The sequence below is a fragment of the Vigna umbellata genome, chromosome 9 (genome assembly GCF_029865625.1).
Source record: "Vigna umbellata cultivar VRB3 chromosome 9, Vumbellata_1.0, whole genome shotgun sequence".
In the NCBI taxonomy this organism is placed as follows: Eukaryota; Viridiplantae; Streptophyta; class Magnoliopsida; order Fabales; family Fabaceae; genus Vigna; species Vigna umbellata.
In genome coordinates, this window is record NC_142173.1 from 9,210,429 (window position 1) to 9,282,517 (window position 72,089).

Consider the following 72,089-nt stretch of genomic DNA (forward strand, 5'->3'; position numbering starts at 1 on the left):
TAATTAATAAACAATTAAACCTTTTAATCTTCAAAACTTCTATACGGAAATGTATTTGAATTGATTATTGAAAACAACGTAAATAAAACTTGTATTTGATATTTCAACTATATAGCATCTTAGATTCTTTTTTGACATTCTTTTCTGATAATGATGATAAAAAAGAAATGAAAAAAAAATAAAAGAAAGAAATGAAAAAGAATTGTATGTACACAGAAGGAAACCATAACTCATTTATATAATTTCTATGAATTATTTTTGTGATTTCAATATTTTTAATTTGATTCCTCGTCTAATTTAAATATTACTTATATCATATACACAGTTAATTTTTTTATGATGTATATTAATTAGATCAATTTAATATTTTAACTAATAATATAATAAACCTATTATATTTAATATATATATATATATATATATATATATATATATATATATATATATATATATGTATGTATGTATGTATAATTCCTTGGCATCTTCCTATAGAATTGTAGGCTCTGCAATTTGCTTAAAACATGGGGCTATGCAAACCTCAATGTAGAATATAGCCAATCTCACAAAATTTTGATTTGCTACAGTGATACGTGCATGCAATATTCAAGTTCTAACCTTTCTAAGGCATCGATTCACGCAACGTATTCAAAATTTCGATTCACATAACACCAAAAAAAGATAACTTTTTTTTTTTAATTGGCGGCTTGATCCAATTAATTCATAAGGTGAAGTTTCACTTGAACCATATGAAGCGGAAAACATAATTGATTCATAAGGTTCAGTAAAATTGAAAACCCTAAATTTCATATTAGGGTTCCTCATAATTAAAATTGGAAAGAAACGCATATTAGAGTTGATGCTAATTTGGGGACAAAATTTAATGGAAGAAAGATCTTAATCATAAAACTAACATGTTTAGATACTAATTATTAGATTATGCATCAACATATATTAATAATAAATGAGTAATTAAAACCTTTATGGGAAAGAACAATATTCAAAAATCTTATAAAGTAAAAACATATCTAAATTAGTTATTGGAAATAACAGATAAAACTGGTATATGATCTTCCAATTACAAATCACATTACCTTTTTCTCTTCTCATGGAAATAAAAAAAAAAATTGAAAAATTGAACATGCTATACACATAACCTTTATATAACCTATATAATTTTAATATTTCTAATTTAATATCCTTTGTTAAATTGAAATATTGAAGAAGCAAAACTATTTTTGGGATGTTATGTTGATGAGTAGCACAGTTTGAAATGATTATTCAAATTAAACGGGAACAGATTGAGATATTTAATTAAGGTAGATGAAATTGTGATGGTAAGATGAAAAAGCGAAAATGGAAGAATAAGATGTGTGATAACTGGAGACGGGTAAAGGAAGGAGAGAAAGGGAAGTAAATGAATGATTGTGGGAGAAAAGTTAAAATTGAAGTCAAGAAGTGAAGATGGAAAGACATATTTGAAACTAGAAAAGCATATGAATTGGATTGATGAGCATGAAGAGTTTTGGTGGGTCCGTATGTTGTCTAGCATGCTGCTGGCCATTTCTCCCGTTGAGCATGCTTTGTCTTACAGTGCACAAACCTCGCAACCCCATGCAACTTCTTTTTTCTTTTTACCTTTCTAACTTCAAAACTTTTTTTCCTTTATTCTTAATTTTCTCCTACACTATCTTCTACATATATATACAACTTCAAACTTTGATTATTCAGGCCCTGTCTATGAAATAATACATGTCTGTGAGACTGTGATTTCTATTGCTAAGCTAAAAGCATCGTTAAAAATAACTTACGTGAGCGTTGCAGTAACATATGCAGTAACAAAATAATTCTCTCGGATTCCGAACAGAATAATGTTTATCCATTAGATTTTCAGAGTTGGTGGCATCCTATACATTAGGTGGACCAAATGGTCCTATTCACTTCTTAATCAACTTAATTATTCCAACATTTGTGAGCCTTCTGTATTTGTCTTCATCTGCTATCACACACAAAATAAAAAGTAATTGCATGTGCGTACCTTCATATATACCCTACACTACGTTGAGGTAGTTTACTTACAGACACATATAGAAGATTTAGGTTTTTTTTTATACCCTTTCTCTTAGAACAAATTCATGAGTTTTAGGATCAGCTAGTGGAAGGACCAGATGGTCCTTCCCTTCCCTGTCAGTTCATTCTAATTCGTCGCTATTTGCTTGTTTTTACATATGTTGTCCAAAAAGAAGGCAACCTTATCCATAAACTTTCCCCTTACATCATTATGATGTTTTGTTATGACATTGAATTAATGAAAGGGAAGGCAACCCTAACTATATGAACTCTACACAGAGTTTGAACATTCTTACGGTAACTGTGTGGGGGTATTGAAGGGACAAAGAAAGATTGGGCCTCAGATTCCTACCTTTTGACAATTGCTTCCTGCATCCCATCAGATTTCTTCTTGCACCAAAATAAAAGAAAAATACCCAAATACCCTTTACTATTGGGCCACACTACCATTGTCAATGCTACTGTTTATGTCACCGCCGTCGCTACTAGACCTAGAGCTGTCAAAACGGGTAATCTGACTCGATCTAGTCCGGCTTATCACGGGTTGGTCACTTAGTGAGTCAATCTAACTCGAGTCACTTATTAGCAAGCTGAAAAAAATTTGAACCTGACCCGACACACCATATCATTTTTTTTAATTCAAATCTAAATAAATTTCACTCTAAAATGATCTTAAACTCTAAAGACAATTTTAAAATAAAATATATATATATATATATATATATATCAATCCAAGCGTAATCCAAAAATAAACACAAAATGTGAATAAATAAGTTTTTAATATTGATAATTTTTGTATCAAATCTATAATATTTTTCTCAAAACATCTTTTTTTATCCTCATCTACAATATAATAACAAAAATGCTAACTAATAATATTGAAACACAAAATAATAAATAATTAAATTAAATTAGATGGGTTGGTGAACCAACCCGACTTACCCCGGGTTCTAAGTGAGTCGACGGGCCGAATTAATTCGTGAATTACAATTCATTTTGACATCACTAACTAGACCGCTTATGCAAAGGAAGAAGAGAGAAAATGCTTAACGAACTTATTTCAGCAAGTTTTTTCCGAAAAGTATTTCATGTGTTCGGAAAGTTTTTCTAGTTCTGGAATACATTTTATGTAGGAATGTTCTGAAAATTTTATTCCAAAATATGTTAGATGTCATATGCATTCAAGATAGTTTGTTGCGGAAAACATATATATTCTGGAATATACTTCACGCGTTTTGGAAATTTTATTTCAAAAATCTCGTTTCGAAGAACACATTACTTAAATGTTGTTTCGCAAATTCCGAAAATCTTGTTCAGGAAACCCCGTTCTAGAAATAATAATCCGGAAGTCAGTTTTATGAAAGTAAAATAGGTATTTAGGAAAATTGATGTGGGTACAGGAAGAAATTGATGGAGTAGAGAACGCAATTGCCCTACCTTGAGGCTTAATGGACTGGGTTTTCAGAAATGGTTAAGAAGAACTTTTACAAAGTGAGAAACCTGAAAAAAAAAAATAAATAAGTACTAAATTTTATAATAAATTGTCAAGATATATACAAATTATGTGAGTATCTAAGAGTCGGATAGCTCTGTAATTTTAATTTTAAGTAATTTGTGACTCTTTTCAATTCATTAAACCAGTTCAAGGAGTTAAATTAACAACAAAATATCTTACTAATGGTAGAAGTTAGAGTAGCTTGGTAAGTATTAAAAAAAATTATAACAATTGTGTTTTTGTGTAAATATCTAAAGGTTAGAAAAAAATTGCATAGAAGAAGGATTTTGCTTCTAATGGCAATTCAATCACTACATAATGAGATGTACAAAGAAGGGTGCCAAGTAGTAACAATTAACCAAGACAAATTCACTTCACATTATATTGGATAATTATTTTATTTATCCCTTTATTATTTATTCAATAAGTGCGTTTATATTAGATTTATAGAGATAATTACAACATTTTCTCAATACTATCAAGAAAACCCAAAAAAATATACGAAGTTCGAATTTATGTACTTAATTAAAATAAAAGCATTACAAAAATTAAATTTTATTTTTGTTTCTGTAAGAGCCTGAAAATGTAAGGCTATTGGGCTCTGCAGCCTGGTCCAAGAAGCTAAGGGCACTAGGACCTCAAAAGAGGCCTCATTTTTCCAGCTCTGAGTTCATTTTCCAATTCCCCTTTTCTCTCTCTAAACTCATCTCCATTTTTCTCCTTCTTGCTCTGCCTTCTCTCTACCCTTGCACTCATTTGAACCGTTGAAATTTCAAATAAGTGGTGTTCTTTCGCTCACGGAGTTGAGAGCTTCCCTTCTATCCGATTAGATTTCTATTTGGAGGGGTAAGTCAGTTTCTCCACTTTTTCTTGAACTTAGGGCATGCAACTTTACTGGTTGCATGGTGCTCCTTTTGATTCTTTGTCTATTCTAGCTCTAAGAGTTGTTTCCATCACCATTTAGGTGGTTGTAGGGCACTGTTTGGGTTTTCTCTGTGAAGGCACGGTTAGGGCACTCTAGTTGACTATACTGCTCAACTTCAAGGTAAGGGGAGCTAATTATTTTTGTATGAATTTATTTTATAAAAATATATGCATATGAATGTTGAACTGGTGTGCTCTTGTGAAACTGTTTTATGACTTTTATTGTATTGGGTGTTATAATTGAAACTGTGAAATTGTGCATGTTGTGATGTGATGAATTTAATTTGTTTTGAATGAGTTTGTTGGCTGAAATTGATCTTGTTGGAAGGTCGGGAGTAAGGGTTCTGTAATAGCATGTATATGGGGATTAAATAGGTGTACAGGTATTGTTTGAGGTTACTGTGAGAGGAAGTGAAAATATTAAAATTAGACATTTCAGATTTAGAGCATAAGAGAACAGAGTAGATAATTTAAATAAATTAATTGTCAATTATTGAGAGCCTTTCTTTGTTGGTAGGATAGAGGAACCTTAAAAACCCGAGTTGGCACATCCCTGATCATAGAGCAGCCCTGGCCTGGTCCAGTCAGTTGTGACTAGTCATATGTGCTGGCGTCGAAGGTGAGTTTGATGCGTTCAGACATTTGGGTCCTCTCCGGTGACCAATTGGGGTAAAGAAAGATCTCTACTAGGATGAAAATAAAATAAAACAAGTTGATTGTAGATGCATAAAGTTATCATGTGTTAATGTCTAGCCAATTATAATTTTAGAAAATCAGTCACCGTGTGTTTGAAATTCAAAGTAAAGATCCATATATAAATATATAAATATATACATATATAAATATATACATATATATATATATATATTTAATATAATATATATTAGTTTAATATAATATATATATTTATAAGATAATGTACGTGTCATATATATATATATATATATATATATATATATATATATATATATATATAATAAAGTAAGGATAGTTGTTTCTTATATTGAAACGTGAGTGTTAATCAATAATTATATTACTTGTAGGTATGTATAAATTGATGCATTTTATGAGCTGTTATGGGTTAGTTGGAGTTGTTTGGTTCTTGGTATTGATTAACTTAGATTCAATTGTGGAGATGTTATTTTTATAATTTGTGAGTGGTGAGTAATGTATATGGTTGAGATTGTGTATATGTTGATTGTGGCAGAAAGTATATGATTACAAAGAGATGAAAGTATGATCCAAGTTGTAAATCAAATTTCATCTGTGTAGGATCTTTTGGTGAGATCCTTAGTGTAGAATGATTGCATGGTAGCTCAGTCTTGGGGGTTTTCTTGACGCTCCAATGGTCTTTCATTCTCAAGTAGAGAGGATTGATCCATGAGGTGAGGAGTAGCAGGAGGTCCTAGTCTTGGAGGCTTCCAGTATGCTCCAGGGCGTGGAACGGATTAACCTCGTGAGTGTGGTAGGGTGGAACCCATTGGCAACGGCTTTGCAAAGCAATAGAGGCCACCACGAGTGCATAACTGATAATGCTAATTCTTACCATTATCTAAGCATCATTTTAGTAGCAAAATCAACTCTTCTTTAGCTTATTACTTGCTTAAATCCTCTCTTTTATTTAGTTTTAGTATTTATCTATATTTTGAGCTACATTACGTAAATAATACTCTAATCCCTTATTTTTTGATCTATTTTGATGTTAGGAAGATCCTCCATTACATTGAAGAGCCTCGGTGATCCAAGAAGTCAATGATTTAAAAGTCATTTTCGCTTAAGCGAGAATAATTTAGCTTAAGTGAGAATGACTATCTTCTTCAAGAAGTTGATTCTCGCTTAAGCGAGAATAATTTAGCTTAAGCGAGAATTCGGGCAGTATATATACTCACGAGGCAGAAAGAAACAAGGGTCTTTGGTTCTTTGGAGGCGCGATTTCACGTCTGGAGCTCATGGAGGGCGCGAGGAGCTTGTGAGAACATCTCCTCCTCTTCCTTTGGGTCTCCTTCTTCTTCCATCTTCCATGTTTGTAAGCTTTAGGGTTCTCCATGGAAATGGAGAACTAGATTCATCTTGTTAGGGTTAGATGTAGCCTATGAACTCTTATGTAATGAATGATTGTTTCGTATTTATAAATGCCTTTTCTATCTATTACTAGTATTCTTGTTTCTGATCTTAAAGCTTGCATGTAATGGGGACGTTCATGACTTGATTTTGGGGTTTCATTGAGCCAGGGATGGGATATGAAATCTTGAACTGAAACAAGAGTCCTTGTGGGTCATTGAGCCAGGGATGGGATATGATTCACGTGTTGTCTTAGATCCTAGTTCTTAATGTGGGTTTGCTTGTTAGATTGTCCAAGGGATTGGAGTTTGATAAGGAAAACCTAGACTCTTTCACCTAAGGGATTAGGGCTAGAGTGTTTTAGTGGATTGACTTTAGTAAATTCATAGAGAGGAGATGAAATTGGTTATACACAAGAGTGCATTGGTGAAAACTAACTTTAACAATGTCATTTCATACCATTTCTAGTCTTTTCCATTTCCAAGTGCCTTCAATACCAAAGTTCAACCTTGTAATTACTTGTGAATTTATCTTTTTGCACATATTCTTAAATGATGAGTTGTTCTTGAGTCTAGATGAGTTGTTCTTAAGTCTAGATGAGTTGTTAATCGCATAATTTTCTAGTATTACGAGTCTCTTGGGAAAACGATACCTAGTCTTACCACGATTTATTACTTGAACGATTTGGTGCACTTGCCAAAGAGTTTAACAATAACCCGCCATAGCTCGGCAATCATTCTGGTCCGGACGAGTCGGTCTATAAAACAATGAGTCTTGTGATGTCAATGTATCATGTTTGAGTGGCTTTTACATGTCGTGTGTGATTGAATAACATGATTTTTATATCTAGCTCATCCTTGCTTGTTTGTATTGCTTGTGTATGTTTCTTTTTGCGATGATCATCCATTTGGATGGGAGCAGATGGCGATGATGTTCCATTGGAGATGGCTCTAGAAGTTGAGGACAATGTTGCTGCCTAGTCTCATAGGATGCTATTAGTTGATCTTATGTTCTAGGATACTATTTTCCATTTCAGCTTATATTTTATATCTTTTCGGAGTTTAAGCTTATATTCTGAAGCTACTTAGAGAATGATTGTAATCCTATTTACTCTCACTGCTTTCCTATATTATGCATGTGAACGTCTTTATTATATATACTTTCTATATAATTGAGATCTCACAATTGCTACGTTTTAAAAAGCCTTCGGTTTGGATGAATGGTATTATATGTAAAAATAAATAAAAATATTAACAAAAATATTATACTTTATCTTGCTTTAAGTAAATAAAAATTTGCATGATTATGAATAGCTATAATAATGGTAAATTTAAATTTAAGAAAATTCTTAATTTATTAATTTTTATAATTTTTGTATTATTTGAAATCAATTTAAAATAAATAATAAAGTAGAAATAAAGAAAAAGAGATAGAAAAAACAAGTTGTTTTACTATGAATACTATAAGAGAGTAATGCATTTGACGAAATAATCTTTAGTTAAACTTCGTTAATCCCTCTCATACTGTTATACGAAGAATTAGCAAAGAAAAATAAAGATATTATTTCATGACGAATAAATAAGTAGTTAAGGAGAAATTATTTACTCACTATTAATCAATTAACCATTTGATTTTAAGTATAATTAATAAAAATATTTTTAATAGTATTCAAATGAAAATAATAGTAATATTTATATAAATATCATTTATAATACTAAAATATTATTTTAATAAATGTAAATTATAAATAAAAATTTATAAACTTATATAATTTTTTGAAATTTTTATAATAAAATTGTAATAAATAAATCAGTGAAATAATAAATTGTAAATAATATATAAATTGAGAAGCTAAAGAAATTAGATGCTAGAAATGACAGCATCAGACGCACTAACAATAACGAATGTGGGAGTAGAGATGACAAATACAGCGATAAGGACGAAACGGAACAAACTCAACGTTGAATCAACATATGCAATGATGTGAAGATGGTGGAGACACGGTGGTAGAGAAGGAAAAAGAAAAATCGTTAAACAGTGTCTGTGATTTTTTTATTTTTTAATTTGTTTTAATTTATTCATAATAGTATAATTTATATAAATCTAAACATTTCACAACCATATAATTTATATATACCGTGATAAAAAAAATATTATATTAATCCTCATCGTAAGATTTTCTTTTAAGTTACCTTTTAAAGATATATTAAAATACATTAAAAATAACAATGTCATAAAAGTTCTGAATAAATTCAATATAATTTTGATAGCTATTTTATTTAATACGTAAAGACGAAAAGTGATAAATAAATAGTTTTTTAATCATTATATATAATATTATCTTAAGTATGATAAAAATCCAATTACTCCTAGAGTAAAAAGTAAAAATCGGAGTTAGGAGTGTTACTCTTAATATAAACTTTGTGATCAATTTTAACAGGTAAAGAGAATAGGAGAATGGAAGGTCTTATTCGTAGTTTTATTCTTCTCTTGTATTCATTTTTTGTTGTTGTATTTAAAACTATTAAACATATTTATGAAGAGAAGTAAAAAAAATAAATATATGTTATGACCTTTAATAAAGGTTATGCATGTTTACTAAAAAGGCGAGGACGTGAAAAAATAAAAAACGAAACATGGTGCTCATGTCATGACCTTTAATAAAGTATATTTATTAACAAGAGCAAATTGCATTACCATGTCATTAGTACAAGTTCCAAAAAATGTTATTATAAAAATTGCATTTCTTAATTAATCTAAACTGGTAATTGAATGAAAATTCTCCGATTACGAACAACTTAAATATTATTAAGTGCAATAGTAATAATACTAAATGAATTCATCCTCTTTTAATAGGGTTACATTGCATGCACGCTGGTTTTCAAAACCTAATTAAGTTCCGCAAGTAATTCTATACTAGAATCGTTGAACACTCATTCAAAAATTTCTACACCACACAAATATGGAAACAATTTAAAGCGACAGAGTATCAAATCACACCTCATTTGATCCTAATGGTTTATTCAACTATTTTCGGCCCAGTCACAAACCACAAATAATAAAGCCCATTAAACGGCCCAGTAAAAAAAAATAACCGAACACAACTAAATTTTCTCGTTCCAGAGAATTCACAGAAAAAGAACTTGAAAGAGATGCCGCAGAGAAACAATAATTGAAAACAGTAATACTGATCCTCATTTGATCACAGAGAACACTACATAACCCTTAAACCATTCTATACTTACAGACTCTCTTCAAGCTTTTGCAGCAAGTTACCCAACACAACTTTTTTTATCTACTATATATGCAGTTACAGACTTTCACTAAGAAAAGGAAAATATCAAACATCAAGCGGCAGTAACGGTGGCCTTCCGGGCCCTCTTGGACGGAGACCGAATGGACCTGGGCTGTTTGGGCTTCGCGGGAGTCGACACCTTCTTAGTCTTCTTCGGCCCAGCCTTCTTTCCGGCCTTTTTAACCGACTCAGTTTTCTTGCTCGTCGGAGCAGCGGTGGTTGCTCTACTGCTACGTTTCGGACGCGATTCTTTCTTCTCAGCGTTGGCCTTCGTCTCCTTCTCCTTCTTTGCGGTTTCGGATAGCTTGTACGAGGCCTTGATCTTCACGAGTTTTCCTCTCGCGGCTTGGTTCTTCAATTGCAGACCTAGAATCTTCTTGAAATTCGCGGGGAGCACCGACTTGTGCTTCTCCTCCATGTACTTCGCTATAGCATAAGGGCTCGATCCTCCTTTCTCGTTCAGCGCCACCAAAGCCTCCTTAATCATCTATACAAAACAAAACAAACTCACAAAATTCAATAAACAAACAAAGCCTAAAAATCAAACACATAATTAGGGATTAAAAAATATATATATCAATGCAGAAATACCTGAAAATATGGAGGATGCGCAGCAGTTTTAGCCTGTTTCGGCTTCTTCTCTTTCGGAGCCTTAGTTTTCTTCTCCTTCGCCGCCTTCGCCGCCTTCACCTCCTCCAGCGGCTTTTCCACGGTGGTAGCGGGCACGGGAGCTTCTCCGGCAACGTCAGTCATCTCCGATCAAATATTCAGATGAAATGCAAAAAGTTAACTAACCCGATGGTTTTGATATTGATGATGACGGGAACGTAAACATCGTGTTATAAATAGCGAAGGGGGCAATATCTGCTGGATATAGGATTGCGTGCTATTGGTGGAGACAGTGGCATGAGGATTGCCATCGTGGCAGAGAGATATCTAGAACGTACACGTGGCGTACATTTAGAGCGTTGTTTGAAGACCTCGAAAAAGACTATGAAGTGGCCGAGACTGTGGATTGGAATGCCAACAGTTTTTTGTATTAGTAACTGACTTTTTTTTCTTCAAACCAAATGGGGAACTAAGAAAGAGTGTGTTTTCTTGAGGATTTTGTTCTTCCATTTTCTTCATCTCCTTTTCTTATCACCCAATTTTTTTTTGTAGGGTTGATCACAAGAGAGAGTAGATTACAATGTGAGTGAAAATAGGTTAAATGATGGCCATTTAGGACCAAACTAAATCACTGAACATTCAACCCCATTTTTCTAATAATGATAAGCAATAAAAAAACATTGAAAAGCTAAAATAAATCAATAATTCCCTTTTCTACTATTTACTTATCTTCAACTTATTTCTTTTATTAATAAAAGATTTTAGAAATACAATAATATTCAATCAAATTATTAGTTTTATAAATTATATTGTATATCAATTAGAGCTATCAATATTTAATTTTTCTAGTGCTTTTATTTTTTATTAGATTAAAAACTTGTTGCATATTTAAAAAGTAAAGGCTTTATTATACTTGTTATTAACAATGAGATCAAGTAAAACAAAATAAATAAGGAAAAGAAAAAAAAATGAAACGAAGATAATTAAGAAAAAAAAAAACTAAAGACACTCACATAAATTTTGATGGAAATAGATAAGAGAAAATTACACTATGTTCCCAGATGCTAAATATACTCACACTTTAATTTTAAACTATACATTTATCTCCTGTTAAGTTTTCAAAAATGATCATCACAACTTTTAAAGATATTCACCTCTTTCATTTTTTTTTTAATCAAATGGCAAGTAACTCTCTTATATGTTAAGAGTTTAACGTGAAAGTGACTTTTGCATTACTATTTTAGTTAAACAAATAACATATTCACAAAAATATAAATAAAATTATGAAAACTAAGATTTTAAAATTAAAAACATACAAATTTAAAAATTTTAAAAAAATTAAGACTTTTAACAATTTAATTATGAAAAATATTATAAATTTATATTTTGACTTAATTATACATGTTCTGAAAATTTTGAAAATATATGCTTTTTTCATATAAATTAAATAATGAATATAAATATATATTTTTTAATTGTATAAATTATGTGAATCTGTGCTTTAAACCGTGAATAAAATCAATGCTGTCTAAAAAAAATTCTAGCCGAGATTAATGCAATTTTCACATAATAAAATCAATCAGTTTGTTCATTAATGAAAATATTTAAATTACATTTAAAATTCCAACTTTCAATTGGTCATTATATTGAATTATGTCGTTTATATCTATTTTTGAAAAATGCCAAATAGTTTTCGTTTTTTAATTTCAGTTTTTATTTTAAAAAATTTGATCCAAACATTTATATCTATTTCTAGAAAAATTTCAAATAGATTTCATATTTTCTTATGAGTCTCGATTTTTATTTTGAAAATTTTGATCCAATCGCATTATTTTATAGTATTGTACCAATATATTAATTTGTGATTTTTTTTATAATATTTTTAAACAAATAAAAATTGGTCAAGCTTATATCATGTGACATTAACAATATAATATAAGAGTTTATCACTCTTAGTCATTTCCATATACTTGTTTTTATTCATATATTTTTATTTTATCTTAATTTCTTTTAGTTAAACAATTTTATCTTTCTTCGAATTAAATTAAAATTTAACTTTTATATAAATATTATACACATATTTTTTTAAATTAATATTTTTATTAAATATTTTAAATAAGATTATGTTAGTTATATTTCTCTTTTACATTTAATTTTATTTAATTTTTTTTAAGTTGTTAATAGAAAGTAATACTAATAAAACAAATTCAAAATTAATTTCAACACACAAATATATTAAACTTGTTTATCAATTACATTTCATAAAATAAAATAAATTTATCAATTTTTTCAATTCTTTTAAATAATTATATATTTTTTAAATCTGTAAATTTAATAATTTCTATATAAATGTTTGAGTTTGTTTAAAAATAAAAATCTTACTATAACATCTCATTTTAATACTATAAAACTACTAAAATAAAATATTAATATATGATGATAGAACCACTAGATGAACACAAACCTACAAAATATAAGATCTACATATGTAGAATCATCTTACTCCCCATCTGTTTCACCCTTATCTCTCGCTGGAACGAATGAAAAGATTATTTCTTTAAGCTCACACTGTTAAGGTGATCATCGCAAAAGAAAAACAATACATAGGCAGACAACACACAAGCAAGGGTACACTAGAATACAAACAATTATTGATACACATTTCACACCAAACAACCAAACACTTTATGCATGACAATACTTTGACTGAATTTTCCGGACTTAGAATGAATGTCGAGCTATGGTAGATTGTGCACTTATGGTGGCTTCTACTGCTTCATAAAGTCATTGCCAATTAGTTTCACCCTACCACACTCACAAAGTTCGTTTCCACGCTTTGGATAATATTGTAAGCACCCAAGACTAAGACCTCCTGCTACTCTCACTACATGAGTCAATCTTCTCTATTTGAGAATGAAAGACCATTAGAGTATCAGGATAACCCCAGGACTGAGCTTCCTGCATTCAAACTAACGATACTTGAAACCACACCACGAAGTTCCACCCTGGAACTAACTTTCATAACTTTTAATCCACTTGATAATTTATACACATTTCCTTTCACTTTTACATAGTATACCAATACATGAAACTATTGACCATACATTAAAGAACTAGAAACACCTTTACAAGCCATCAAAAATCACACAATAACACAAATTTTCTTCATAGCAGCTTGATATCCACACTAGGCAAGGGAAATGGCTTGGAAACTTTCACCAACAACTCCATAAGGGTCCAAAACCATAAAAATGATCTAAAGAACGTCCAAAACTAATCTCCAAAACACAGAATTTAAGATTTCCAAAACCTGAAAAACTCAAAATTGGCTGAGGGGCGCTCAACCCCCCAAAAAAGGTGCTCGAGCGCCAGACCACTAGAAAGAGGGAGCCATGAGAGCGCTTGGGGGTGCTACACTAGATTAAAACACTCTCTTATTCTGACTTTAGTGACCCTGTACACAAGTTTAAATGGCTCCTATAACTCCTTAGGCAGTGAGAAACCTTAAAAAAACACACCTCTAACACAAATTGACCACTCCAAACCCAAAGTATCCCTTCTAGTCTACCTAAAATCACATCTACCACTTCCTACACCAATTACAGCAAACTAAAGGCCTAAACAAGTCTTAATTGGCTCTAACACAAACCTTAAACTCTCTAATTTAGTCCCAACCCCTTACATTAAAATTTCACTACCTAAACCTCTCATTTTGTACTTAAAACTACTCAAACACTAACCATTGACCAATCTTTTTGATCCTAGATCAGTTTCCACTTAAAACATACTTCTAACAGACTTCAATTTACCCCATAACAGACCTGGAAAAACTGCTTTCTCACACCAATTCATATCTTACAGATTTTCCCATTGAAACCTCTATTTTCAACTACACACTTATGTTTTTTCACCACCTATTACTTATTAGAATCACATCCAATTCCAGTTATCCAACATCATCAGATTTACAACCATCATAACAATAATCAATTCATAATCACCAAATACCAATCATCCAAGTATCATACATTCCAAAGTCATCACTTAAACATAATACATATTAGAACCATTTTTCACAATTTCAATTTCATCATAAAATTGAACATAAAAATACTAAACATATACAACAAACATAACCTAGAGAAAATACTAGCTTCCCTTACCTCACAATGAACAACCCAACTCTAACAACATCTCACTGATTTCTTGAAACATAAGAAATTTCTAAACGAACCTACGAAACACCAAATTGGAAGCGGATAGAGTCCTTAGGACTTTAAATTACTCAAGAATGAGTAGATGAAGCAAGATTACACATGCAACTACACTTAATTCTTCTAGAAATAGATTAGGAACGAAAGAGGAAAAAGAAGTCGAAACTTACTTGCTCTATGACAGAAATTGATCGGGTAGAAGTATAGATTACTCTGTCGTGATCGTTTAGGTACAACCTAATCGTTAAAGAAATGATTCAGGAGTTAGATCTCTTAGAGAGAAGGTAGAGAACTCTAGAAAAGTGGTTTTTAGAGAGATGATACGCTTTAAAATAATGAAACTCGTTTATAACAAAACTATTTATAAGTAAATCATTTAATATTAAAATAACTGAGTCTCATTATTTTTAAACTATCTTAGAGAGAAGGTAGAGAACTCTAGAAAAGTGGTTTTTAGAGAGATGATACACTTTAAAATAATGAAACTCGTTTATAACAAAACTATTTATAAGTAAATAATTTAATATTAAAATAACTGAGTCTCATTATTTTTAAACTACCACCATTTATAAAATACCACTTTTTGGGGTTTTACATTCTCCCCAACATGAAAAATTTTCGTCCTCGAAAATTTACTTATCATATAGAAGGAACAACCTACTCTCTTCACATTCTCTATCACAACCACCTATTTGACAAAGATACTACTTCCCAACAACTTTATTGACATGAAAAACCTTGCTTCTGTGATAAAATGGTCTAGTGTTCAATAGTGTAAATTGGTCTAGCCACTGCTCTCAAACAAATTCTCAACTTCTAAACCTCCACTTTTAAGGATTCTTCTTCCACTTTAGCAACCAAACTGCATCTGCCAAACTGAAAACACCACTCATCTATCTTCCACGAGCTTATTGTAAAATCCTTCTAAGACTTCAATTATCCTTGACTTCAGATCAACCCTTGACTGATCTCCCTTGACTTTCTATTGATCCCTTTAAGAAGCACCATACAACTGACTTGATCACTACAACTTTTGATTTACTGCCAATTGTTAATCACTTTTGATCACCTTTAAACACACCCATTATGAGGACTTCACATTGCTTTACTGATCTCCACTCTTGAATAACATAGTTTCCATTCATTCTCAAGGTAGAACTATTTCATTTGTTACAGCGACAAAAACCACATTTGAGCGCTCCATCTTCATTCCTTCAATTTGCCAACCTGAACCATTTGCCTTTGTTGACCCACTAGCATGTACTCATACTTAACTCTACATTCTTCTCGACTTGAAATCACTAGCTTGATCAGTATTTAGCCATCTTATGATACATCTGAAACTAGGATTGTCCAAACTACCATTTTCTCAACCATTTTGAGAAACCCACTAGATATAGTACTTTAACTATACTAATGAATTCTCCTTGCCACCTTCACTTTAGGCCCCAGTCTTCATACTCTTCGAATAACTCTTATTCAATTCTTACCAAACCAAGAACTTGAATCTCCTCTTTTTTACTCATTGTTAATACTTCCTCACCTCAAGATTGACATTACCACTTAAAATCATAGCTCAATTCACTCTTTCATCCACTGACCCACTTTATCAGTTTCAACGTCCTATATCACTTTATCATTTCAAAGTTGACACTATAGCTTAAAACCGTATACTCACTTTGCCTTTTCTGTCTCTTACCTACTTTCTTCGTACATAATTTTAACTCTGACTTTTAAAGATGACCCCGCACTTTCAACTCAAACTCAAATAACAAAATCATTACCTTTTCTAAAGAAGTTTATTACTCACAAATCTACAATCCATAACTAAAAAAAACTCATACGCTAAATTTCAATTTCACATTAATTAACATATAAAGATTAAAAATACATTTATTTCCAGTAATTTTTATGGTTTTTATTTATTTTAGATTATTTGGTGAAATTTTCGTTAAACTGAAATTTGGATAATTACAAAGAAATCATTCTGAAGGTTATCTCGAAAATATTTGCTTCAAACAACAATTAATAATCGTTGTTAAGTAAAATTCTTTACAAAATTTAATAATTTTTCTTACCAAAAAGATTATATCATTATATTTGAGCTTAGTCTTCCCAATTGTGGAAGATAATTTGTTTCCTAAAAGTCAAAAGAAAATAGAAGCTTTGTATAAGAAAATAAAAAATATATTATTGTAAATATATGTATATTTTATTCAGTGTTTTTGTGTATCTATAAACTTTTAAACCTTGATAGATAAGTGAAAACCAAATAAGATAAAAGATTAATAGGTAAATATCATGTTATAAAATACTGATATATGATAAGTGATAAATTATAGAAAAACTTTATTTAAATAATTAATTAATTAATACTTGAATAGTCTATATGTACACTAAGCAATAAAATCAATAAATATTTAAAACCAAGAATACAAAAATATTATTTTATTTAACAAATTTTTTAAATTTGTTATCCTTTTAATATCTCATGTTCATTTTTAATAGATTCTTCAAATTTCTTATCTTTTTATTTTGTTTTAAATTAATTCTTAAAATAAGTTTATTATATTTTTGTAGCAAGTTGAATGAAAATGGAATTTTTTAAAAAATTAAATACAAAAAATTAACGAAGGAATCAACTTTTTTTATTTAATTTTAAATATAGAACATTACCTTGTGGAAGAGCTTTTTAATTTTCTACTTTTATCTTCAGAACTTAAGCTTACGGTAACGTGCGATACCATCAAAGGTGGTTGTTGTCTTTGAACGTGTTCGTTGAACGCGAATTCGTTAGAGTACTGTTTCCCTTCCCCAAATTCGCTACGCGAGTGAGAGTTTCGATTTAGAGATTAATTTTTGAGCTACGGTCCTGCACCGCATTGCCATACATGGGCGCTTCAGAATCTACTCTCTCAAGCGGACAGGTTTCAATTCCTCTTTTCCTTTTTTCTTTTTTGGTTCAAAATGAATAAAACTGTTAGCTGTGTCCTTGTTCACTGAACACTATTGATTTGTTATTGCCATAGACGCCTGATGACAGAATCACCACCATAACGGAGCGATCGGAAGCTTCTGACCCTATTTTGGAGCGCCTTAAATCTCTCAAAATTGTATGTAATTTTCTTTGATATAAGGAAACAAGTCTTTGTTGTGAGGTTTTTTCTTTTTTGTTGATTGTTTTATTTGGTTATTATTCCCTTAATTGGTTTGGTGCAGACACCACCGATATTGACCTCTCCCCCAACAGAGGGTACTTTAACTGATATTTTGGTGAGGAAGCCTTCGTCGTCTTCGTTTTCAGGTGCTGATTTCTAAGGTTTAATGGATAAGGATTCTTTTGTTTCTTATACTCCCAATAGAATTGAACAGAGGGGTTATTGGCCTAAATAATCTATTTTATGCATCTAAAATACTGATCCTTTTGGTAGATATTCTTTTCCGACTGTGATTACTAAGATGTCATTGCCCTGCCTGGCTCAAGCCATCTTTAGTTTACGATATAATATTTTTGTGTGTGTGGCTATTTTTACATAAAAATGAAAATGCAGAGTTCTATCCGGTCCCCAGCTTATGCTTTTATTGGTTGTGATTTCAACACACATGCTGGATAGCTTCTCTTGTAATTTATTTGTTCTTAAAAGTAGATTAGCATATTGGCAGTTTTCATGAACTTTTTCTCCTAATTCAAGCTATTAATTAGTTAGGGATTACATGGGTAATGTCTTCGACATTGGCAAAAGGTTTCTGATTGGTTTTGTTTGTAGCATTAAGATGAAATCCCCTCCAACAGAATGATTTCCCTGGGTTACCACTTTAAGAAGGCCTCATAACTGTAGGAATTAGCCTTCTGTTTACAGCAACAAGATCCTAATTCCCGAAATTAGAAAAACCCTTAATGCTCTGGCCATACCCTGTGACATCTATTATAGAACGCCGCATTGCTGTGCCTGTGCAAGCATTCCCTAACAGCCAGCCAGATCAATTGTCCCAAAAGTCATGATGATTCACTTAGGCACCACATCTGTACCCACATAAAACTTCCGTGTTCTAGTTTACCGATTTGTCTTGGGTTTGGGTATTGGCATGTTATGCTCAACCCATTGACCTATAATATTATCAAGGGTTCTTTTATTATTCTTACTGCACTAATGTGTGAAGTCTACATCTGCATGTATTTGAGAGTTTAAGGAATCTCTTTTTCTGTTAAAGCTTTTTCTTTAGGTTCCCCTATCATATAGGTCTCAAACAAGAGTTGAGAGCATAAATCACTTTGTTGTATAATGGAATTTGCATTTAATACTAGTAGTTTTGTTGTGGCCAATTGCTTAGTTTCTCTCTTTTTCATGTTTGAAATAGGTACAGTGAATCCCAAGGTTCTATTGGAGCTCTTCTCAATGTACCGTGATTGGCAGGAGAAAAAGGCCCAAGAGATAACCAAAAGACAGGTATTCTTAATACAAGAATAGTCTATTGAATTTGTTGAAAGTCTCACATCGACTAGAGATAAGACTACAATAATAAGTGGGTGCAAACCTCACTTTATAAGTTGATTTTGTGGAGTTGAGTTAGACTTAAAATTCACTTCTTAACATGGTATCAAAGCTAGGTTAGAACCTATCAAAGTGCGATTTGTTATTTGTTAGGCATATTGTTCCACCTGCTATTAGGCCTCTATTGAGTCATCCATTAATGTCTATTCCAACGCTCGAGATGTATATACTTCGGTGTGAGGAGAGTGTGTTGGAAGTCTCACATCGTTTAGAAATAAGGTGATTTCATAGTATATAAACCTCACCTTATGAGCCGGTGTTGTAGAGTTGAGTTATGCTTAAAATCTACTTTTTAACATGGTATCAGAGTCAGGTTAGAGTTTATCTTAGCAAAATTTGTTATTTGTTGTGCATATTATTCTATCCGCTATTGAGCCGCTATCAAACCGTTATTGGGCCACCCATTAGTGTCTAGTCCTATGCTCAAGATGTATATACCTCGACATGAGGGGGGTGAATTGGAAGGAATGTTGTCAAAATCGCGATCTTACTCACAAACTCGAATGAACCTGCGAGTTTTCACAACCCATGCGAGCTAAATAGGATGCTAGATCAAAAGTTTGCCGGATTGGAGCGATCTTTTGAGTTCTTTCGCTAGATCGGAGGATCGTGCTTCATGTCGATCTTCCATGGTGATGTTGAAGATAGGTTCAAAAGGAGAAAAAATGGAATTAGGGTTTGACGACACCATGTTTTATTAAAACAGACCTGCTCCATGTTTTAGTAAAAAACAGACTCAGTTCAGTCCAAAACCCAACTTTTTTCCCTCCTTTTCTTTTAGGTTTGGTTAACTTTTTTTTTCAACTCAAAAACAGAAACAATTTTGCAACCTTACAAACAGAAACTCATACAATATGCACGAAGCTTCACCTGTCGCCAATGCCTCGTCATTGATGCTTGTCATCGTCCTCATTGCATCGCCACTCTTCCCTGTGACTTTTAGGTACTACCCCTGTTTTTTTTCTCTCCACGTCGCCTCTTTTTATTTTCAATTTGAAGAAGAAACAAAGGACATCAAGTGGAAGAAGAAGTGGAATTGGAGTAAGGACTGAACCAGCATAGAGTCATTGTGTTTCTTTTGATGGGAAAGCAAGAGATGTAAAATGTAAATACTGTGAAAAGTTATTGACGGGTAGAATTTATCGACTCAAGCATCATTTAGCAGGAACCTCAAAGGATGTTGGAGCATCTATTGCAGTTCTGAAAGATGTAAAAATATTAATGTTGGGTGTGGTTTCTGTGTTGCAGAAAAATCTGATTAAAAAATCAATATTCAAAGAATTTGAAGGGGATGGATTATATGCTAGAAAAAGACCAAGTGAAGAACAGACACCTTTTGTATCCCACTGCATTGATTTGATGTTAGAAGATTTAGAGAAGAAAATTCCACTTCATCATGATACAACAATAACCAATGGTAAGAAAATCACAACCTACATCTATTCAAGAACGAGTCTTATTTCTTTGTTGCACAAATTTACTAAAGGGATAAGTTTGATAAGACCTACCCATACTCACTTTTCCACTGACTTTGGGATGCTTGAATGAGAATAAAGGCTCACTAATTAGGATGTTCACATCAAAGGAGTGACAATCTAATCAAATGGTAAAGACTAGAGATGGCGGGTTTGTGGAAAATTTGATATTGGATAAGGAATTTTGGAAAAATATTTTGAATTGCCTGATGGGTGTTCTTCCTTTGATTAAGGTGTTGTGCATGGTGGATTCATATAAGAAACCAGCCATGGGATTTATCTATAAAGAAATGGATATTGCTAAAGAGAAGATAGAAAGTATTTTCAATGGAGTTAGCAAGAGGTAACAATAGCTAATTTGCTTACACTAATATTTCATTTTCTAATAATAGACGTTGTTTTTGGAGATAAATTTATTTATTTTTATGTTGCATAGCTATACTCCTCTTTGGAAAATCATGGATAATAGATGGGACAACCAATTTATGAATATAATTTTTTATTTACTTATAACTCTTACGAGTCGAGTTATGATCCTTGAGTTACAAGTTTTCATTCCCTTTCTGTTTCTCTTACAATCCTCGAGTTTGACAACATTGGTTGGATGTTCTACATCATTTAGAGATAAGGCGATTTCATAGTTTATAAGTGGGTGGAAACCTCACCTTACAAGCTCATTTTGTGGGATTGAGTTAGGCTTAAAATCCACTTCTTAACATGGTATCAGAGCTGGGTTAAAGCCTATCGTAGTAAGATTTGGTGTTTATTGAGCATATTATTCCACCTACTATCAGGTCACTATCGGACTATCCATTAATGTCTAATCCCACGCTCAAGATGTATATACCTCGGCGTGAGGGAGATGTGTTGGATGTCCCACATCGATTAGAGATAAGGTCAATTTATAGTATATAAGTGAGTGCAAACCTCACCTTACAAGCCAATTTTGTAAGCATTTGTAGGGTTGAGTTAGGCTTAAAATTCACTTCTTAATATGGTATCAAAACCATGAATTAGCCTATCCTAGAGAGATTTGTGTTTGTTGAGCATATCATTCTATCCACTATCGGATTTTTATCATACCACCCATTAATGTCTAGTCCCATGCTCGAGATGTATATATAGGAGTGTGTGTTGGAAGTTCCACATCGATTAGAGATAAAGTCAATTTACAATATATAAGTGAGTGCAAACCTCAACTTACAAACAGATCTTATAAGATTGAGTTAGACTTAAAATCCACTTCTTAACCGTATTCATCTACTAATGCATACATACAAATCTTAGAAAAACCCACCCTTTCCCTTTTCCGTTAGAGGAAACGTTTTTTTTGCACAAGTATAATTCAATTTCAAGTGAATTACGAACACCCGCTCTACCAAACCCACCTTTACCCTCTCATACACAAGGGAAACTTTTTCCTTGCACGTATATAATTCAATGTCATGTGATTTACGCACACCCCTTTACCCATACTGAAACCCACCCTTTTATTCCCTCCATTTCAAGACCTCAAACATGTATATTCTATTAATAGAAGGATATGTGGTGTTAAATTTATCATTAAAAGGCTAAAATACTCTCAATGGTTTCAGTTAAGATTTTGATACACACACACACATATATGATAAACATAGCTGGTTTTTTATTTGTTAAATAAATAAAATATAGTTGACCAATACTTGTTAGATATAACAAAATGAATTGTATTTGCCAATTAGACTAAGCAGTGTTGTGGCACCAGTTGTGACCATCACATGGAGAAGACATCTTTAATAGTTGTGTCATCACCGTTGAGCTAACTGGTAACAAGAAATTAACTTAAAATTGTTATTTAGAATGTGAAATTCAAAGAAAAATTTAATGGAGGGGAGGTGTATGTAGCATATTCTTGAATTTATGTCAGTTGGTCAGAATTGTATGTCAACAAATACAGAATCCTTGTAGTGTTAACAAAGTTCATACAAGGAATTTCATTTTGATGTGTTGGCAGCACATTTCAGCAATACAATTATTTGCTATATAATAGTAATGATGATTTGTTACAATTACGACACCAATTTTAATGAAAGTTGGCATGTTCTGTCATTCTCTTTTCAATTTGTGACTGGTGAGTATTTATTAAACATATGGTGACATGAGAAGAGTTGCCTTCAAACATATACTTTCTACCTTATGGATAACAATTAAGCTGGTCTATTTCCCCCTTCCATGCTACGAAAGTTTATTTTGGAATCTTCTGACTATTTCAGTATGTAAATGTTGGTATTGAGTGATTGTAAAAAAGATATTCATCAGACTATTAATTTAATTTTTCAGGTGAAGATTTGGAATCGTGAAGCTAATTTCATTATTGTTTTAATTAATTGATTGTACACAGCAAAAATGAAAATGCTGGAACTTCCGTATTTGGTGATAAACTACTCAATCTATTTCTAAAATGAAAAGGCAATTTAGTGGCCTCATTTAATTCAATACGAGAATAGTTCCTATCATGATGAACCCTTCAATAATATTGGTAGTTTATTTATGTTATTTTATTAGATAGTACCAATATTTGCATTGATGGCTCGACATTGTTGTCTCTTGTATTTCTGTACATGCCATGAAGATGGTAGCAATTTTTGCAGGAGGATATAGAAAACAAAATAGAAGTTGCAGATGCTTTGGCAATCAAACTTCTTCAGCGATATAATCATTCAAAATCTACAATGAAGAGTGCTTCGCAGCATCTATCCGGAGGTAATTATCTGACACAGTTTGAACAATATTTGGAACACTAGGATTCTCATATTATAGGGAGAGACTGATACTGTTAGACTTGTTTTCATAATCTGCTGCATTGAAAGGGAATTCCCTCTTTCATCCTTTTCAAGGATCATGAAGTCAAAATCTTAATTCATTTGTTTGTGAACATTGTTAACTCTATATGTTGCAGTCCATGCCTTGCAGGTGGAAATTGGAGAGCTCAAAGGAAGGTTGACTGAGGTGATCAGTAATTGCGATGCATTGTGCAAGAGGATTGAAACAGAGGGCTCAGAATCTCTCCGGTCATCTATCAAACCTTTTTCTATTGCTACGGCTGACCAAAAAACCGGCTCAAGTTCGTCTACTTTGCCGACAGTTCCTAAAATAAATCCACCTTCTGCCGAAGAATAGTTTGATTTTTGCTCATATTTTGAGAAGCTTCCTACATTCTTATCGAATTTGAGGTGCTCGAGATTCCGAAGAACGGTTGGATCACATTCACGTGATAGACTAATTTTTTTATGGGGCCATGTTTTGGAGGGCATGAAACTTCGCTTTAATTGGGACCAAATCATGGCTACCACAGCAACCCAGCCATGTTTTGATGCTTCTATGGGAGCTACGATGTCCGTCACCGACACGCACATTTTTCTTTGGTTGCTAATTGGAGGCAAATAATTGAAAGGACGAGATAACAAATACGTGATCGGATCTAAAGTGATAACATTTGTCATTTTTTGTTGGGTCTCTTAACGTCGTTGTTTCGACTTTTCGACAACGGTGACAATTTCAGTATAAATTAAGCACGTGATCGTGTAATTGTGCGACATGTTGCCAATGTCTTTATTGATGTCAACTAAAGATATATTTTGTCATCTTCAAATTATGTCAGATGTCAAATAAAGATGTTAATCCTTTTGTTACAGTACACAAGTTTTAATGAAGAGTCCCCAAACATTATGCGATGCGTATTTTTGTAATTTGTAAATATAACCAATTTGAATACTTTTTGATTGCACTGTTAAATTAATTTTACCAAAATTTAATTTAACTTCAAATAAAATTGATTCAAATACATCCAATAATAATATGACGACGTCGAAGTACATGAGAATTATCCACAAGTCAGTGTGAGAAAACCTTATACTCTTTTTTTTTTCACTCTTTCTTCCCAGACTTTCAGTTTTCATTCATATCTCATTTTCAACAGATATTGTGTTTAGATCCGCGTGCAATTTGCCAATGACACCGGCATTATGGTTTGGATCAGTGAAATTGATTGATCTAACCAAATTTATTCGGTACAAATACCAAACATTCGACAGATTTGGAACTCCAAAGGAAAACTCGACTGAAAAATGCAATGAAACGAATCAAATCATTATGGTTGCAGACAAAAGTACAAATTTAGCACATTACAAAGCCTTAAAAAAGAAATCAGACTCGAGTCCTTTCTGGAACATCCAGAATCAATCAGGCGATGTAGGAGCTGCTGGTGTATAGCGTTACTGAATTTGGCGTGGATTCTATTGCAACTGAGTTCGGTGATGATCCTTGGTTTGATTGGTGCATTATTTTGAAGCACGGTATTTGTCAATTAGGCCTCTGTTGAGGAAGAACATGAATTCAGTGGTTCTTCTTCTTTGTGGATAATTCAATTTTGCTGTCGTGAATACGCTGGTTCAAATGAAAGATAAGAAACAACCTAGGAAAATATTGAATAAGAACAAAAAGACCAAGAGTATTGTTGGCATGATCAGTTCTTGCGTTTCTGCTCGCTGGAATCACCAACCAAATCACAATCTGCAACGAAAATGCACATGTCGGTTAGAAGTCCTACATTACACTCGTAAGATCGTAGAATTATTCCCAGATCAATACTAATGATGCAGAATTTAAATTTGAACTCAGTTCCCGAAATTGGCACCACCAATCCATACTTCATGAACAAAACTTTCACACACGTCCTTGAAGAACAGAGCGATGAGGCTTTTATATCAAGCACAAATAAATTATCTTATACACTGTTTTATAAAATTGAATTACATTAGAAATTTATATCAACACAACCGTTTCCCAAAGACGTAGCCATGCTGGAACCGAAGGCACTTGATTTTTGTACAAAGGTCTTCAAGGGCTTCTGAACTAAGGAAAATTGGTTGTTAAAAATAATCTTCTTTTGGGCAGTTTTGCGGTGATCATTGTTATTATGGTTTCCATGATTTGTCTCAGTTCCTGTGCACTTTCAGAAGCATTCAACTTCAATGTTTGGGGTTTATTGTCAATTATGGAAAAAGAAAACAGAAAGAAAAACAAGACACTATACCGATTAAACTTTCTATTGTTTGGATTTAGTTTTAAGAAACTAGAAAGCTGTTTCAGCAATGATGCTATCTAAAAGTTTTATGCACTTGACATTACTGTTTGATGATGTACTTGAGTTCTTAATGGAAACTCTTGTTATTTTCATCATGAAGATATCTATTTCTGTTGCAAAACTGGAAACAGGTGATAAAAAAGGGAATTGAGGATACAAGTATGACACTGAAGAAACAAACAAACAAAGTTTCTAATCATATACGACAGGGGTGGAGGGGAAAGAAGACAGCCACAATAGAACAAATTAAATGTTTGATGAATTAAATGTATTGATAAACAACGTATGAGAGATATAACACAATACAACAAATTTATTCATTATATTTTTTATTTTAATTAAAATGGATTTTTATTTACTTTCATGCGCTTATTGGTACCTATTAAAAAATAATCTTTATCTTTTGTATTTAAATTATATAATACTTTAAATAAAAAGTTATTAGCTCAAATGTTAAAAATCGGTAACAATTATCGATTTAACAAAATGCATAATGTTAAAATTTTATCATATACTTCATCTATAATGAAAAAAATTTACAGAAAAATATAGAAATCATCTGGGAAAATAAATGTTAAATCTTTCTTTTTCTGCATATTCGTAGGGAGTATAAAAAACCAAGATAAAAGTGTAACTTGCTTCTGCCACCGGTTATCCATGATAAATATAGAGTAACCAGTAATGATACTTTTTTTTTTCTGTAGTATAACTACGAATCTTGATTATTCATATTTTTATATGGAAAATGATACTTAGACAACAAATTTTGACAACATTTCGACACAGCACACGTGTCAGCGTTTGAGCGGCCCACGTTTTGGTTGGAAAAAGCTGCTGCGTTCTGAGAAAGTCTGATGAAACCTGCTTCAACGCTGACGTGGCGAGGACGGGCACGGGCAGATTGGGGTGTGCGTTTCAAAAATTAAAATGACGTGGCAATGACAGAATTGGGGGCAGATTCAAATTTTAGGGTTGTTTCGAAAATTTGAGATTCAAATATTTTAAGAGAGAGAGAAAACGGAGAACATTTGATGGAGCACCTTCTTTCCTTCTTTCCTTCTTTCCTTCGAACCAGCCACCACAGCTCTCGCCGGATACGCGCCGCCCGTAGACGTTGCCGTTTTCGCTCCATCCAGTGCCGCCGGTGTCCGTCGTCTTCCACCCAGCCACGCAGTTCCGTTTGCGGGTCGCCGCAGCGCCAGTGTTGGCAGACGAACCGAAGACGGCATCGTCTTCCCTCCGGCCCAGCCAACCAAGTTTGCGTTTTGAGTATCGATTCCTCCCACCCGCTTCCTTCCCTGTGTCGGACCCTTGCGGTGGCCGCCGGACTGCCGTCGGAGTGTCGCCGGACGAAAAATAGTCCCACTTGGTCCCTTCCCTTCCCTTGATGATATTTTATGGACTTGCAAATCTCTTTTGCCAGTAAACCAACTTCCTTAGATTGTACTGATTCATTGGATGGTAGAAATACATAAATTTGTTGCAATATATGCTGTCTTTTTGGACGAATTTCTCATAAACTATGCTTAGAATATATGTTCATTAGATTTGATAGAGTATTGAGATCAAGTTCTTTAATTGCTTGAATAGACCCAAAACTATTTTTGTCGTTCTTGGATTTATTTTGTTAATTTGAGTTGACAAATCATGATACAATGATAATTTTGTTTCGGTTCTTACATGTTTTAATCACATCTATTGGTTTGAAATTCCACAGGAGACTATTGGATGACTGTTGATAATGGAATCATTAGGTAGGCAGACATAATTGGAGGGTTGGTGGAGTGGGAAACATTAGTGGAAGTTTGTTAAGTGGGAATCATTAGTGAAGTTAACTGTTTAAGCTGCTTTTACCGTTCGGCTTTATTGTGCTCATTTCTGATTTACTGCCTTAACCGATCGGCCTTGTTATAAGAACCGTGCAGTTAGGACGCTCGGTATTTAGCGTTCGCTCAAATGCATTTTCGGAGACCGCTCGGTCTCAATGTTATTACAGCTCGGTTTTTACTTCTGTGCAATTTATACTTCAACCTTTCGTTCTGTGCTTTGGACCGTTCGGTCTTTTATATCACCGTTCGGTTTTAACATTGGTTAGAACCGTTCGGTTTTCTGCTTTCAGCTTTTAATTTTCATAATTTTGTCAATTGTTTTTAACTTTCAACTTTTAATTAATTTAATTTTCCTTGCAAAACAATCCAAAAAAAAACCCCCCTTTTTTTCGTGTGTCATCTATGACTGAACCGCAATACTTCCTAGTCTATACTGCATTAATTCAAATCATCAATAACTCGTTAAATGGATTTAGAATCTTAAACAAAAGATGAACATTGGGGCACCTATTGCTGCACCAAATTCAATAAACTGGCCGTAAAAGGTTATCATATGACGCTACAAAGGCGTACATTAACATAATTACAATTTGCTTCTTAGGAGGACCACGAAAGTCACTATTGACTCGGTGTTCAAGAATCCATATAACAATTCCAATCACAAAAAAATGAGACAGTCGTAGCACACCACATCTGCTGTAAATGGTTGATAGGACGAGCGTCCTCTGCGCGCTGGACGAGCGTCCTCTGCGCACTGGACGAGCGTCCCCTCTGGGCGACAAGCTTTTGGACGAGCGTCCTCTGCGAGCTGGGCGAGCGATCTCCGCTCTCTGGACGAGCGTCCTCTGCGCGCTGGACGAGCCTTCTCTGAGCGCTGGCCGAGCGTCCTCTGCGCTGCGCGCTGGACGAGCGTCCTGGCTTGCTGTTCGATGGGCGTTCTTTTTATGTGTTAGTGAACGTTCGTTGTCTACGATCTTATTCTCAGTTGAACGTTCGGTCTTTACAAGGCGTTCGTCATAACAGTATATAATAGGTTTTAAAACGGTTTGCTGTTTTAAAATAGTCCTAATCATTTCTCTTCCTCTACCGCTCGTCCTAATCACTTCCCCTCATCTACCGCTCGTCCTAATCATTTCTCTTCCTCTACCGCTCGTCCTAATCACTTCCCCTCATCTACCGCTCGTCCTGATCACTCCCTCTCTCGTCTTGATCGCTCCCCTCGTTTAGGGCCCCAGTAATGATTCCCACGATCTTCACTAATGATTCCCACGATCTTCACTAATGATTCCCACTTAACAAACTTTCACTAATGTTTCCCACTCCACCAACCCTCCAATTATGTCTGCCTACCTAATGATTCCATTATCAACAGTCATCCAATAGTCTCCTGTGGAATTTCAAACCAATAGATGTGATTAAAACATGTAAGAACCGAAACAAAATTATCATTGTATCATGATTTGTCAACTCAAATTAACAAAATAAATCCAAGAACGACAAAAATAGTTTTGGGTCTATTCAAGCAATTAAAGAACTTGATCTCAATACTCTATCAAATCTAATGAACATATATTCTAAGCATAGTTTATGAGAAATTCGTCCAAAAAGACAGCATATATTGCAACAAATTTATGTATTTCTACCATCCAATGAATCAGTACAATCTAAGGAAGTTGGTTTACTGGCAAAAGAGATTTGCAAGTCCATAAAATATCATCAAGGGAAGGGAAGGGACCAAGTGGGACTATTTTTGGTCCGGCGACACTCCGACGGCAGTCCGGCGGCCACCGCAAGGGTCCGGCACAGGGAAGGAAGCGGGTGGGAGGAATCGATACTCAAAACGCAAACTTGGTTGGCTGGGCCGGAGGGAAGACGATGCCGTCTTCGGTTCGTCTGCCAACACTGGCGCTGCGGCGACCCGCAAACGGAACTGCGTGGCTGGGTGGAAGACGACGGACACCGGCGGCACTGGATGGAGCGAAAACGGCAACGTCTACGGGCGGCGCGTATCCGGCGAGAGCTGTGGTGGCTGGTTCGAAGGAAAGAAGGAAAGAAGGAAAGAAGGTGCTCCATCAAATGTTCTCCGTTTTCTCTCTCTCTCAAAATATTTGAATCTCAAATTTTCGAAACAACCCTAAAATTTGAATCTGCCCCCAATTCTGTCATTGCCACGTCATTTTAATTTTTGAAACGCACACCCCAATCTGCCCGTGCCCGTCCTCGCCACGTCAGCGTTGAAGCAGGTTTCATCAGACTTTCTCAGAACGCAGCAGCTTTTTCCAACCAAAACGTGGGCCGCTCAAACGCTGACACGTGTGCTGTGTCGAAATGTTGTCAAAATTTGTTGTCTAAGTATCATTTTCCTTTTTATATCATATTCATGTTCAAAAACCCAATACTTAAGAGTTATATCCATATTGATTAATTTAAATTATGTCTTATTCTTTTTCATTTCAAACCAATTTCTTAAATTACACTTTTTGTTTTAACTTGTTCGATACATTGTATCAAATTAAAGTTAAATTTCCCTCTTAGAAAAGAATAGTTATACAACCATTGCAACCTCAACATATTCTAATTTACTGGTGAAGGCGTAACAATCAAAGTCTACATCCAAATCAGGCCCTTTTGAAAAAATTTCACTAGTACATTTATTTGGTAAACTATTATGTTTTAACTGGGTTCTTTAATTTTGTACACTTTTATATGGGTAGAAAATTGTGTTGAAATAACAACTAGTTGGAAGGCAAAATGTAGAGTTTTAGGACAAATCACGCCTACACTTCCTGACATTAATGCAATTACACAGTACTTCCATCCGCTACATTCGTCTCTGTAAAGACTGCAAATTGCATCTTCAAGACTCCATCCATTAAGGAAATCCTCGACAAATTCTTGAACACCAAACTCCAAAACCTTGTGCAATTTGAAAACAAGCTCTGAACCTAAAGTAACAAAAAAAAAATATAGTATCACTCTCCTTACACATGGTCACTCTATAGTACCTTGTTTGCAGACATATCTATAGGGAAATCTTAAGAACAATGTAACCCTCTTGTCAAACACTTTAAAGAAAGGACACAGGTCCTGCAGAATCATGATCTGGAACGAATAAGCTATCTCAGGTATCTCAGCAGGGGAATGTACAGACAAAGGAAGAAAAGTGAAAAAACAAGAACAATCGGAATAACTCAGCATAATGGCTTGTGCAAGATAATGGATATAGATGTATAAAGCTTTAATTGAATGATTCAGCTGGCTTACAAAAGAAAAATAAAAATCTGAGAAAGGCACAACTATGAAATACAAATAGCAACAGGAAAACATAATTTGCTCATAAATTAAACTGTCTCCGGTATGATGAATGATTAAAAGAACAACATTATACTTTAAAATTAAAACAGTTTACCCCCTCTCCGAGAAATCTAAACAAGAGAAATTGGAAGACGAAGATTCAAGGCTGTTGCTGAGCATCAATGTAGCCAGCATCAACAAGAACCTTCTCCTTCTTAGCCATCTCGATGTCCTGGTCAACCATCATCTTAACGAGTTGCTCAAACCCCACTCTAGGTTTCCAACCAAGCACCTTCTTGGCCTTAGAGGCGTCCCCTTTGAGGTTGTCAACCTCAGAGGGACGGAAGTACCTCTTGTCAATCACCACATGATCCCTCCAATTGAGTCCCACATAGCCGAAAGCCACTTCCAAGAACTCCTCAACGGTGTGGGACTCTTCGGTGGCGACAACATAATCATCGGGCTTCTCCTGCTGCAGCATCAGCCACATGGCCTCAACATAGTCCCCAGCGAAGCCCCAATCCCTGGAGGCCTGAAGGTTCCCCAAAAAGAGCTTGTTTTGGAGACCGACCTTGATCCGGCCCACGGCCCGTGTGATCTTGCGCGTCACAAAATTCTCGCCGCGGCGAGGGGACTCGTGGTTGAAAAGAATGCCATTGCAGGCGTAGAGTCCATAGGCCTCACGGTAGTTCACAGTGTACCAGTGCGCAGCGCATTTGGAGGCCGCGTAGGGGGAGCGTGGGTGGAAGGGAGTGGTTTCAGACTGCGGCGGCGGGGTGGACCCAAACATCTCAGAGGACCCGGCCTGATAGTAGCGGATGTGGGAGCGGCCAGAGGCGGCGATGTGGGAGCGGACGGCCTCAAGAAGGCGGAGGGCGCCGGTGGCGACGACGTCCGCGGTGTAGTCAGGGATCTCGAAGGAGACGGCAACGTGAGACTGGGCGGCGAGGTTGTAGACCTCGTCGGGAAGGATGGTGTCAAGCCAGCGGCGGAGCGAAGAGGCGTCAGAGAGATCTGCGTAGTGGAGCTTCATGTGCGCCTTGTGGGCGTTGTGGGGATCTACGTATATGTGATCGATACGCTGCGTGTTGAAGTTGGAGGAGCGACGGATCAGACCGTGCACCTCGTAGCCCTTGTTAAGAAGAAATTCCGTGAGGTAAGACCCGTCCTGTCCCGTGATTCCGGTGATCAATGCCACTTTCCGCGGCGGAGGCACCTCCCCGTTGGTGGCAGATCCGGATCCGACAGCGTTGGCTTTCTCCATTGCAGTATGAGAGAACAGATGAATGAATGAATGAAAAAACAGAGGCTTCTGTGCCTGAATTTATACAGCTCAGAACACAAATCTTCTAACTGGGATTCACAATTTCTGACTGACCCTATCGCTATTTCTCTATTCTATTCCATTTACTCTCTTTTACTTTTCAATATCTTCTCCTTCCCTTCCATACACTTTCTCATTTCATTTTACTACTCTTTTCTATCCATTTTCCTTTATTTACCACTCTCACCCTTTTCACTGCATTACACTGAATCACATCTATACTTAAATCAGTTTTTCTAAAATAATTACACCAAAAATAAAATTCAAATTTTATTTTATTTATTAAAATTACTTTCTATTGGTTTAAAATTATTTCATTCACTGGACTAAATTAACTTTAAAAATATTTCATATAATTTTTAAAATTTTAAATCTATATTTTTATTTCAAATTTATCTTTTAGATATTTTTTTAAATTAAAATAATTATTTTATCTTTTTTAAAATTTAACCGTTTTTTCAATTTCATATTTGTTAAATTTAATTGTTTTCTGATTATAGAACTACCTATAAAATAAATAAAATTATAAAAATATTTATATTTAATTTCATAACTGTAATAATAATTTACTATTTTTCATTATCATAAAAAAATTAAAAGACATATATTTCGGTAGTTATAAATACACTAATTCTAATTAATGATTTTCTTAAATATTTTAAAAAGTTCCAAAAAATACACCTGAATAAGTAAAAAGTTAATATAATTTTTTTTTTCATTTCACTATTATATATTAGCATAAACACAAACGCTACTCTGGATATATTTTTTAATTATGTATAAATTATTTAAATTTTAAAATTAGTAATTAAATGTAAAAATAAAAAAACAAAAAATATATACTTATAAATATAATTTTAGATAAAATAAATTATAATTATTAAAATAAAAATATTATAAATAATATTATGTAAATAAGGTGATAAATAATTATATATATATATATATATATAATTTTATCTTTTTATAAGTTATCATTTATAAATTTCATCTTTAACTGAATTTTTTAATCTTTTTTAAATTTGTTTTTTTTAATTTAATCATTTTTATTAAAATATTATTTATAAAATAAATAAAAACTATCTATAATAAAATTATAACTTTATTATTGTTATTATTTTAAAAAAGAAAGTAAACGCTAGTTTTACATAAAAAAAAATCTTAAGACATTAAAAATAATAAATTTACTGACTGTGTTGCGTGTCGGTGAGGGTTTTAAACGTACCCTATGCAACAAGATACCGTGTTTTTCTTTTAACGGTTTTCAATACACAAATGACCATTTTTAGCATTGACCTCGTGCACACATCCGGATTGGGAAATCCGAATTCAAATAACAGTTTCTTAACCCTTCTTTAAAATGAAGGTATGAAAACTCTAAATTTGACTACTTTTCTTTTTCAGAAAAGTTTAATTTTTTTAAAACACATGCAATATTAATTAATGAATTAATAATTAAGTATATTAATAAATATTTAAGTTAAAAAATAAAATTTTATTAAACTAACAATTAGCAAGTTAATAAACTATTTTTTAATTTAATTGAATTATTAAAATATTTAAGTTAATAAGTTACTATATTAATAAATATTAAAGTTATTAAACTAATAGATAAATAAATTAATACTTTAATAAAATAAAATTTTAATAGGCTGATAGTTTAATAACTGAATAATTAATAATTACTTGAACTTAATAGGGAAGTTTAGAACATTTTTTCAGAGATTATTATTAGAATCTTAATTTACCCTTTTTTTCATATTTTATGTTATTTAATCTTTTAAGATCTTATATTAGTTTTTACTCGTATTAGAGTTTTTATAAGACTTTATTTAATTTAGGGATATTTGATAAATTTGTTATTGTTTCAAATTTTAATATATATTGATATTCAAATTTTAAAAATAAATAAATATAATTATTTTAATTCAATCACATTAAATTTTTTTATGTATTAAACGGTATTATAATTTGATATTTAAATTTAAATATATCAAATATTACAAATAATTCAAATAATAATTTAAAATACTGATTGATATATTAAAAAAATTAATTAAATTGAATTAGATAACGATGTATATTCATCTTTAAAGTTTGAAATTAAACTGTATTAAAATTTATAATAAAAAAAGTAATTTTACTACAAAATTTATGAATTATAAATAATTTTATTATTTGATTTTTACTTTGCCTTCCTGATTTCTTATGTTTTTCTCTTGATCAATATTTTCAATGAAATACTAAGTTAAGTTTGTTTGTTGTAAGTTGAAAATTTTTAGAGCAATGATAAATATTAATTTTCTTATTATTACATCACATAATATATAAATTTATCATTTTTGTTTTTCATATATATATATATATATATATATATATATATATATATATATATATATATATTAAGTGTTGATGATTTTTTTAGGGTACATAAATAATTTGTCTAAATTGTATTAAGTCTTGAAAAAAAAAACTTATCAACTAACATTTTTAAACTCTAACAAATTTTTACATTTGTTTTTTTTATTACAAGCTTTACCGTTAAGTATGTCTATACTAGTATAATGAGAGTTTGAAGAAAATGTATTCAAATGAATAAAAATGTTTTTTGTATTTAAATATATTACCATAATGTAAAAAGTATGCAGACGTTATGAAGCAACTTCCCATGTTTACTTAAGAGGTTCCTTTATTTATAATACATTGCTTGTTATTAAACTTTGTTCATTTTATATATACGTTAATGACTCAATTATTGACTTTAAATTTATAATTTCTAAATGCAAGGAAGTAACTTAGACTGTTTTTTAAGATTCAATAACATTGAACGATATATATCAATAATTTTAGGAGAACATAAGAGTGAAATACATGAAATTCAATGCCAACAACTTCTTATATTGTTATTTTTGTATTTTATAATTGATTTTGCCATGACTTAATTATCAACTCAATATACAACTAATTAACAATATATTTTGTATCCATTGTGAATCTTTTTCTTTTAGATTTTTTGTATTTAAAATGATAAAAATTACAAATATTTATCCAGTTATTGTGGATAACCAATTTGTACCATTAATGCAAAATACATATATTAAAACGACACTTTAGATCCGTTGTAGCGAAATCAACGTAATGGCAAAATTGAAATTTTTGAACATCACTGATGTAGTATGGTATTACATGATGATGCTATCATATTCTACAATGGTTAATATATTTCACACTTTCTACATCTTTTAATTCTACATCAGTTGCTTGATTTATTAAGCCAAAAATAACCTTCCTAAAATGGACTTTTTCTAGCACTTATTTTCTATATTTATATCACATTTGACATATATTCTTCCACTAAAATCCTATATTGTATATTGAAGCCTGTATTCTTAACTTCATTTGAATCAATTGTATTTTTCTTTTTTATTTTATAAAATCAAGAAATAATGGAAAAAAGAAGAAGTTATATAACAAAGTCAAAAGTACAAATAAAACATAATATTTATTCTGCAGTATTTTTGTATATTTACTTTCAGCATTTATTTCTTTTCAAATTCTCCCTTTGTATCGACAATTTTCATCTTCATGTCCTAATACTTTATGAAGTATCTATTAATACATGAATAATATTTTTAAATTTCTTGAAAATATGTAAGAAAATAAATGTGGAACTATAAAAACACCTATCAAATAAAAACTCGAGACTTAGGTATATTAAAAGAATTCTAGATATAAAAGGAAAATCATGTGGAATATTCCAAAAAAGATAAGAACACATTACTATGCAATGATTTTACTATTTGTCTTTAATTACGACCATCTTTTAATGATATATGAAAAAAAAAAACTTTTATTGTTATTGAAAAATTCTTGAATGTTAAATAATTTATTTGTATGTTATTAAAATACGTTTACTTAAAAATTTCCTTAAAAACTTGTATACACAATTATTTAACGTATGGATTATAGATTGTTTATGGTTAAATATGAAAATTCTAATAAATTATTTCAATATATAATTAATTAGTAAAGTTTATATTAGAATCAAATTCTAGATAATTAATTACTAATTAATCTTCTACCTATTTATAATATTCTATTATAATAAGAATTAGTAGATTATTTGCGAATGTCTCTAAAAAAACAAAAACAATCAACTATAATATTGTAAAATATTTGTAAATAAATTTTGAAAACACTTAATATTTTCCTGAAAATAATAAACTGAATATTAAATTTCATAATAATCCAGACTACACCATTCACACACATGAAATTAAAAACACAGCTTCATAATACAATTTTCACCGACAACCTTGATAAATAATATATTCAATAATGAATATGTCTTATATACATAGATTAATGTTCATAATATAAATACAATAAATATTTCTCATATTGAATATTTATAATAAATATATTTTATAATAATAAATGCAATGAATATATATTTAATGATTATAATAAACACTTATATCTTAAGATAAATATAGATGTGTAATGAATACATTTAATAATGATTATAAGAAATAATGATAATAATACATTTATTATATTTAATAGTTTCAAATACCTATAATAAGTATATTTATAATAAATAAAATATTTTTTATATATTTAATGTTTGAAACAAATATATGTATATTTATTATATTTTAATCAATGCTTAGCTATTACAAACTTATATCATACTTGTCCATCCATTCTATCAGACCTTAGAATAAAAAAATTCATTAGTTTATTTTGCAACATCCGGATTTCCTAACATTTTTTTTCAAGATCTCAATATTAATGATGCATATTTTTATTATTTGACAAATATTTTTATCTTTCACGTAATAGATTTATTTTATTAATTTTGCTGTCGTAAAGGTATAAATTATTCAATATTAAATATAAGTATCTTTTATATCTATTAAGTTAATAAATTAATGATTAATGAATATTATTAGTTAAATATGGAAGACAAATTTATAATTAGAGATTTCATATTCAATTTGTGATAAAATATAATTATTTGGAACATAATAAAAACATTTTAAAGTCAGATCTCATATTAATTAAAAATAAATTAAATTTATAATATATAAATAAGTATAAATTTTATGTTGATTTTGTGAGTTTGAATTAAGTTTAAAATTTATTTTTTAACTTGCGTTTGAATTTATCATATCAATATATTTATTATTTGTTAGTGATTTGAGTGTGAATATAATCAGAAAATTTCATTTTGGTCATTTTGTATGCAAAATACAGGGTGATTAGTTTTTGTTCCTTTTTTTTATAGAGCATCATTAAGCTATAAAAATATTTTTATGAAGTTTTATTTTGTTTTAAATGAATTTTAGCATGTCATTATTTTGAATGATTGTTTTTTTAAACTTTACTCTGATAAGGTCATATAACTTACATTTTTATATTTTTAATTTGTATTTTAATCTTTTATAACTTAAAAAAAATTCTCAAGACCCATAATTTTATTCAAAACTTAAATCTTAAATTTATGATTCGTATAGTGACACATTTTATAGACGTGAATATTTTAGAAATGTAATTCTTAAATTTAAGACTCTGACAAATCATTATATATTCTCTTACTATTTTTTTCCTCGTGGGTTAACCAAAGTAATTTAATTAAAAGGACAGAATTTTATATATTTAAAAAATCAAATACATTGAATTTAAAATTATCAGTCCAAATTATTCAAATTAGAAATGTCTTTGTTTAGATAAAAAAAATTAAGTTTATTAAATTTATAAACAGAGTATTTCAATTATCATTAATACAAACTCTCACCAGATAAAACTACTGAACTCTAGAGCTGTCAAAACGAGTAACTCAACTAGACCTGGTCCGGCTCATCACAGGTTATGGTCACTTAGTGAGGCAACCCAACCCGGTTCACTTATTAGCGAGTTAAAAAAATTCGAACCCGACCTGACCAACTATGGTTGGTAGGTTAAACAAGTTGGCTGACCAGCTCACTTAATTATAAATTTTTTCTAAAATAAAAAAATTACAATTTTTTTTTAATTCAAACCTAAATAAACGTGACACTAAAATAAAATGATGTACCTAAATAAACGTCATACTAAAATGATGTTAAACTCCAAAGACAATTCAAGTATAATACAAAAACATGTACAAAAGACGAACAAATAAGTTTTTAATAGTGATAATTTTTGTATCAGTTGTCCATTTATAATATTAGAGTCTTGAACAGATAAATCTATAATATTTTACTCTCTTCAAACATCTTCTTCTTTATCACCATTTATAATATAATAAAAAAATGCTAATAATATTAAAACACAAAATAATAAATAATTAAATTAAATTAGGTGGATTAGTGAGACAACCCAGCTCACCACGAGTTTAACCCGGTAAGCCGAGTTCTAAGTGAGCCGGTTTGAAAACTAGCTCGCAATAAAAATTACATTTTTTTCAAATCCAACCCAGTTCAAACTTGCGATGAGCCATATTGACTCGCGTGTTACAACTCATTTTGAGAGCACTAGTGAACTCTGAACAAATATAACTCTCACAAATATTAATGAAAAAATAATTACTGTACAATTTAACTAAAAGAATTTCACTGATATCTTCTAAAAAAGTCTCACTTACATTAGTCAACAAAATTTTGATAAAAATAATTTTATCTATACTGTCAATAAATAATTTCAATAATATCAATCAACAACAATTTTTATTAATACTTACTAAAAACGTTAAGTTACACCAAGTAGAAAATAATTTTATTGACGTTAATAAAACTTGTTGATTAACATAAAAAAAAATTATTAACATAAAAGAAGTTTTATCAACAAGAAGTTTTATTAATAGTTTGAAAAATATCTTTAACTTACATGGAAGACTTTAACATCTCACAACTATCGTATTAAATATTTTAGGATTAAATATTTTTTTTTTATTATTAGAGAAAATTGAAATTAGTCTTTGAAATTTTGACTAAATTTAATTTCTAAACTTTAAAAATATGTGTATTTAGTCTTTTTAATCAAATTTTATGAAGTTTATTTGATGTTTCAAATGAGTCAAACAGTGTAAACAATTCAAATTATATAAAATGTGTTTGAAAAGTCACAAATGCGTTTTCTCAACTAACATTGAAGTAAAAATGTGTTAAACAGTGTAAACAACTAAAATGATATGAAACATGTTTGAAAAGTGAAATAAACTTAACAAAATTTGGTTAAAAGAACTAAATCTACATATTTCTAAAGTTGTGGGACAAAATTGGGCCAATGTTTCGAAGATGGACCAACTCTAATTTCTTCTATTTAAAGTTAAGGGACCAAAAACATATTTAATTGTGTTTGTGTGTGTGTGTGTTTGTGTGTGTATTGAGTCAAATATATGCAAATTTACCAGGTCTAAAATCTACCATGATAACGTAATATTCACTAACAACATTGCCAAAAAATGAGCTCTCTCGGACCACCTAAACTCCATTCTTTATATATGTATGTGAATTTAGTAGAGTTATGATGATTTTACTTTTTAGACTCCTACTCAATGCAAACACCACACTAACCAATGTGACATTCCTCTTAAAGAAAGATCACATTCATACAATATACATAATATCCACATACTAGTCATTCCCTTGTTTTAGTACGTGACAATTTTTTCTTTAAAATCATAACAATTTCATAACATTCACAAGCGTCTTTAAAATTTCAAGTTTTCAAACATATTTTTTCATCTAACCTTCACATATTCGCTCAACGAGTTCAATTATATATTCAATCAACGAGTTACCTTTTGAAGTACATTCCCTCCATGACTCAAGCCCTAAAACTAGTAATATAAAAATTTTCCCAATGAGGTTATGCTCACTCAGTGACTCAAGCCCCAAGAGCTTGTTTAAACCAAGCTTGCAAAGTAAGTTCTGACTCGCTTAATGAGTAAAAGGTTTTGGAGCTCTTTGTAATCCTATTTTTAATTATCGTTTAATGGGGGTTTGGCTTGTCCAATGAGTTTACATAAAACCCAAGAACTCCCTAGCTAGGTGTATCAAATCAACACTTGATCAATATAGACACTCTCTCTTACATGCTCCTTAGTTCGAAAATAACATTGTTACCATTTCAAAGGTGCCCTAAATAAACCAAAATGATACATCCTAGATAGATCAACAACCAAAAATTTACATGCATATCCAAAATCTAGATCAAATCAATAAAAAATTCAAAAGTTCATACACAACCATAAACACATAAATTGAATTAAGCCAACTCACAAACCAATACAATATCATCAGTCTTATACTTATAAGACTATTTGATTCAAAATACAATCACTCAAATTCATTATACACAACATAATATCAGTTTATTTCCAACCAAGCACCAAGCTATTAAAAACAAATAAGTATATTCCCATTACTACTCCATAATTGAATTATTCACTCAAAGCATGAACATATATTTACTTGGATGATAAGCCCAACACAAGACAACATCCAGATACTCCTATTCACACTAGAAGCCATGTATTCATACAAACAATTCAAATTAATGATTTAATCATGTTCTAAGAATATAAATTTATTTTAAGCCCTTAAATACAAGTCTCAAACAACATTCCACGTGAAGTAGATATATGAAACTATAAAAAAAAAGACAAAAAATGAAGATACTATGTTTAATTAAAAAAAAAATCAGATATATAAAATTGTTTCCCTCATTGTCAGAATCCTCAGACATACTCTGATGTGAAACAACTAGATATATTAATAAGAATCCTACAGAAAAATAAGAAAAAGAAAAAGAAACAATTTTAATGAAATGGTAACTTTTTTAAAATAAAATTGATCAACTGATCATTCTATTTATAAAACCAAATTTTACTGTAATAAAGTTCCGTTTTTAAAGAACAATTTTACTCTTTAACTATTTCTAGTTCTTACAAAAACTAACAATAACTTATCCCAATTGAATACACTATCGCTTGACATTAATTGAAAAGTTCATGTTTAACATTAATTAAAAAAACATTATTAACAAAAACATCCTAATTAATATTACTTGAGACATATATAAAAATAATAATTTTGGTGATACAAACAAATAGAAGTCTTAATTAACTTTAACCTTAAAAAGTCAACTAATTAATATCATTAGAAAAATATGAATCAATGGCATCTCCAGTAAACCAAGTTGAAGAGATGAATGAAAAAAGTATGTAAATAAAGAAATAATATAACAAACTTAAAATTTTTACCTTTAAATAATTAAATAACTCTAAAAAAATCTTAAATAATTTCCTTACAAATTTTATGTCCAAACATGTATTTTTATTAAAAAAATATTTTAATTTTTTATTGAAAATAAATCTATCTATATAAATATACATTACGTTGTAATATCTCTTTATAATATTGTCCTCCGCTTCTTTGCCAAGTGAATCAGAGAGGTGTTATGATTCACTCCCAGAACTCACTTCCTCCAAAATACATCATATATCTTTCTCCTTTAATATCTAAGATTCAGTGTTAGTTACATTTTTATCTATCTTTACGTTTCTCTTCTGCTTCATCTCTTTCAAATTCCATTTCTTACGTTCTTTTTTACTTAGCGGCACTGGAGCAAAAATTAATGTGTCAATGCTATAGCTTTAAGGGTTTTCCACCATTGCATGGAACTACTTCCTTGTATTTCAGCAATTCCTCTCAGGTACAATGATATTCATTAATTGAGAAAGAAACTTTGTTTTTCCTATGAATTTCTTATGAAGTGGTTACAAGAAAATTCTTAAATAATGACCAATTTTAATAATTAAAAACAATTAATTATTGTAATGACATACTAATTTATAAATGATAAATTATTAATTATTAAAATAATTTTTATTATGAATAAAAAATTATAATTAGTTTTTAAAGTGATAACTAAAATAATTTTTATTATTAATGAATATTTAAATTGTTCATTAACATTATCTGCTAAAATTTTGAATACCAGAAAAATTGATCTTTAAATTGATTTTTAAACATATTTTTAATATCATTATTTAAGAATTTTCTTTTAACGAGTCTTTCAATTTTTGTTCAGTACTTTTTATTCTTAGTTAACAGAAACCAGGAGAAAGTAGTAGCAAAAATTAATATTGTGTCAAATAATTACACCACCACCCTGTTTGTCAAGTTAATGAAATACTTTATTATTAAATTTAATTTCTTGGGTGGTGTTGTGAAAGATATAAACTATATTATACCGAATCTTGTTAGAGATCGTGGATGATAAAAAAATATACATATAGGGGTAAATTCCGAAATCTTTGTCTTATATGATGAAATTAAAGTGTAACATTTATATAAGATAAAATAAAGTGGGTTGTCAAGGTGATTAGAAAGTTTGATAGTTTAATTTAACTCGCCAAAAATGTTAGTACAAGAATATCGAGTCTCGCAAAATCTAGAAAATACAGAACCATATGTTGATGCCCTAATTTTCTTAAAACCTCTTTAATCACTTCAATGAATATTTTTTTCATTGAATTTCCATTTCTTGACCAAAATCAATTCGAATTATGTCAATAGAATTATAATTTCTCATATTGAGTAATTGGGAATTATTTATTATTGTTCCAGTTGACAAGCTTTTTCTTTAAATATAAAACAAATTATCAAAGACGAGACAAAGAAAATAATTGAGTGTACACAATATCAAAATATTAGTGTGTAGCTATATTAATTTCAATACGATAAATATGGTGATAGAATTTACAAAATTAATGACCATTAAATTTCGTCATTAATCCACACAAATGTTTATATTTAATGGCAACATGAAACAAGTCATGTGCAAGAAGACATTAACGAAGAAGGAAATAAAAACAATAAACACGTGATTGTTTCAAAGAACATCTTAGGAAGAAGGGAAAGAAAGCCTAAAATAATATGGAAAAGTAGTATCATTATTTTTCTTAACTAGACATGAATTAACTTGTTTAGAGAGAGAAGTCGGGAAGTGTTATATATACTTGACATTGATAATTATATGTACATATTTTTTTTAGAAACTCAATATTAACAATCTTTTTTAATAATTTTTTGATAATGAATGATGTGTTACTATTTTATTGGTATGTATATTTAAAATAGATCAATCACAAGTTATCACATAGACTGTTATAAAAAATTATAAAAAAAATTGTTAAAAAAATATTTTTTTTAAGAAGATTAGATAACTCAATTGTACTATTTTATATATTTAATTTGCTGATAAAAAAATAATATTAATGAAAAATAAACAAAATGAAAAAACTGTAATAAACTAGCTTTGTACCCACGCCACTATTTAGTTTTAGTTTTCCTCAAAAATTCATTATCATTATCTGTTAATTGTTTTGCTATGTTATCTGTCTCACACATAATCAGAATTCTTTTGTTATATATCGTCACCACCACCCCAAAGTAACGTAAGTCACCGCTTGTGCTTTGTATTTATAGCTTCACTTTAATCTCTTCTTTCGTCACACTGTCATTGCTCATTCATTTCAATTTTCAAGCATCTCTTCCCTCAATTCCATTTTCTCTCCTTCACTTGATAGAAGAAAATCGGAGATTTAATATGCAGCAGGCAAGGAAATTAAAAACGGTTTCGTGGGCTCCTCAATCTCGTCTTTGTCAGGTATATAAACGTCGTCTTCTTTATGTTTTTCGTTTGCTCTATGCTGCTCTTGCTCCGATCTGGTTCAATTTCTGTCGAATTCTTCTGCTATCTGTCACTTAAGATAAACAAAATCCCCTCTTCACTTGAATATGCAATTCTAATCCCCTCGCAGTTTGGAAGAAACAGTGACATGGTACTAAGTTAAAGCTGGAAAAACAAAAAAGTGTAACGTCAAATAAGTTGACATTGTTAGCTTTCTTAATTACGAAATTTGTTTTTTCCTGGATTCATAAATTCACCACTAGTCTATGTTTGTATCCTCATTAATTCATGAAACTTAAACTTAAAAATTATATATCAGGATAACCATTCTTCTAAATCGGTGAGCAAATGAGTGCCGATCATTTGGATTCGGTGGACTGTTTCACTGCTACATAAACATCCAAACGTTGGTTATAGAAGATAACTACGTTATCACATCCTAGAAAGTGATGAATTCATGTTGATTCATGGTTTGAACCAACGTAAAAATATGGACGTATGTACTTCCATTTAGAACATAATCAACCTCGTTCTCATTTTGAGGGATCTCTAAAAGTGTGTAACAAGACACGGGCATTTAACATCGATCAAAGCATGATCTATCTAAACTCTCTTTGGTGAGAGACCTCTTCAGTGAGGAGTATGATGCACTTGTTGAGTACAATTAACTGGTTTATGTCATGTACAATTAACTTCACAATTGTCAGATTTAACTTTCTAAATATTACTGATAGTCTGAAACCTTCGAATATTTTCAAATAACCAATCTGTTTTCAGAAATAAAATTCACACATGTGTACCTTCTGTATATTGAAATCGATTTTCAAGTCAAGAACTATATCATATATGACATAATACAAATTGCATCAAACGGAAGGTCATTGAGATATGTGGTCATAGCAGATAAGAAATAATCATGGATTTGAAATACTATATCTGCATGATGACCTGTAGCATAATATATATATATATATATATATATATATATATATATAAATATATTATGAATGTAAAAGTTAATACACATTTTTTCCTTTAATTATTAGTAAAATGCCAATTACATACTAACTCCTTTTACATAAACAATAATAATAAGTATATATATATATATATATTTTTTGTCAAAAGGTAGTACGGGTACGTAATCGAAATGAAAAATATAACTGTGCATTAATCTGCATTAGTATAAATACATATTTCAGTTGCAGGAAAAAAAATCACTAAAGTCAACTGTGGTAAGACTCTTCAATTTCTGTATTCTATAAATTTAAAGGACTATGCTTAAGCTCAGTGATTTATTTTGTTTATGTTTTTCTAGAATATAGTTGAATGCTTTTAGTTTTATCTTCTGTTCAATAACATTTCTTTTCAGACGTTTTGAGAGAAATGCAAGCTTAGATTCACATAGGTCATTAACATGTTGATAGTCATTTTGTCTTTATTTTTTACCATGAAAATAGAACTTATCATTTTTTTTAATTACTAAATAATCTTACTTTTAAATGTTTAAAAAGTTATTTTCATATAACATTTTTAATCTCATGATTATAATTTAAATTCATTTTTCTATTTTTAGAAATTATTGTTTTCCTTTTAGTTATTTATATTGTTTGTTTAAATTAATTATTTTTGTACTTATGATAAATCTTTTTATTTATATTTCAAAATACGCTCCGTCGTGTTTTGCACATCCTTGTTTGAAATGAAACATTCTGCTGGAACAAGTTCAAGAAACTGTCTCAACTCCAAAGTTCATATGTATGTCATGATAGTGTTATGCTATTGAGAGTTTTCACGTAAACCTTTTCAGTCTTCTTTTGAAAGCTTATAGATTAGTGTGACCTTAATTAACAGGTAAAAATTTTCTCATCTGAGGAAAGTCCTTCAAAAATTGGAAACAAATCTGAAGATGATTTTCAAGCAAAGACATTGTCCACAAGGCCTTCAACCCTTGAATATGATGATTTCCCACCTGGATTTGAAGGCAATCATTTCCAGAATCAATCAAAGTCAGAATTTTCTTACATTAAATGGGAAAGCCCTCCTCCGGTAATGAGATCTTGGAAATTTCTTGAAAGATATAGAATCTTCATCAAATTTCCCTTTCATGAACGTTTCTTTAGTTTATATCAGATGGTTTAATATACTGTCAGGAAGAAATATCTCTTTTCAGTTTTTCCTCATACAAAATGTTATTCTATTTGGTCATGTTCATTAACTGATCTATTTCGGATATAGCTTGTTCTGAATCGTTGTTGGAGCGTGGCAGCTGGTGAAGAAAGTACGGAGAAATATGATGAGATGCTAAGAGAAAGGAGAGTGTCTGAAGCATATTATCCTTGTAGTTCTGCCATTCCTCCAAGGTAAAATGTCATGTTTATTTAGAAAGCCTTGTCTTATACTGAGAGAATTTCTGGCACTTCATATACATTTCTTACTAAATTTAGTTCATTTCTTTGAGTTCGTGCAGCCCTTTTGTTTCATTTAACGTGGAGAATGAAAGTTATGATGATAGTCTTACTCCTATCATCTCTCTCATTCCCATTGAGGAATATGAATCAGTAACAGGTATTAACCATGATGTTTCTGTCACAAAAAAACATGGAGACTCTCTCTCCAAACTGCAGACACAAACCACACAGCAATGCATTCAACCAGCAACATCTTCGGAGGCAAATTTTGTTGCAGCTTCTATAACTACTGTTTCATCTACCATCTTAAAAAGCATCGAAGAAGGAACCGTGATTGATGTTGATTTTCTCTTTAAAATAGCTAATGACCCAATAATGATTGAGAAAATAATAGAAGAATATTCAACTGTTACCACCACTGGGATGAATACAGCCTCAAGGACTGTGAGTGCAAGAAAATCATCAGCTCCATCAAATCCACTGATGATCGTCGCCCCTGAAATGTCTGAAATTCCATCTAGTTCATTGCTGGAACCTGCACATGATAATCATATAACTGCAACTCCACTTGTTCCTTTGTCTGGATCTGTATCTGCTCACACAGCTGCACCTCATGTGAAAGATGTCAATTACTATAAAAACCTTGTTAGAAAATATGATGGTATGAGTCAGCCAGACAAGCAGAATCATAATCATTTGCAAAATTATAAACGACCTCGTGTCCTTAATCCAAATGAAGTGAAAAGGAAAATTCAGAAATCGTGCAAATACTCTAAGACTTCAAGGGGTCGCCGTGGTTCCAAATGCCGTTATCTGCATGATAAGGTGTGGAAAATGTAATCTGAAGTTGCATATTCTGATGGTGAAGATTGTTTACATTGTACTCACGGAGGGGAAGTCATTCAGTGAGTTAGAAGTGGAAAACTTTTCTTACTCTAACAGTTTTATGAATATTTTGGTCAGGAGAATGTCAGCGCTTGACAATACTGAATTATCTGATATTTTCTACTAAGTTCGTAGCCACACCATGCATTTTGTTAGTATTTATTATAAAATGTTTTATAGAAACACCCATTAGTAAATATTTAATATATAAGTTTATTAAATTAAGCCAGTTTTGGTTATTGCTATCATATATATATATATATATATATATATATATATATATATATATATATATATATATATATATATATATATATCAAAGGTTTTTTATAAGGATAAAAATTGCACATTCACAAAATTATAAACACTAAAAAATATATTAAAAAATGAGAACAATAAATATTTATGATCTTTTAAATTTAAAATAAAAATTTACATTTTTTATAGTGTTGTAATATATTTATCATAATATATAATAAAAATATTTATTATGTTTAATATTATTACACATATATTAATAACTATAATAAACGCATTTAATGAATATAATAAATATATATTTAATAATAATACAATAAATATGCCCTATATTTAATATCTACATTAAAACTTATAATAAGTATAGATGAAAGTTAAAAGAAGTTAAACATTGAAAATTAAATTAAATGTTTTTAGGGAAATTAATTTATCAACTCAGTAAAAGTTAATGAAATTTAATATTGATTAATTAATTAATTTAAAATTTACAAGTTTATATTTTTTTTTAAACTAAAACTTGGATAAATTAAATTTCAAGTAATATATTTGTGTAAAAATATATTTTCATCATAATTTAAAGTAGCTATAATTTATAAATAAAAAGCAAGTATTTTGATAAAACTAAACAAAGTAACAGTTCAATCAACTATAAACAAACAACATTAAATTAATAATTCAAAACAAGGTAACAAACATTAATATAAAGAACTATAAAATGACATTTTAAAACATTGACACTGACATTTTAAAACATTGAGACTGAATTATTTTAATATTAAAAGATTTTAGTATAAATAGTTTCGTTAGGAACAAATTTTATAATTTTTAAAACATATTATATTTTTATAAACTATTTTTTTAGAGTTCTCTGATATTTTTTAAGAATTTTTTGTCCTGTTGAAGAATTGAAACCGTAGAATTGATCTTTGTGAGCTCTTCAATTTGAACGGATTAGTTTCTCCTATAGAGTAAGTTCATTTTTTTCTCCTCTTTTTTGTCTGGTTTGTCTTCTTTCGCATGCGACTCTGTTATGGATGCATGTGGTATTTGAGTCTTCTATAAGAATTTCTACTAATTAATGGTTCTAATAAATATTCTGATTGTGTTTTTGTTGTTCATAGAACATATAGAGCTTTTTTAGAGCGGTTTGGTCATCTATATAAGGTATTGGAAGCTATATACCTTGTTTCTAAATTTTAGTAGTTGAATAACCTGAATTTGTATGTGGTAATTGTATGGAATAATTTTCTAAAATCTGTTTTGAACTATATGATAATGAATTGTGTGATATATTGATATTGGTGATTTGGTATAATGAAATTCTTGTTGTAGACAACTTGTTAAATTGTATTGGTTTTTGATGAATTGTGAATGATAGAATTTCTTATTTGATTGGACTTTTGGTTTAATAATAGGTTGGATAGATGATTGGAAATTGGTCTATAATTAGTGGTTTGACATGATAAATTCTATGGGAATGGTTTATTCATTGAGTCTTAGGTTAGGGGTCTGTGTTTGTGGTATTTAGGACTTGATTAGTCACTTATGTTGTTGAAATCTGAGCTATAAATATGTCATTTGAGTTAGTTGGTTTTGGTTGATCGATGAACTGAATTCTTGGCCAATTAGACAAATTGATGTTCAATATGAAGTATAAACATATTGTATAACTAATTATAGTGTCAAGAATATCACTTTGTGCCATTGGAGATGTATTGAGTACACGTAAACCAAGAATTTTAAGGTTTTTTATTTTGGTATAACGTTGAGCGACCTTGGGTAACGTTGAGCGATAGTAAGACAATTAGTTTCTGTTTCTTGGAAGCTGAGGGATACCTCTGAATGTTGAGTGTTTCACAGGCAGAGAGCCCCTGAGCTCTATGTCCCTAAGCGTTAGTTTTGGCCATTGAAAGCCACTTATCCACTTACAGGTTTGTACTCTTTTTCTCATTTATTTGTCGGGAGAGAGAGGTTAAGCTCACTGAGCAAGCTTGTTTGCATGTTCATTGGCATTGAGTGCCAAAAATGGACACTGAGCGTTCCCTACTTCAAATGATATATATTTCATGTTTTCTGTGTTATTATGATTTTAGATATGTTTTAATTGAGTCATTTTGAATTATATGTTTATGTTTAATGGATGTTAAATATGGATATGATTATAAGTGGTATGTGATAATATTTTGAGTGTGGATTGTATATGGTGTATGCTATGAGAAGAATTTCAAGGAGAAGTTCTTAAGTTGGTTATGTATAGTGTACATATTGATATAGGAGCTATGTATCAGGGGTTATCTTGACGCTCTTAATAACTTTCAAATCTCAAGTAGAAAAGGATGATTATGTGTGAAAAGTAGCAAATGTCCTTAGTCTAATGGTTGTTTCTTAGACATAGATGTTTGACGGATTAATCTCGGTGTGTGATAGTATGTTTGGATGAGTTATTTCACCACCATCAGATGCATGACTCCTAGAGTTTGATATCAATACATGTATCCGAATAGTCAAATCTAGAGGGAAAGATTGTATGTCTTAGTATTGATTGATTTATTTGTGTTATATTCCTACTTCTATAAACATATATGATTGTTTTTGGTACATTAGTTTATCCTTTCTTTTTTATTTGTTTGTATGTGTGTTCTTTGTTTGCAATGATCACGTTAATAGTGTGAGCAAATAAAGATGTTTTAGTTGATCCAACGCAGGAATGATGCTGAAGTTTAGAGTTAGATTGTTAGATTTCCTCTCTTATTAAATTTTGTAAAAACAATAGTAGGCTTTTTGATTTGGTGTAATAGTATTGTTAAAAGTATAGACTCTATGTATGAATATGTTCAACTACTATTACTGTTATGTAAGATATAGTTGTAATAGACTTTTCTATGTATTCTCTTTGAAAAATTTACCCTCGTAGGTGATGTCTCTTTTAGTAGTTATATAATATTAAATTGGGATTTTACAATTAATCCAAAAATTATAATCATTTAGGCATTAGGATTTTTGTAGCCTTATTTTAAGAAAAATAATGAAATACAATTTTATAAATTATTTAAAATTCTAATATGAGTAGCTTACACTAGTGCAGCGAGGGGCTTTTACCGCGGTTGATTTTCACTATACGTCGCGGTTCTTGAACCGCGGCATATTCAGCCGCGGTAGTAAGTCAGACACTTTATGCCGCGGTCATAACCGCGGTATATAGTCTGCGCAATATGCCGCGGTTGTCTAGGGAACCGCTGCCTAAATTCATTTTTTTTAAAAAAAAATTCAAAAAAAATAATTAAAAAATGCACTATATGCCGCGGTTCGCGGTTGAACCGCGGCATATAGGCCGACAAATATGCCGCGGTTAGTGTCAAAACCGCGGCCATATGTCTCGTTTTTAAAAAAAAAACGAAGCACTATATGCCGCGGTTGTGGTTAGAACCGCGGCATATAGGGGGAATATGCCGCGGTTGTGGTTAGAACCGCGGCATATTCCCCTGCAGTTTTTTAAAATTGCAGGTCTGTTTTTGTGATATCCACTACCACAAAAACAGACCTGCATATAAAAACATTTACAGAAATGCAATTTCAACATAACAAACACATGTTCAAATGTATTTCAACATCAAATAAAGTAGAGAGTCTAAGAAATCAAAAGCTAATCAAATGCATTGTTTAAATCTAAATCTAAGAGCTATTGTATAATCTAACTATATACTTCGCAGCAGCGTTCCTAATGAATAGTAGGGACTTCTCAGGAACTGGTGTAGTAGTCTTGAATCTCTGCAAAAGACAACTCATTTTAATTAGTGTATATGAATTCAACATTTGTTAAAAAATCAAAATTTGTTAAAGTTAAATATTACCGTTTCCCAGCTTCTTGTGATGTGAGAACGAACAATATGGGTCATCCAATACATTACATAGTATCCACACTCATATGACCCATTTTGTCTGTTACACTACAATATATCATCACAGTTGATAATAGTTAGTGAATAACATTTGTTATAAAACAATTATAACAAAGTATGACTTTAGCATATGTCAAACCTTGAGAGAAATCCAAGCAATCTTTCTACTCTTAGCAATTGATCTCCCGTCCATCATCATACTTGCTGGAATAGAACTGTATATAAAAAAATGTTTTAGCATTCAGTTATATAACAAAGAAAGTCCAAACATTGAGGTTCTTACCAATCAATTGCTTGTCTGAGTTGTGTGGGAGGAGGCCTGTGCAATGAGCAGAACCACAAAGCATAGTTGTCTTGCACAGACATAACAAGAAGTTGCCAATGGCGCCTGAAATTCATAATAACGTAACTATTAAATATTAAAATCACATATGGAACATTATTATGTTAACAAAGTTCACTTACCCGGATATATAAGGCAAAAAGTATATTTTCTTGCCCCTTCCAAAACTTCTTATCAGACTCATGTTGATATGGTCAAAATCATTTGATTCATGAATTTCTTGGGGATCAATGAATCCATAATCATCAGAACGCCCCAACTTATTAGCGACCCCAAACATATACCTGAAATCAAAAATTAACTTTGATATAAGGATACTTGATATATAAATCAATTTTATATATAAATAATTGGTCATAGACTTACATCGTCCATAGTTGAATAATTGAAATATTCAACTCTTGTGTTCCCGACGCAAGCTCACGGACATCTTGGCTATTAAGGTATATTGGGACCTCAGAGCCATGCCCAAATACATTAGCATCATACTGAACCTCCAAAGGCTTATCATCAAGGATGTCAGCAAGTAGATGCAATGAAGAAAGAGGGTCATCCTCAGATAGAGGAATCTTCTGTTGTTCCTGCGTCTGTTGTTACATGAAAAGATAAGATAAGTTTTGAAATCAAAAACCTTTAAAATTGAGAAGTGTAAAGAAGAATTTCATACCGAGGGGTCAGAAACTGGTTTAACCAAAAATTTAGGCCAAGTGATAAACGACTTATATGCTTGTTCCACAGTGAAAATCTCTTCCGTGGACAGTGGAACCGAGGCATCTGGCATGATCATTTCATCCACTGAGACCTTCACCTCATCCTCTAATAGTTGCATACCATGACATACAGTCGCTGACCTAAACTCTGTTCCACGAGCTACCAGCACCATCTGATCTTCTTCTAAAATGTATAGCAGACATGGACTACCATCGTCCATGTCATCCTCTGGGATGGCTGATGCGGAACAACTTCCTTTGCCGCTTCTCCCTGTCAGAGTAAATGTTAGATTATACAAGAGATAGAAATAATTGCACATAAATGTTTATTAAGTTTACCTGTGGGAGGGGGAGGGACCACATGTTCCTCTATAGGAGACTGCATCGGGCGCATGCTCTGAAACTGCTCCTGGTAGAGCATCTGGAATTCAGCCCTCACCTCGGCCCTGATCTCCTGCATAAGGTCTTGTCGGACCTTTTTTGTGATCTCTTCTGTCATCCTTTGTGTATCGCTGTACGAATATGAAGGCTGACGAGAAGAGCTCCCAAAATAATCCGTAATTCCTACTCCAGGACCTGCAGCACGTACACGTCCAGGGTGCTCAGGTCGTCCAATTGCAGCAGCAAGAATATCCTGGCGACCCTCTGGAGTGAATTGGCCTTGGGAGCTCTGCTCAACCAAGGCGTCCTGTAACATTACAAAACACCATTATCAGTTAAATAGTTTAATGTAGTATGTATAATGACAATATTTATTATTTTAGGAACAGTGATAACTTACAATTTTTTCAGAAATCTCTCGTGCTGAGTCGGAAGAGTAGGTGCCCGATGGTCGCATACGGGCCAACTTCCATTTCTCGTGTCTAGACGGTGGAGAAGGAGGCTGAGGAGGGCTACCACTCTGAGATGGTGGTATAGCATCTGCCTTTTGCTTGAGGATTTTCTCCTCAAGCTTCCTATACCCACCACGAGATAATAGGTGGGGGTTTTTGTTCTTAGCACTTGTTCCTTGTGCTTTGCTTCTAATTGCCTGTCACATACACATTAATTAATGAGTTCATATGATATATATTTGTTAATGAGGAACAAATATATATTTTCACGAGTCATCTATTTTCACACCACTCTTATTGTCAAACCACTTACACTTGAACAATGGAACGGAAAACTTGGTGTAATCAACCTCCCATATCTCTTCTATTATACCATAATATCTCATTGATCCAAGTACAGGAGATTGATCTTTTGATGTGGAAAATTGAAGTGACTCAGCTTCTAAACTGACTCCACTATTTTGTACTGTGCTTTTATCATCCAAAGTCTTCGTATAGAATGTGCAATTATTGACTTCATAACCTGTACAACACACGACATCAAACTTCAAACCATTTGCAAGCCACAATAAAGTTTCAGAAGAATGTGGCTCTTTGTCAATTTCAGATTTGAACCAAGACATAAATGTTTTGTTATGCTCCATCAATTGCCATTTCTCTGATTGTCTTGGATTTTTATTCTTAACAATGGTTTTGTGTGCTTCCAAAAAAGGGATCACCTCATCTGTGTTGTTCAATATATAAAGATGCGCTTGCAACAATTCTTCGCGATCTTTTGTCACCACATTGACACCTCGGATGCTTTTACTTGTAGAAAATTTATTCAACCATGCTGTGCGAGGAACTCCTATTGGATTCGTTGATGTCATGTAATCTGAACAAAACTCGATACTTTCTTCAGCAATATACCTTTCAATCATCGAACCTTCAGGATGATATGGATTTTTAACGTACCCTTTCAAAATCTTCATATAACGCTCAATAGGATACATCCATCTTAAGTATACCGGTCCGCACAACTTGATTTCTCTAACCAAATGAACAAGTAAATGTACCATGATGTCAAAAAAAGATGGAGGGAAAAACATCTCTAGTTCACACAAGATGATAACAATCTCGCCTTGAAGTTCATCTAACTTTGTAGGATCGATGGCTTTACTACATATTGACGAGAAAAATGAACACAACCTGTTTATGGTGTGCCTAACATTTTTGGGCAAAATTCCACGAATAGCCACCGGTAACAACTGTTGCATTAAGACGTGACAATCGTGAGACTTCATGCCAACAAGCTTTAAGTCCTGCATTGACACTAAACTCTTGATATTTGAAGAGTATCCTTGTGGTACTTTGATACTCTTTAAACATACACAAAAACTTATCTTCTCTTGTCTAGACATTGTGTAACATGCAGGGGGCAAATAAGTACGTTTACCAATCTCCTTCGGTGCCAACTCTTCTCGGATATTCATGTCAACCAAATCCAAACGAGCATTCACTCCATCTTTTGTCTTTCCCTGAATGTTGAGTAATGTACCAATCAAGCTATCACACACATTCTTTTCTACATGCATCACATCTATGCAATGTCGAACATCTAACTTTGACCAATATGGAAGATCAAAGAATATTGATTTCTTCTTCCAAGGGGTCGTTACAGATGACTTCTTCGATGTTTTCCCAAATACATGATGTATTTTATTAACTTTTTGAAGAACTTCAAGGCCAGTAAGTGGATTTGGTGCTTCGTCCCTCTCTTGATCTCCATTGAATGCTTTTTTTAACCTTCGATATGGATGATTACGTTTTAGAAATCTCCGATGACGCAGATACACCGTCTTTCTTCCATGTTTCAATTGATGAGCTGCAGTGTTTTCTTCACATATAGGACACGCTTTATGACCCTTGACACTGTATCCTGACAAATTACCATAAGCAGGAAAGTCATTAATGGTGCAAAATAACATTGCACGCATCATAAAAGTCTCTGAAGCGAATGCATCAAATATTTCAACCCCGTCAACCCACAAAACCTTCAAGTCTTCAACTAGTGGGCTTAGATAAACATCTATGTCATTTCCAGGCTGCTTTGGACCAGATATCATCATAGACAACATCATGTACTTCCTCTTCATGCACAATGCAGGAGATAAGTTGTAAATTATCAATATAACTGGCCAACAACTGTGATTGGTACTCAGATTACCAAATGGGTTCATTCCATCAGTGGCTAAACCAAGCCTAAGATTTCTACACTCTTTACCAAATTCGGGGAATTGTCGATCAATATTTTTCCATTGCTTTGAATCAGCTGGATGACGAAGCAGCCCGTCAATTTTTCTCTCATCTGCATGCCATCTAAGGTTTTTAGCATCTTTGGGATTCGCAAACAAACGCTTCAGTCTGGGCACTATTGGAAGGTACCAAACTACTTTCAAAGCAGATCCATTTTTTTCTATCTGACCATTATCTTCAGTATTGTTTTTTGACTTGTATCGTGATAAGCCACATTTTGGACACTTTGTCAAAAATTCAAACTCTTTCCTATACAAAATGCAGTCATTAGGACAAGCATGTATCCTTTTATACTCCATACCCATTGGACAAAGAATTTTCTTTGCATCATAATTACGAGTGGGCAGTGTATTTCCATCTGGCAACATTTCATTCAACAACGTCAACAGTTCTGTAAAACTCTTATCAGTCCATCCATTGCTCGCCTTCAAATTCATGAGCCTTAACACCGCTGACAAACGTGTGAACTTAGTTGAACCGACATACAAAGGTGTTTCTGCATCAGTCGACATCGTCTCATACACATGAGCTTTGGCAAAATTTTCTGCTCCAACATCGCGGATCATGTCCTCCAATTTGTCTTCATCCGGTCGATCTTCTTCCATGGTGGAATCAGTAACATTTACACTTTGAGAGTCAGTGGGAAAATCCATTTCTTCGCCGTGCCAGATCCATGTTGTATAGCATCTTAGAAAACCATCACATATAAGATGTTCTCTAATTTGAGTTGCGTTCAACTTTCTCCCATTCAAACAGTTCACACAAGGACATCTAAATTTCACTTCATTATCAGTTCTCCCCTCATTACGTTGCGCAAATTGTATAAATTCCTCTACCCCTCTCTCGTACTCAACACTAATGCGTGGTAAATTAATCCAATTTCGATCCATACGTAAATATTCTACAAAATTACAATCATACAATTATACAATATATTCAACATACAATCAATTCAATCATACAATCAAACAATTAATAAACTATAACAATTTCATGCACTATCAAAATTAAAGCAAAAATTATACCATAATACATTACCAAAACTATAGAAACTTCATACATTACCAAAACTATAGCATTATGCAAAAATTAATGAAAAAATCACGTTAAAAATGCAAATGGACATAAATACCTGGAAGAGGAACGGCGGCGGAGAGGGTGAAAAACGCAACACAACGGCGGCGGCGGCGGAGAGGGTGAAAAACGCAAGGAAATCACGATTTTGATCGGCTAAAACTCGTTTTTATCGTCAAAAACGAATAATGACCGAACAATTTTGAGTTTAAACGGTTAAAAATGCAAAATCTGAGATGAAGGGTGGTTCGGAGGAAGAAGAAACGAGAACGCGCGAGGAAGACGATGCACTGTTCCAAGTTTTGTTTTTTAACTCTGAACAGGGGAATCTACCGCGGTTCACTACTTAACCGCGGTATAAAGGGGTTATATGCCGCGGTTTAACCCCCAACCGCGGCATATACTAATTTAAAAAATTATCAGAAATGGCATTTTTGAAATTATTTTCAAACTATATGCCGCGGTTCAGCGGGCAACCGCGGCATATACCTCGAAATATTTCAAATAAATATTAAATTAATTTCATATAGTCGAATATGCCGCGGTTCCCTGGGGAACCGCGGCATATACCCCTGAAACGTGTTCAGCACAACTGTCTCCCCAACTGCCTTTCAGAGAATTTCAGAAGTTACAGGGGTATATGCCGCGGTTCTCTGGGGAACCGCGGCATATACCCCCTGTAACTTCTGAAATTCTCTGACTAGCAGAGAAGTTAAGACGTTACAGGGGGTATATGCCGCGGTTCCCCAGGGAACCGCGGCATATACCCCCTGTAACTTTTCAAATTCACTGACCCAGTCAGCACCTGCAATAAATTGGCAGGGTATATGCCGCGGTTGTGCAGAGAACCGCGGCATATACTCTGTTATTTAATTTTTTATTCATACATGGCGTCAAAGGCAAAGTTTGACTGGGGTATATGCCGCGGTTCTACTGGGAACCGCGGCATATATGTTCGTTTTATTTACAAAACTGCCACCGCGCACCATTATGCTGCGGTTTTCGTTGAACCGTGGCATAATGTGCGCTGTAAAAACCCGATTTTTTACTAGTGTTATGGAGATAAACATAAAACCCATTAAAATAATTTCATTTACTTATTACTTCTACAATAATAGAATGTGTTTACCAATCTCATGTTAAATGTAATAAATATATTTAAGAAAGAATTTAATAAAGAAATTCAATAACATATTTATAATAAATTTGTGATAAAACATAATTCATTTGAACTTATAATTAATGCGGCATGCATGATAGTAATATTATTACAATAATAAATATAAATACACCTTAATTTACTTTTTGTGAGTTACACTATATCATCCTTTTTCAGATCTTATATCTGTTTTTCCTCTAATGCAAAGGTTCTATAAAATTTCTTATTCTTAAATATTTATTGGAAACAAAAATTGTTTTTAAAGCAAAACTAATAATTTTTAATTTCTATGACTCAGGGTTTTAAATTTATTGTAAAGTGTTTTAATCTTTAATTTCTATGAATCGGGGTTTTAATTTCTATTCTGTTTTAAATTTAAATTTACAGTTCATTATAAGTGTTTTATGAGAATTAAATTTATAATTCTGTGTATGACGTACATTGAAAGTGCCATGAGTAAGTTCTTCCATTGCACATCATTGTAGATAGAGAATTACAATTTTAAGATAAAAATGTCAATGTGGAGCAAATCATTCCTCAACTCACCACTATACAAGAAAAAAAAAACGAGACAGGTTGAATATATTGTCTTGCTTACTTGCATAGGTTGGCCTCCATAACCCCGCCGCCGATCCTAATTTTTATATAGACAAACTTAAACTTATTCATTGAATTTTAATTCCCAATTTTACTTAAACTTATTCATTGAATTTTAATTCCCAATTTTTTAGGTTAGCTATAACATTTAATATTAAGAACAATTATTATCTCAATGATAAATTAATTAGTTATACCTAATTTTCTAATTGTGACAACATCTAATCTATTATATTTATAATGGTAAACAATCTTTAATTTCTCAATGATTAAACTTATCATAGAATAGACATTAGAACATAAATAAAACTCTGAAATGGTTAAAATTAACTAAACATCAAAAGAAAAAGTTCAGAAACTATAATCCGAAGTATTCCATCAATCCTCTAACAAGAAGGAAATTAGTTCTGCATAATGTAAAATCTTGAAGAAAAAATCTAGAAGAAGTGTAGAATGTCTTTGTTGATGTGTGTCCCCTCCTCCCCAAAATCATGACCCAAAACGGTTTATATCTCTTTTCCACTCATTCCTCATTTTTAAGAGAGTGGTTAAGGAACTACCCTTCATTTCTCTATTTTTTAATCTCTTTAAATCCATGTCATGAGAGGTTAATAAATTATCTGAAAAATTTCAAAGCTCATGAAAAAAATCCACACACTCTGCTTGTACTCTTCTCTGGTTTCTATTTTGCACTTCCTGAAGTAAATCCACAAGTTGTGGAAAAAGCCACAACTCAATTGTGGAACTCTCTATTTTGCATTGTGTTTCTCTTGAGATAAATCCACAGGTTGTTAAACTTCCACAGCTGTGGAACTCTCTGGTTTTGACTTTGCATTTTGGAGACAATTCCACAAATTGTGGAAACATTCACATCTAAGTTCAGGAACTTTCTGGTTTCAACTTTGCATCTTGGACATCAATCCTTCCAGAGTTTTGATTTTAACACTTAGAAACACATATCTACAAAAAAAAACACAAAACCCAAATGTATGATCCAAAACAAAGATAATACATGATGAAATCATTCCATTTATACAATTATATATTTAAATGACCTAAACTAAGATATAAATGCAATTACATTTTATTCAAACATCATATATTTTTGTAAACATATTTTTTTATCAATAACGAACTAAAACATTAAATAGAACATATATTTTATAAAAGTATTAAAATAAAAATTACAAAATAATCTAAAAATAATATATCATATTTAAATTCATAAAGAGTAAATTCAAATTTCATGTAATTACCGTTAACGAAGATAATCTTATAATAAGATGAGAAAACGTCTTAAAAATTATATAATAAGTTAAAACCGATAGAAAATAATTAAGACCACTTTTATAACCCCTGTTTATTAGAAACCTGTAACGGTAAAATAGGACCACCTGTTTTCGTTACGCGTTTTGCAATTGAACACAACTTTGTTCGAGATACATAGGGCCACTTGTTTTGTTCATTGCAATCCGACACCGTTTTGTTTCTTTATCGAAACCACCATTCACCGCTGTCAGTACTTTTAGGGTTTTCAATATCTCTATATAAACTCTTGCTGTGCTAGTTTGCAAAGTCAAGCACAGAGAGTGAGTGAGCATTTTGATCTATCATTTTGATCTATCATAAAGAAGCGGACACAGTAACAAAAATCAATATGTGTGTGAAGTTATGTGTTATAGTTTCAGTGTTTTCCACTCGAATGTTGCTACTCCTTAAGTGTTTACATTATCGTGATTTAGCAGGTAAAACCATTCTCACGAGGATTGCCTATTAAAAGTTGAAAAGAAATATGAAGATCCTCTTCTGGGAAAGACATTGAATGTATGACCTTCAACTGCCGAGGAATGTGATGATTTACCATCTGGTTTTGAAGGAAATAATTTTCTGAATCGATCAAAGGCTGAATTCTCCAAAATTATATGGAAGTGCCCTATTTCGGTAACGAGACGTAAGAGATTTTTAATTTGATTTTCGTTATTTCTTCAACTTTTAATTTTATTTTCATGTTTACACTCACAATATTTCTTCTATATTTTGATATCCTTGTTGTTGTTGTATATTATTTTCTCATATTGATAAACTTGTTTACTTTGAATTTTAAGTGAAGCAGCAGCGAGAGGGAAGAGAGTAGAGAGCAAAATTTCAGAGTCCAAACAATGACCGTGTCTGAAGACATCAAACATGATGCTGTCACAAAATATGCAGACTTTGATGCTAGAAGCATCATCAGGTGGTAATAAAACTAGAGATTGAGATTAATTTTTGGAGGATGTTTACCAATGGTTGAAGCTTCTTTGTTTTAGTCACTATTTGGCACTTATTAGGGTTGGTTTTGTGATTATATTCCCCTTTTTTGGTTCTGTCATTATCACAGGTTCTTTTGTTTGATCTTTTGGCCTAGCTTTTTTTACATAAAATCATGCTGAGGTTAGAAGCTAAGCTGGTACTGTGTCCAGGTATCTGCCCGTAGCATGCATAATTCTATATCACAGATATTATTATCTTCACACTTTTCAATCTCCATTTGCTGTACAATCATACAGCTTTTACTTACAAAAACGTTCTTCTTTTCCATTCTGTTTATTTTCGTTTAAAAGATTTAGTTTTACATGTTTTGGAATGAAATAAACTTTCGATGACGATGATCAGAATATGTATGGTAATAATTTAGTTTTAGAAGCAAATCTAAATATTAAGAAGCGTATTTAATAGCTACGCTTACCAATATTCACATTTGCAGATGAAACTAAATTATATTTTGTAGCGTCAAACCATAGATATTTTTTTCATCAGAAGTTCATTTCTTCCAAAAAAAAACATGCATAACTAAACATTTTAAATAAAAATAATAATAAAACAAAAAAGCATTTTTGTTAAGTAATAGAACTGATTGATTGTTACTGCCATATGAGGGATCGAAAAGTCTACCGATGTTGATGATATAATATTGTGAAATAAAGGTAGGCCTAAAGGTTAAGAAGAAGAGTCTCAGAAAAGGAGACATTATACAGATCCTACCCTAGTCATGTTACATAATGAATAGAACAAAGAAGCTTGAACCATTTTCTTACCACATCTTCCAAAAGAGCCTTTATCTCACTCTAGTTTTGCCATTATATATCCCATCATGTGTTCATAAAGACTGATGCTGTGCTCCATTACCCGTGAGATTTTGAAAGAGGGTGTGGTCTATACAAAATTAAATTCAATAAGGAAATACTTTATTAGCTTGACAAATAGGTGCTGATATAATCATGTTATATATTAAATGTAATAAAGTGGGCAGTTCTAAGACAATCATTATAGTAATGTAATTTTTTAATTTTATTTCTAAATTAATTTTTTAATAAAGATTAATTTTATTATTTTACCCTTAAATAAATGTGATATAAAATTAAAAATAAATAATTCAAATATGTTAAAATAAAATTGATATTGTTATTTAAAATTAAAAAAATATTATTATTATGATTACAATTACAATAACAATAATAATTATAATATATATATATATTTTGCAGTGTAATTTGAAATTAAAAAATAAAAATAATTATCCTAATTATATTATTATTATAAATAATCATAATATTATTAATATTATAACTATTAATATTAGAATTATTATTATTATTATTCTTAATAAAAATATTATTGTATTAATATGATTTGATTATTGTCCGTAATTTTACTGTATCAAGTTGATCCTAGTTTTTAAAAAAGTTTTAGTTTCGTCCAAACCTAATCTAATTTGCCTCAATCTATTCTTTCCTGTTAAATACGTAGAGATGACATTAACCTCTGCTCTGCTATCTGCACAATGCAAACTTTCCTCTTTGTCAGTGCTCACTCCTGTGCTACTCTGGGTTAACAAAAAGGTTTAATCCATATAAAACCTTTAAATATGAATACATCACATAGACAATGTTCTTGTACTTTTACGTTGTAGGCTATTTATAGAAAAAAAAAATTGTTCAAAACCGAGTAAAAGAAATAAATAAAGTAATACGAAAACATGTGGTTACCAAATAAAACAATTTTTTAAAAATAAAACTAATGCAATTTTTTTAATGAAATTGATCAAAATCGATAGATTCAAAAAATATATAAATAAAACATTAATTAAAACACGATTTAAAAATAAAGACATTGTGTTTTAAAATTATAATTTTTTACTATTATTTTAAAAGAATTATGTTTACTTAATATGCTGTTATGTTTACTTAATATGCTGTTTTAATTTGTTTTAAACTCTTTCTGTTTTTTTTAATTTTTTTGTAAATAATTTTTATTATTAAATTTTACATGTGATTTTTATGATTATATGAATTTTCTATCCTTAAATAAAATAAATAAAGTTTTAAGGTAAAAGAAGTGAAGAAACTAAAATCTATACGACTTCATTAAAAAAGAAAATAAAAGAAAAATAAACTAAATATTATTATTAATACTATTATTTATATTATTAATATTATTATTAAAAAATAAATTTAATTATATTAGTATTAATTGTAATATTTAATATTAATATTATGATATTATATATATATCAAATTATGTAAAACTATCATATTTTTATGTTGCAAAGTTTCTCAGGTTTTCTTTGTACAAGAAAGTAAAGTATAAAGAAAAGATGATTATTATTTATTTATATTGTGTTAGATATTTTTTAATCTCAATAAAAAATAACATATGCATTATATTAAAATATTATAAAAAATTTCTATTAAGATATCATTACTCGTTTCATTCACGTGGTTATAAGAAAAGAGGGACCCGCATATTGAAGATAGCACTGAGACAGAGAAGTCTGTTGCTTGAAACTTTCTTTTAAAAAGTATGACCAATTTGATACAATGTAGCGAAATTAGAAAAACAAAACAAATTAAACATGATATTATTATCATCATTATTAATATTAATATTATTATTAAGAGTCAATATTATTAATGATATTATTAATATTAATAATTATATATAAAAAAAATGAGAAAAAAGTTGGGAAAACTTTTATATTTTATAAATTCCTAATTGCTTCAAACCTTAGTAAAAGAGGAAAACTTTGTTCTGTTCCTTCTTCCATGGTGTTCATTGTTCTTGAAGTAAGAGGTTTGAAGATGACCCATGTTCGTCTTGCTCATGTATTGAGGATTGAATTTGTTTGTCTTGTGTGAGGAAGATGAACTAATATTAGCTGCGATTCTGGACTTTCTCTATTTTCTAGGTTTGTGATTGGGTTCTCTACAGGTTTTCATGGTTGCGATTTGGTTGGCACCGCGGTGGAGAATGGAGGACGAAAGGGTTTCTCGTGGTGTCTCTTGTACTGCGATTTTAGTACTGCAAACAAATCGCGACTTTAGGGTTTAATTAGGCTTTTGAAAATTTGGGACTGTGATACGAAAATGTTCGCGATCTAGGTTCTTTGGATGTCGCGGTTAGGACTCACGAAGGCTACTGGCTTGATTTTCCTATAGGTTGCCATGGAGATGAATGAGGAGGAACGAACTTGGTTCTATATTAGGGTTCCATGGTGAACTAGTGGTTGTGGTTGATGCTCGCACAATTGTTGCGACTTGGAAGAATTAGGTTTTCATTGGATATGTTTCTGGGTTTTTCTCTTTCTTTCCTCTACAAGTGGATGAGGATAGAAAAGAAGCACTGACGCAATGGAGATGAATAGCACGAGGTGGTGGTTGATAATCCATAATTTCCCACTACCTTTTTCCCAATCTCTAATTCGAACAAATTCAATCTCTAATTCAAAGAAATTCAATCCCTAATTCGAACAAATTCAATCTCTAATTCAAATAAATTCAATCCCCTAATTCTAACAAATTCAATTCCAAATTTCTGAAATTCATTCCTAATATTTCATTCATTCTTTCTAATTTATTTTTAAAAAAATAAAATAAAATATGCATTTAAGAATCACTTACACCAAATAATGCAATCCAAGTCAATTAAAAACATACATGACCATGTCACGTCAATCTTACATTAACGTTGGTAGGACTAATTTAATGGCAGAGTTGTAATTGTTTCAATTTTTACAAAAAACCCAATTGAGACGTCAAAAAAAAAGATCAATTTGAGATTCTCATTCCAAAAACAGACCTCGCGAATGATTAAACCTTATCTAAATAATAAAATTGATTCTCCCTCTCATTAATTAATATATAATAAAAAATAAAAATTATTTATTTATATATGTATACATAAGAAAAAAACATCATTTTTATAAATTTAAAAAATATTACTATTATAATTATTATTTTAATTTTTAATAATATATATAATAAACATTAAATTTATTAATAAAAATATGTATAAGGGGATAAAAAATCTTCTTTAATAAAATAAGAAAATAGGAAATGATAAAGGAAAAAGAGAAAATCAATGAAGTAAAGTAGTTTAACCCAATTATACTTTATAGCATTAAATATTTTTTAATCTTCAAACTTAAATAATTGGAATTTGTTCCTATGGTAAACAGTTTAAAAACTTAGAGGGAAAAAAACATCACAATTTAGAACAAGTATGAATTTTAATTTCACGTTTAAGTTTATGATTAAAAATATATTTAATTCTATTTTATGTCAAATATAAATTTAATTGATATTATATTTCAAATAAAGAATATAAGAAAGAAAAAGAAAAAAAAAAGAATGCACAAGATTGAGGTGTGTAAAATGAAAATCTCATTTAGGGTTGGTATAATGGGCCAGGCATGACAGGCCAGTCCGTCAGCTAGTACAAAAAAGTTGTATCAGGATAGAATTTTCAACCTACAAACCTAATCTAGCCTGGCCTGCCAATCCTGTTAACCCGTCAAGTCAGTCTATAGGTCAAGCCAGACAAACTCATGACCCGTTTTGATAAAAAAAAATTGGAGCATCACGTGGTCTTGCTCATAATGTTATCATCTCTCATCCATCTCACATTCACTTATTGGCCCTCAGTCCCACCATCACGACAAACCACTCCACCTTATCAATGGCAGTTGCGAGCCACGACCATGATCAAAACGCGACACAATAAGACTATCCATCGCAAACGCGAGCCATCACAACTAGTCAGACATGAACCACCACTATCAGTCACACACGATATGAGGGAGAGCAGCAGTCACAAGGAGTCAGACACGAGCTACAACCACGAATACATCGTTTTATATAAATTTCGAGTTTTTTTCCTAATATGAAATTGTCCTTTTTATGATTTTGTCCTAATTTGAAGCATTTTTCCCTACTTTGTGTTGAGAAAATTCTAGATTGTGTTGAGCCATTTGCAATTTGTTGATTTTGACCTAATTTTGCCCTGAATTTATTATGTTTTCTTTATTTGTGATTCTATAATAGAAATTGTTAATATTGTGTGTACAAGTGAATTGTAATGACTTTGGATTTGGATTCATTTTGTGATGCTAGTATTGTAATACTGACTAGAATTTCGATTCATTTTAATTTGGCAAAGATTTAATAATTCTGGTGATTAGTAACTTATATTGATCAAAACTGACAGAATAGCTCACCAACCATCCTTCTTATGAGTCAGGCTAACTCGATATCAAATCGAGCTAAAACGAACCCAATTGACCATTGTATCACCCATAACTTGAGCAATCCATGTTTAAGAGGAATTTCTAAGTCATTGTTGAAATCATTAATAAAATTATTAAAATAAATATTATATATTTGTTATTAAAAATACATTAATTATGAGTATAATATATGCTATTAATTTTATTGTGTTTAGCCAGGAATGTTTAATTCAAATCACTAACGAAAGAAAAACAGGACTACAGTACTGGCAAACAAGACTAAGTTGATCAATGAAATAATGGTCTACAAAAGGAAAGAAACCATACTAGAACGTTCCTAGTTCCAACTAGATCAAATCATCAAATGATTGACAAACAGTAGGATTGGATGGTACTGAAAATATAAAACACCGCACAATACAAGCTTTCATATTAATGGTGAAAATGGTACTCAAAATAGTAGCCAAAAGTTGAACAAAAACTATCAAAGAAACAAAATTTGAAAATTTGTAATTAAGCATATCTTTAACAATCTCCTTAAGTAGTCTTGTCAGCTTTAGAAGCAGTGGCGGCAGCTTGCCCCCTAAGACGACCAGTTCTCCTGGCGGCAATGAGACCAACCTTCTGGCCAGGAGGAGCATCACGTCTGACAGTACTAGCATGCCCAATGTGCTGGTGGTTACCTCCTCCGTGAGGATGCTCAACTGGGTTCATAGCCACACCACGCACCTTAGGCCAGCAGTTCCTCTTCACTCTAAACTTGTGGTAAGCATTACCAGCCTTAAGAAGAGGCTTCTCAGTTCTCCCTCCACCCGCAACTTGCCCAATCATTGCCCTACATGCACTCGGCACAATCTTCTTCGCTCCAGAAGGAAGCTTGATCCTGCCAAAAGAGTGCAAAAATGCATTCAAACACTTGCACAGTTTCCCATGGAGCAAACATCCACTTTACAAAATCAATCTCCTCTAAAATGACCAAAACGATAGATATTACATAAACATACAGAATTGGTATTGAGAATATAACTTGCTCTACAATAAGAACACGACAGGCCGCTTTGTACACTTTAGAAGAAAAAAATAAGTTAAAAATAATTAATTTTCTATCAGCTAATTTGGGCAAGTTCAACACCATTAGCTTCTTTAAACACTTATTTTTAACTCATCAATAAGCTAATTAAAACTACCGGACAATTTTATTTAATTTTCTTCTTATTTTCTGTTATGAACATTATTCTTGCAGAACTGAACTAAATGCCAAGCTTTCACTTCCCTGATTATGTAAAGGATTACAGGTTATAATTCAGTTTTGTATTTTTTTAATAAATAAATAAATGGTATTGCATCACTAACCTTCGTTAACAGTAACATAAAATAAAATACCGCCATTACGCAAAGCAATAATCCTGAGACAAAATGTAAAGGTGAGAGTAGGAACCTTGAGGTGTCATTATCGGGGTTGTGGCTGATAACAATGGCGTAGTCACCGGATGCTCTGGCGAAGACACCGCGATCACCTACATGGTGTTCAACATTGCAGATGACGGCACCCTCGGGGATGGATCGGAGGGGCAAGACGTTGCCAACTACGAGGGTTGCCTTCTTGCCGCAGTAGAGGAACTGGCCAGTATATAGACCTTCGGCCGCAACGAATAGTTCTGTCTGCTTCTTGTAGCGGAAGGGATGGCGGAAAGTGACCTTCGCAAGAGGGGCACCTCGACCGGGATCGTGGATGATATCGGTGACCACTCCCTTCAGGTAGCCGTTGCGTTCGCCAAAGTCGAGGCTGCGGAACCTCGCCGGACCCTTGCGGTGGTGGGTGTGGGACTTGAAAACGGACCCCGCACCCTTACGCTGCGCGCGAATTACCCTTCCCATTCCGATTCACTAGCCTGTGTTTGAGTGCGCCGCGGGGAGGGAAGAAGGATAGATCGGAAGCTAGGGTTTTGGCTTTGCAGGTAATATATAGCTGACGCGACACCGTTTTGTGTTTGACGTAGATTGCAACTTAGTAAATTTTGAGATCGGGCCCGGACCATTAGAGCCCAATAAGTGCCTAAATGGGCTTTAGAAGATTAGTTTAAGTTAGTGATACTTATGGGCCCCTGTTACTAAATATACCTTTCGCTTTCCTATTTTATTCTCCTTTTCAGATAATTCTTTCTAACACCACCTTCCTCTCCTCCTTTTATGTTGATTCCTCTTTATTTGTGATTTTAGTTTAATATTTATTTCTTGGTTCCTTTTTCCATTATTAAACGTCTCATCGTAAATCTAAAATTCATATTCCTCCTTTATTCTCCAAAACTTAATTTTTCACATTTTTGTCTTTTTATTTTTATTTTTTAATTTGAAGAAAAATAAGGTTGATTAAAAAGATTTGTTGGAAAAAATATAAACAGTAATGAAGATGAAGGTTATAAAACGCGATTTTAAGAAAAAAGTATTAAGACATAAATATTATCTTAGTTGCACTTAATAGTTCGACACACATGAATTCTTTTATATTCATTTCATACTATATTTTCTCATTTTTTACTTTTTACTTTTTTTAAAAAAACTACAAAAATTTATTTTTTATAACCATTTTACTTTTTTATGTGTCAAATAAATATAAATACATGGCATTCTATCATTACTCGAACTTAAGATAAGAAAGGTGCGAAGATAATATAGTTATTTTTCATGATATTTTTAAGAATGAAAAAAGACACAATAGCGTGACGTAGTGCAACGAGGCAGGAATGGATTCAGAAGGTGACTTGGGATGCTATGTTTACCCAAAATCAAAATCTATATATTGAAGAGAAATACAGACACACATGAACCTATGTACAACATCATTGGGGAGCTCCCAACGATCAAGACAACGAAAGTAAAAATTTTAGTGACTACTTCTCTCTGCTAACTATGAGAATTTATTGATTCTTCCATGCAGCAGAGGCAGGAGAATAGGAATTTGATTCAGAAAGCATATAACTTAGGAGTTTAACCAAAAGTTGCCTTCGGTGTCCGAAAGGCATGATGTCGCACCAGAGTTTTGAGATGAAAACTCATCAGCCACAACGCTACATGCCTCAGCATGCTCAATTTCATTTGAGTTACAGGATCCGTAAGAATTAGACCAGCCATAAGATGGTTTGGCTAACTTTTCATTCACTTGAAGCCTTTTACTATGATGGGTCGTGGTTACACCTATCTGGGGACACATGGCTTGCAACTGTCTACCAAGTATAGAAAGAGTCTCCTGGCATTCTGCCAGCCTTTTCTCTGCAGCTGCTAGCTCTTTATCCTGTTGTCATGAAGAGGTTAGAAAACACCGAGGAGAAAAAGGACATAATTGCTTCTTTTACGTTAAACAAAAGAGGTTTATTTTACCAAGTTCAAACAAAGACAAACATATGACAGGAGTTGCATCAAACAACAGTTTTATTTGAAGATGAAAATGTACATACCTTCCCGGAGTTTGCTGTTGAATTCGATGCACACACCGAGCACGGGTCCCTTCAAGTGGCAAACACACCAAAATTTTAGAAAGGATCACATATCAAGTTGAAGAAACAGAGCTCGAATTATACAGTTTAAAAATCATGTCATTGTTTCCGATTAAGGCTCAGAGCTAACCTTTGCATTTTCTCCTCAATTTCTTTGTATCTCACCAAAGCATCGTGATGACTTTGTTTTTCCTCTGTAAGATCATTCTTTAGCTCGTCCATCTTTTCCTTTAAATACTTATTTTCAGTTTCTAACTCCTCTACACGAGTTTGAAGCGACTTGTAAGACTCGGTCATACATTTCAGCTGAATTTCAGTTAAACTGCATGATTTGTGGGACGACGCCAATTGTGCTTTCAGTTCTTCTAGAAGTTGCATGTTTTCCTGTAACATCAGCTTTTTTTCTTCAAGATCTTGCATATGCACATCATGTTCAGCTGCCTTATCGGGGTTATTACTTTCAGTTTGGTTCGTCGTGTCAAAACAATTTTGATTTGAAGATAAACAACTAGTCTCCTTTTTATCTTCGGCTGTATCTCTAGTTTTACTAATGATGCCAAGAGGTACACCACCATTGTCTGATAAACATGCCATCTTCTCCACTTCCAAAAAGTCATCCATCAGTTCTGAGACAGTTTCACTCCTATGATTCTCAAATTTACCTACACTTCCAATTCTATTTATATCAGAATGGTCAATAATTGATGTTGCACAGGACTCAACAGGACTTTCTGGATCCTCATGTCCATTATCAGAGATAGAAGTAATGCTCGGTGAGTAGCTGTAAATTCTTCTAAAGGAGTTTTCATAATTGTTTGCCAAAATTGCTTTCTGGGTGCTTCTTTCTTGATGCCTCTCTGCTTCCAAGTGCTTAAGTCTGCCAACTGTTTTAGCATACAAGTTTTTAGAAGCCTGCAGTTCAGCATTACTTGAGGCCAATGCTCCTTTCAATGTCCTTGTTTCTTCTTCCAACACCTGTAATTTTTTGGAAAGAAACTCAGATTCTTGCAGGCTATCACTTTTTGAAGGAGTTTTTCTGGGATGGGATGCACTGATGACATTATGTGAACTCTCAACTTCTAGCTTCATTTGTGCCAACGCAGCAGCCCCAGGTAATTTCTTTCTCAACAGACCACGAAGTCGTTGGCACTCATTCTCTAGCTTGACAATGTTCTTGACATCCTCTGTGTGCTGCTTGTTTGCCACTTCTGCAGATCTCATAATCATATTCTTCTCTTCGTTTCGGATATCTAGCTCCTTAGAAATTACATGCACCTCATACTTCAAAGAAGATATTTCTTTCTCTTTTGACTGAACACTCTTCGTTAGAAGCTCGACCTCTCCCTCGGCTTCAGACTTTTCTTCTTTTAGTTTCACTATTTTGTTTGAACTTTCTTGAAGTGATCTTAGAAGGGCAGCATTTTCACTGGCTAACAGACGTAGTCCTTCATCCAAATTGTCTATTTGAGCTTCAAGTTCTAACTTGCTTTTCTCCCATTGATGAGATTTCATAAGAATCACCTCCTGCAGTTTATGCTCACTTTCTTCCTTTACAATTCTTATCTGCTTCATGCACTCTTTTAGGGCGTCATCTAGGTGAGCTGCTTTCTCATCAACGGTAAGCTTAGAGAGAGATACCGACTCAAGTTGACATCGTAGGGAAACAACTTCTGCATCAGCTTTCTCCCAACCTAAAATGCATATAAAGCTTAATTAACCAACACCAAACGAGTGCAATATAGTCATTGAATGACTGATCCAGTCATTGCAAAATGTTGTAGCTGAGCAGTTTTCGGACAAATAGTTACGTGGAATTATGTACATTTTTGTATATGACAATTACCTGACACTGCTTCCTCTGCAACTTTTGCATGCTGTTTAACTAGATTATCCTTGTTATTTAATTCTGTATGAACTGAAGATAGCTTTGCTTCCAAAGCTTTTAGTTGATCCTCCAAGTTTACAACTTGATCTTCCAATCCAGACATATAAGTATACGACTCCATGGATATCTGAACATAGTTCTTATTTTTGCTATTGTCTTGCTGAAAAAAGTCAGAAAAAAACAAGGCTAGTGAGAAATGTAGCAAGTGACTTCATGTAAAAACGTTTTCCCTCCTGAATATCTAAAAAGAACAAAATACCTTATCTACACGTGCCACAGAAGACAAGGTTGGAACAACAGATTCATAAGAAGAGACAGGTTTCTCATCCTCAACCTTGATGCTTTTATCAGATGATTTTTTCTTCCAGAGCCAACCCCGGCGATCCATCTCAAAATTTTACCCTGCTCACATCATTCGACTATCAGGTAAAAAGCATTTATAGTATTGTTATTATAATAAAATAAATTCGAACCAAAGAAACCACCCACAAATACACCTTAAAATAAAAAAAATGTCATTGTTCAACATGTAATGTAATCAAATAAAAATACACCCTGTAACCAAAATGTGGTGTTTTCATCCGCAGTATAGTATTGCACAGTAATCTTTTTTTTTCTCTTTAACATGGTTTATCTGAATCATTGTAGCTAAAGATGAAGGAACTTTAAATTCTGGTGTTTTTGTTGATTTTAGATAAGCTTTCTGTCAGTAGTTTTAGTAAGTTATTCTAGCTATACAAGTTTGTTAGCGAGTCC

At 31.9% G+C, this 72,089-nt stretch overlaps 6 protein-coding genes and 1 long non-coding RNA gene across 8 annotated transcripts in view; 2 read left to right on the forward strand and 5 right to left on the reverse strand.

Moving 5' to 3' along the window:
* Nucleotides 1-9,719: 9,719 nt before the first annotated feature.
* LOC124822213 (histone H1-like) lies at nucleotides 9,720-10,662 on the reverse strand. Its single transcript, XM_047294194.2, has 2 exons — nucleotides 10,434-10,662; nucleotides 9,720-10,329 (listed from the first exon to the last, which is right to left on the reverse strand). The coding sequence occupies exons 1-2, from the start codon at nucleotides 10,593-10,595 to the stop codon at nucleotides 9,895-9,897; spliced, it is 597 nt and encodes a 198-aa protein (XP_047150150.1). The 5' UTR covers nucleotides 10,596-10,662; the 3' UTR covers nucleotides 9,720-9,894.
* A 6,681-nt stretch (nucleotides 10,663-17,343) lies between these two features.
* Nucleotides 17,344-24,408, forward strand: LOC148192477 (uncharacterized). Of its 2 annotated transcripts, XR_015782267.1 has the most exons (7): nucleotides 17,344-17,592; nucleotides 17,695-17,778; nucleotides 17,885-17,969; nucleotides 19,025-19,113; nucleotides 20,467-21,036; nucleotides 23,324-23,435; nucleotides 23,632-23,657. XR_015782267.1 is itself a non-coding variant. In XM_088099154.1 (6 exons), exons 1-6 carry the CDS (start codon nucleotides 17,557-17,559, stop codon nucleotides 23,850-23,852), a joined length of 627 nt encoding a protein of 208 aa, XP_087955280.1. In that variant the 5' UTR covers nucleotides 17,370-17,556; the 3' UTR covers nucleotides 23,853-24,408. The 2 variants fall into 2 exon arrangements, 1 of the variants encoding a protein (XP_087955280.1); XM_088099154.1 differs by lacking the exon at nucleotides 20,467-21,036 and having other exon boundaries at nucleotides 17,370-17,592; nucleotides 23,632-24,408.
* A 5,833-nt stretch (nucleotides 24,409-30,241) lies between these two features.
* On the reverse strand, nucleotides 30,242-32,374 carry LOC148192478 (GDP-mannose 4,6 dehydratase 1). The gene is made up of 2 exons (XM_088098128.1): nucleotides 31,057-32,374; nucleotides 30,242-30,592 (listed from the first exon to the last, which is right to left on the reverse strand). The coding sequence occupies exon 1, from the start codon at nucleotides 32,203-32,205 to the stop codon at nucleotides 31,102-31,104; it is 1,104 nt and encodes a 367-aa protein (XP_087954254.1). The 5' UTR covers nucleotides 32,206-32,374; the 3' UTR covers nucleotides 30,242-30,592; nucleotides 31,057-31,101.
* Nucleotides 32,375-43,866: 11,492 nt separating this feature from the next.
* LOC124839825 (zinc finger CCCH domain-containing protein 6-like) lies at nucleotides 43,867-47,201 on the forward strand. The gene is made up of 4 exons (XM_047315754.2): nucleotides 43,867-43,926; nucleotides 45,805-45,999; nucleotides 46,189-46,313; nucleotides 46,421-47,201. The coding sequence occupies exons 1-4, from the start codon at nucleotides 43,867-43,869 to the stop codon at nucleotides 47,199-47,201; spliced, it is 1,161 nt and encodes a 386-aa protein (XP_047171710.2).
* A 3,891-nt stretch (nucleotides 47,202-51,092) lies between these two features.
* Nucleotides 51,093-51,609, reverse strand: LOC148192479 (uncharacterized). Its single transcript, XR_015782108.1, has 3 exons — nucleotides 51,543-51,609; nucleotides 51,356-51,451; nucleotides 51,093-51,272 (listed from the first exon to the last, which is right to left on the reverse strand). It is a non-coding gene; the product is annotated as an uncharacterized LOC148192479 (long non-coding RNA).
* A 14,740-nt stretch (nucleotides 51,610-66,349) lies between these two features.
* Nucleotides 66,350-67,891, reverse strand: LOC124839828 (large ribosomal subunit protein uL2x). Its single transcript, XM_047315756.2, has 2 exons — nucleotides 67,393-67,891; nucleotides 66,350-66,837 (listed from the first exon to the last, which is right to left on the reverse strand). Exons 1-2 carry the CDS (start codon nucleotides 67,830-67,832, stop codon nucleotides 66,492-66,494), a joined length of 786 nt encoding a protein of 261 aa, XP_047171712.1. The 5' UTR covers nucleotides 67,833-67,891; the 3' UTR covers nucleotides 66,350-66,491.
* Nucleotides 67,892-68,699: 808 nt separating this feature from the next.
* LOC124839827 (filament-like plant protein 5) overlaps nucleotides 68,700-72,089 on the reverse strand; it is a 4,009-nt gene continuing 619 nt past the window's right edge. The window contains exons 2-6 of the mRNA XM_088097972.1: nucleotides 71,593-71,735; nucleotides 71,292-71,493; nucleotides 69,579-71,139; nucleotides 69,410-69,458; nucleotides 68,700-69,246 (exon numbers count right to left, since the gene is read on the reverse strand). Coding sequence (XP_087954098.1) covers nucleotides 68,935-69,246; nucleotides 69,410-69,458; nucleotides 69,579-71,139; nucleotides 71,292-71,493; nucleotides 71,593-71,721 — 2,253 coding nt within the window. The 5' untranslated portion in view covers nucleotides 71,722-71,735 and the 3' untranslated portion in view covers nucleotides 68,700-68,934. The remainder of the gene's footprint in view (nucleotides 69,247-69,409; nucleotides 69,459-69,578; nucleotides 71,140-71,291; nucleotides 71,494-71,592; nucleotides 71,736-72,089) is intronic.

Coding starts and splice junctions, on each gene's coding strand:
- LOC148192477 (XM_088099154.1), top strand. CDS start 17,557: ATGGGCGCTTCAGAATCTACTCTCTCAAGCGGACAG. Junction 17,593..17,694: donor CTACTCTCTCAAGCGGACAG/GTTTCAATTCCT, acceptor TTATTGCCATAG/ACGCCTGATGACAGAATCAC. Junction 17,779..17,884: donor GCCTTAAATCTCTCAAAATT/GTATGTAATTTT, acceptor GGTTTGGTGCAG/ACACCACCGATATTGACCTC.
- LOC148192478 (XM_088098128.1), bottom strand. CDS start 32,205: ATGGAGAAAGCCAACGCTGTCGGATCCGGATCTGCCACCAACGGGGAG.
- LOC124839825 (XM_047315754.2), top strand. CDS start 43,867: ATGCAGCAGGCAAGGAAATTAAAAACGGTTTCGTGGGCTCCTCAATCT. Junction 43,927..45,804: donor CTCAATCTCGTCTTTGTCAG/GTATATAAACGT, acceptor CTTAATTAACAG/GTAAAAATTTTCTCATCTGA. Junction 46,000..46,188: donor AATGGGAAAGCCCTCCTCCG/GTAATGAGATCT, acceptor TTTCGGATATAG/CTTGTTCTGAATCGTTGTTG.
- LOC124839828 (XM_047315756.2), bottom strand. CDS start 67,832: ATGGGAAGGGTAATTCGCGCGCAGCGTAAGGGTGCGGGGTCCGTTTTC. Junction 66,838..67,392: donor CCCGATAATGACACCTCAAG/GTTCCTACTCTC, acceptor CTCTTTTGGCAG/GATCAAGCTTCCTTCTGGAG.
- LOC124822213 (XM_047294194.2), bottom strand. CDS start 10,595: ATGACTGACGTTGCCGGAGAAGCTCCCGTGCCCGCTACCACCGTGGAA. Junction 10,330..10,433: donor CGCATCCTCCATATTTTCAG/GTATTTCTGCAT, acceptor TGTTTTGTATAG/ATGATTAAGGAGGCTTTGGT.